Source organism: Scleropages formosus, chromosome 2 (assembly GCF_900964775.1).
Source record: "Scleropages formosus chromosome 2, fSclFor1.1, whole genome shotgun sequence".
In the NCBI taxonomy this organism is placed as follows: domain Eukaryota; kingdom Metazoa; phylum Chordata; class Actinopteri; order Osteoglossiformes; family Osteoglossidae; genus Scleropages; species Scleropages formosus.
In genome coordinates, this window is record NC_041807.1 from 36,061,323 (window position 1) to 36,132,823 (window position 71,501).

The 71,501-nt window shown below is 45.2% G+C and overlaps 2 protein-coding genes across 6 annotated transcripts; both read right to left on the reverse strand.

Annotated features, from left to right (window-relative positions):
* Positions 1–22,136: 22,136 nt before the first annotated feature.
* Positions 22,137–30,455, reverse strand: LOC108924868 (uncharacterized). Of its 3 annotated transcripts, XM_018736501.2 has the most exons (14): positions 30,358–30,455; positions 29,907–30,097; positions 28,958–29,042; positions 28,782–28,855; positions 27,815–27,874; positions 27,293–27,400; positions 26,807–26,863; positions 26,134–26,264; positions 25,929–25,983; positions 25,645–25,737; positions 24,522–24,656; positions 24,270–24,371; positions 22,686–22,847; positions 22,137–22,437 (listed from the first exon to the last, which is right to left on the reverse strand). In XM_018736501.2, the coding sequence occupies exons 2-14, from the start codon at positions 29,997–29,999 to the stop codon at positions 22,312–22,314; spliced, it is 1,281 nt and encodes a 426-aa protein (XP_018592017.2). In that variant the 5' UTR covers positions 30,000–30,097; positions 30,358–30,455; the 3' UTR covers positions 22,137–22,311. The 3 variants fall into 3 exon arrangements, with proteins under 3 accessions (XP_018592017.2, XP_018592016.2, XP_018592018.2); XM_018736500.2 differs by lacking the exon at positions 22,137–22,437 and having other exon boundaries at positions 22,456–22,847; XM_018736502.2 differs by lacking the exons at positions 22,137–22,437; positions 29,907–30,097 and having other exon boundaries at positions 22,456–22,847; positions 28,951–29,042; positions 30,358–30,428.
* A 3,847-nt stretch (positions 30,456–34,302) lies between these two features.
* LOC108924900 (membrane metallo-endopeptidase-like 1) lies at positions 34,303–60,260 on the reverse strand. Of its 3 annotated transcripts, XM_029249831.1 has the most exons (24): positions 60,098–60,260; positions 59,940–59,980; positions 56,565–56,593; positions 50,553–50,605; positions 50,108–50,269; positions 49,948–50,028; positions 49,427–49,522; positions 47,079–47,197; positions 46,521–46,586; positions 46,285–46,419; positions 44,627–44,716; positions 44,383–44,519; positions 44,176–44,269; positions 43,011–43,139; positions 42,779–42,877; positions 42,550–42,633; positions 40,822–40,925; positions 40,621–40,679; positions 35,818–35,937; positions 35,534–35,667; positions 35,219–35,284; positions 34,798–34,893; positions 34,577–34,653; positions 34,303–34,458 (listed from the first exon to the last, which is right to left on the reverse strand). In XM_029249831.1, exons 1-24 carry the CDS (start codon positions 60,258–60,260, stop codon positions 34,359–34,361), a joined length of 2,334 nt encoding a protein of 777 aa, XP_029105664.1. In that variant the 3' UTR covers positions 34,303–34,358. The 3 variants fall into 3 exon arrangements, with proteins under 3 accessions (XP_029105664.1, XP_018592049.2, XP_018592050.2); XM_018736533.2 differs by lacking the exons at positions 56,565–56,593; positions 59,940–59,980 and adding an exon at positions 52,673–52,720 and having other exon boundaries at positions 50,553–50,612; XM_018736534.2 differs by lacking the exons at positions 56,565–56,593; positions 59,940–59,980 and having other exon boundaries at positions 50,553–50,612.
* Between the last annotated feature and the right edge of the window lie 11,241 nt (positions 60,261–71,501).

Sequence of the window (71,501 nt, forward strand, 5' to 3'; positions counted from 1 at the left end):
TAGTCGATCTTCTCCATGCCTGGGTCTTGCTTTCAGGTTCATATTTAGAACTGGAAAAAAGTTCTTCCGCCCAATAGAAGTATATCGCAATGAGCACGGAGTTTGGCAGCGGCTGGTGTCAAACGAGGACGCTCTTGCCCGATGTTTTTATTATTACTCAGCGAACTGGGAAAGCAAATTCAGCTTCTGTGGTTTTTACTGATTCGCTGGAAGAAGTCATGAAGTAAGAAACAATCTTCACCACCACACAGGCTCTGTTCGTTTCCTGTGTAGGTATATAATGATGCCACTTCAATTGCATTGAAAGCATTATTTGTTATTTCTGCTTTTGCACAGCAGACATGTTTATGCAAAGTGATTTACAGAGCTTATAATTTCAGTCATTCATGCAGCTGGATATGTTCCTTCAACAATTCACTCTAATTGGCTTCTCCAAGAAAAAACACTCCTCCGGCCCTCCTGGAGCTCAACGCAACCCTTTGTTCATAAAGCCGTGGGTTGAGTCACTATTCTACCTGCCAACATATTTCCTAAGACATCTATCTATAGAAATTGGTAAAAGCTGTCGACTTTTATGCGCTATTGCAAAAATAAACAAACAAGTTGAGCACAAAGGTGGAGGAGAAACCAGCGAACCGACTGGATCCTCTGGGCCAGAAGTGAGAAACGCCTTAGAGCCGTCCGTGTTTTCGCGTTCAGGGATGTGAACGGATTCATTGTCGTGAATCTCCGCAGGGTTTGTGTCAATGCGGCAATGGGGCGATACGTTGATTGACAGGTCTCTGCTTTGCATCCCGTACGCGTCTCCGGGTCTCTCATCCGGTGGGATCTGCCCCCCGGGGTGCAGCCTTTGAATCTGCGGCAGGCTGTATGAAGGGTGGCTCTCCCCTCGATCCCGTTCCGCACAGAGGGCCTGTTGCAGCAGAGAGGTAATCACTGTCGACTGAGTCACCCACCGGCGCTCTCAAAGCCAACGCTCTTCCTCCCGAACACCTGTCTTTTTGTGGCTCACCACCATTTAATCACTGGCTGGCCTCTTCACACGCACAAGTCAACTGGTGATGGGATCACACCCCCGCATAACACACAAGCGCGCATACACACACGCGCGCGCGTGCGCACTCAAAGACGGAGACGCACCTGAGTTTTCGTGCAACGGAATGAAAATATAGCTGAAGGGAGCATTAAGGTGCTTGTTCTTAAAACAAAAACTGAACACCGAAGTGTGTTATTACAGTATTGAGCTGTTTTAAGATGAATTCTTTATCCAAGGTGTCCAAAATGTTGGCTTTGTGTATGAAACAGCGTTCTTTTTCAATTGTTCACTCATTTATCCAGCTGCGTAATTTTGGCTGCAACGATTCAGGGTAAGCACCTCGATGAGGGTGTAAGAGACGAGACAGGAGATGCAGTCGCCCGTTGCTGAGGGCTTTTATTTGCCCTTAGACAGAGGAGAAGGAAGGAGACGGGAAAGGGGGACCAGGGAACAGGTAGGGAGAGGCTTCGTGCGGGTCAGGGGGGGTTGGGAGGGTCGGGTCGGTCGGGACGCGGGCGTCGTCTCAGGGATCGGGATCGGGATCGGGTTCGCCTCTGTCTCATTCTCCTCCTCGGTCTCTTCTCTCTACTGCTGGTCACCAGAGAAGAAACAGGGAGTGAAATCAGCCCCAGCTGCGGCTGCTTTGCCCCCGTCTTCGCCCCCTCCCTGGGCCGCTTCGGCGTGTTACACATGGGTTCGATCCTATGTTCTTCGAACCAGAGGCCATGGCTCCATAACTTCTGCTTATTATAATAAGACGACTTATTTAGCTACAATGCGCTCGCGTCGAAGGAAGAACACTCTCGAATTTTTGAGACCTGTCACTGGCACCGGCAGCGGGTAGGTTGGCTGCACACTCGTCTCATTGTTACGCTTTGGTCCAACAAGGTGGTTCCCCGGATGCCCCGGGGTGGTGACGGAAACGTCACCCGCGCCAAGCCCTGCAAAGTGGATGTTTCTGTTGCATGGGTGCTGTCACAGCGAAGCTGCGCTAATAGGATTATCTGGCCAAACGTGACTGATGCGTTCAGCCCACATTTCTATCATTTCATTGCTGAATACACATACATACAAAAGGCAGTATGGTATCTTGGTCGCCTCTATCATTATTTCCAAGCAGACTCGCTAGATCTGTTTTCCCCGGTGTCACCACGAGTCTCGTCCCAGTCCGGCGGGATGCTCGGCACGTCCACGATATTTGCGAAATGAACGCGTCAAGGCCGAGAGGGCATCGCTCTTATTTCGTCACAATCCAGATTGGTTCAACGTCCAGGAATTAGCAACAAAGTTCGGGCTTTTTGAAAGTCAGTCGGTTGGCTTCATCGTGATGGGATGGTCAGGATATCATAAGAATATTGTGAAATACAAACAGAGTCTCCAGTTCTGGAATTTGGACCCTCGGTGATCTATGTCACCAGATCAATGAAATAACCACCAGTTCCAGTAACGCAGTAGAAACGGGAAAACTCAACAAGTAATGTTTCTTAAACGTATTCTAGCACTTTGACTGACCAACTTGCACACTGAGTGGTTTTACAGCAAATAAGGAATAACCTCCTGAGAGCCGGCTATACATTTTTGTCCGCTATGGACGACATGTATTTTGCAGTGCATCTCCAAGCATGTATGCGGTACAAGGCCGAGTCCTAATTCACCATTCAGAACATTGTGTGCTTTTAAAAGATCTCACATGGTTGGGACTTAGGCAACTTCCCAGAAATGTAGTGTTAAGTCTTACTGCCTTTGGATCCAAAGGTCAGAAGTTCGATCCACACCTCCGGCTATAGCACCCTTGAGTAAAGCACTTACCCTAAAATTGCCCCAGTAAAATTACCTAGCTGTATAAATGGTTAAATAATTGTAACCTTAACACCGTAAGGTGCTTTGGAGAAAACTGTCAGATCAATGTAAATCCTCCCAAGAAAATTGTTGAAATCTATCGCAAAAACCTTCTTTTCTGCCTTCTCAGGAGGGCATATAGAGTGAAATGACAGTGATGTAGCAAAGATGTGATCTTGTCATAGGCACCCGTTAGGCCGACATATTTACTCTTGCACGACGTTTAATTTTTAACTGTGTTCTTCATATTTGGAAAAGTTTTTCTTTGTGTTCCCGTTTTATGCGTCTCTTTCTTGGTCCCGCTGCCTTCTTTTTCACTCTTTGAATTTCATTCTTTCTGTTTTCTTTAAACCACTTTCCTCTGGTACTCGTCAGTTTCCTCACTCCCACACTCCTGCCCTCAGGCGACAGCTTCACAACATGATTGAAAACCTAATATAATTTTCATGGAAGCGATGAAGAGCCGTTAAGTCTCTGGAATTTCCAAGACTTTGACCCGAATATTAAATTTATTGCATTTGTTGGAATTTTAGCCCTTTCTGTATGTCTGCGTGGTCAGTGATGAATTATTTGTGTTGGTTCTCTGTGAATACCATGAAACACTGCTAATAATTACACCCAAGGCAAAGAATACGTGCCCTCAAACCCACAGCTATAACTAAAAAGATGAGACGCAGACTAGCAATTAGACTGTTTGTTGATAGATGATAGATGATAGATGGGGCGGCACGGTGGCACAGCAAGTAGTGCTGCTGTCTCACAGCGCCTGGGGGGTGCGAGAGGACTTGGGTTTGGTCCCGCTCAGCGTGTGTGGAGCTTGCATGTTGTCCCTGTGTCTGTGTGGGTTTCCTCTGGGTGCTCTGGTTTCCTCCCACACTCCAAAGACATGCTCTTCAGAGTGTGTGTGTTCCACTGATGTGTGGATGAGTGACCCAGTGGAAGTAGTGTATCTAGCAGTGTAAGTTACCGCGGTGAATAAAGTGTGTGGGCTGATAACACTACATAGAGTTCATTGGAAGTCGCTTTGGAGGAAAGTGTCTGCTAAATAAATAAATGTTGATGTTACCTGCTGGAGGGCTGCAGTGTTCAGACTCATCTCCCAGCCATAAAAGTGATATTAACTTAATAAAACTGCTATTTATAACATTGACAACTGAATGGTAATTTGAATATGATATAAAGTATATACAGTATTAATTTAAATGGTGCCAGATTGCTGTTACTTAAATTTATGTCTATTCATTTATCAGACGCTTTGCTCCAAAGCGACATACATCTCATAGGAAATACACACATTGTATTACATTAGCAGGAGGAGAGACTTAGATGCACACGTGTGATTTTTAAGTACAGTTACTTTCCACCATATGAACTAATATTCATCACATCAAGTAGCTGCATAAACTTTATACGATTACTGATGATTCCTAGTCACTATCCTAGTAATAATATATATGCGTTATATATATATTTATTGGGGGTGCGGTGGCGTGGTGGGTTGGACCACGGTCCTCCTCTCTGGTGGGTCTGGGGTTCGAGTCCCACTTGGGATGCCTTGCGGTGGGCTGGCGTCCTGTCCTGGGTGTCTCCCCTCCCCCTCCGGCCTTCGGTTCTCTGTGACCCTGTATGGGACAAGCAGTTCTGAAAATGTGTGTGTGTGTGTGTGTGTGTGTGTGTGTGTGTGTGTGTATGTATATATTTATTTATCTGGGCATGATCTTAAAGCTATGGAGCATGAACATTTACACCTTACATGAACTTAAGAGATGATGGGCGAAGTGAGTCTGGAAGAGGTGAGGTTTAAGACCCTTTTTAAATGCGGTCAGGGATTCAGCAGTTCTGAGTAGGAGGGGGAGGTCGTTCCACCGCTTGGTTTTCGCCCATAACTGCATGAGAAAAAAAAAAAAGGCAACAATGCAGAAAAAAATAATAAACAAACCCTACTTGTATAGAGCTCCTTGTATCCTCCTTCCGAGCTGGCAGAATACAGTGCTTACACATGTTTACACACGACACGTGCAGATAAACCCCTGAACGCCGTACAACAGGTACTGCGTGTGTAGCTATCGGTGTCACTGCCGTGTCGGGTCACGCGACCAGGACGCGGAGCACGCACACGTTGCCGTTCCCTTTCCGCACGCCCTTTTAATCCCTTCCTGTACCTGATGAAAGCGATGGCGTGAGTCAGGAGGAAAGAAGGCTTTTGGGCTAATAATAAACATGCGCGGTGCAACCCTGCGTTGTGTGACACACAATGACTCAAAAGCGGTTCGGCAGGGGAGCGTAATGACTGGATCGGTCCGACTATTACCACCGACATCGTGTCACCTCACGGCTCCCCGGGTTTCGTTTACCGGCCTCGTCTTGGCTCCGAGTCCGGGTCAAGTAGGAACACACCATGCAGGCTTGCGCCGAGCTCGCGGCCGACAGGATAATGGGTGCCTCGCGGCGGCCTCTTCCACAGAAAAGGAAAACGGAAAAGAAAACATTTGCGTCGATGACACATCATCGCCCTCGTGTTCGCACACGCTTCGAGTCTTATTTAAGTTCACCCGAGAGGGAAACACCGAGCGAGCGGCGGCCGAGAGCACGTCTCGCCCGGCACGGTTTGTCCGTTGTCGATCCCTGCCGATCGGAACTGACACTAATGTCACCGAACTCGGGTCGAAACCCGCGCCTCGGGAGGAAAAATCGCGGCGAAGCGTAAACAGACCTCGTACCTTCGATCGGCCCGGTAAAATTCCGTTGCCCCGAGTGCTCCCTCTGCCCACATCCTCGGCTTCAGCCTGTGGCAACAGCTATTTCTCAGCACTGTGCGGGGGGCCATTGACCCCCCCCAGCCACCCACTCGTATTTTCCACTGCATTTTCCACCGCACCATTTAAATCAGTGTCGTCAAAAGATGCATTTAGAAAACATCTAAGCGTAGTTTACGCGAGTCCTCTCATTCTTAACTGAGCACAAACGGTTTAAAAAGAAAGGCTAAAAATGTTTCACTCACACGTGTGCCGACCTTTTGTAAAATCCCTCTCTTAGCTTCAGAAAAAGGCAAAAAAAATTTTGTGGGATCACAATACATCATTTGGCTTTAATGCAGCAGCTTTACGCACATCTGCTTATTGTCACGCCACGTTTCATGTCTGTGTATTTGCAGTTTTTAATCTAGAAGCCATGTGAAGTATTTAACTACGGATCACTTGGTCACAGACCTTTGTTGACCACGTGTCCAAGTCAGGGTCGCGGCAGTCCGGAGCCTATCCCAGAGGCACAGGGTGCGATGCTAGTTAGGGAACATCCTGCATGGGGCGCCAGTGGCCTCCACTCACACTTTCACACACTATGTGAAACTGAGAGCTACCAGTTCACCAGAAACACATGACTTTGGAAGTGGGAGGAAACCAGAGCACCCAGGAGAAAACCCACACAAGCACGGGGAGAACATGCAAACTCCGCAGAGGCTGAGCCAGATTCGAAAAGCTGAGACAGCCCGGGCACTGTGTTACCTGCTGTGCCACATGTTACCCTGGTACAAATAGCAGTAGCTATTAGTAGGTCAATAACAATCATAGATCGATCTTTAAAAAAAAAAAAAATAAAGAGAAAGTTATTGACGGAAAAGCAGGTGTTGTACAGGTTAGGGCCACTGCCTTCTAATCAGAATGTCCAGGGTTTGAATCCTGCTCTGGCTTGACCTGTAATCAAGGTACTAACCCTGAGCCGACACCTTAAAAATTACCCTGCTGTACAAATGAGTAAATAAGAGTAAAGGTGATTGTGTATCACTGTAATATACCAGCAGGGGGGCACGGTGGTGCAGTGGGTTGGACTGGGTCCTGCTCTCCGGTGGGTCTGGGGTTCGAGTCCCACTTGGGGTGCCTTGCGATGGACTGGTGCTCTATCCTGGTGTCGTGTCCCCACCCCCCCCCCCAGCCTTATGCCCTGAGTTGCTGGGTTAGGCTCTGGTTCCCCATGACCCTGTATGGGACAAGCAGTTCAGAAAATGTGTGTGTGTGTGTAAGTAATATGCCAGAAACAAAGGTGAGAGAAAAATGTATATAATATAAAAGTGTTGGAGAGATGGGCATTTCTAGATCTCCGTGGATTTGTAGTAGGTTGATACCTTCATTTGGGTCGTCTTGTAAAACCATCATAATAACTACACTTCACCGGCTTTCTTGCTAATGTCAAGACAAGAAGGGATTATGGAGCAAAGAGGGCGTGAACTGATATTGTTGCTTTGAAAGGCGGTGGCAGAAACTCATACTTCCACCCATCGTCGAGCCTCTTTGGCCCCGCTCTCCATGGCGTGTTTATTAATTGTGTCCCGGAGAGCAGCGTCGGCCGGGCTCTGCCAAGTCTGGGGCGAATGGAAACGCGAGGTGCGGAGCCGATCGTGACGAAACGCACACGGCCTCCCCTCCCCGGCTGGAAAAAAGGTATAAACCTCGTGTGGGCGCCCACACTCTATCTCGTAATCCCTTCTGCTCCCTCTCTGCTCAAACATGCCACATGTCTGCCTTTTAAATACATTATGTAAATATTTAAGCGAAAGACTTTTATTTGAGCAAATATATACATAAGGTATCTCATGACTGTCTGGACAGGGGCGTTTGGAAGCGATCGTTTTCGGCCCGGACAAACAGAAAACCTTCATGCCGTGTTCAGATGGCGCGGGTTTGCCGTGAGAAACGACGTCCGAGACGTTTATGGGGTATCTTGGACCGCATTAAGTGAAAGGTTCGCAGTGTTGGTAGCCACTTGGGCACCACCCGAATGCAGGCAGCAGGTGGCGCAGCGGTTAAAGCTGTAACATTGCAGTTGAAGGGCCCGAGTTCAAATATACACTATTGCTCTAGTTCTTTTACTCAGGGTATTTATCTTGAGTTGATACAGTGAATTATCCAGCTGTATAAATAATAAATTGTTCTAAGTAGCTGAGAGTGCAAAGCTGTACGTCGTTCCGGCGAACAGAATCAAAAATGAAATTTAAAAATGAATTCAATGATTAAGGAGTCCATGAAACTACTGAACTAAGACAGAATCCAGCTTACGTTTACATTTATTCATTTAGCAGATGCTTTTCTCCAAAGCGACGTACATCTCGTAGAAAATACAGTGTGTTCATCGCATTGATTCTTAAGTACAGTTACTTTGCTACTTTCCACCATATGAACAGATTTTCGCCACACGAGTAGCTGCGTAAAACTCAGACGATTCCTGATCACCTTCCCACATTTTTTTTTTTGAGATACGTATGAACATTTACGTCAAATCACAGGAGTAGGTGTGGGAAGGCTTATCTGGGCATGATCATGAAGTTATGGCGCATGAACATTTACACCTTACGTGAACTTAAGAGGGAGGGGGGCGCAGTGGTGCGGTGGGTTGGACCACAGTCCTGCTCTCCAGTGGGTCTGGGGTTCGAGTCCTGCTTGGGGTGCCTTGCGATGGACTGGCATCCCGTCCTGGGTGTGTCCCCTCCCCCTGTAGCCTTACGCCCTGAGTTGCTGGGTTGGGCTCCGGTTCCCCGCGACCCCGTATGGGACAAGTGGTTCTGAAAATGTATGTGTGTATGTGTGTGTGTGTGTGTGTGTGTGTGTGTGTGTGAACTTAAGAGATGATGGGCGAAGCGAGTGCGGAAGAGGTCGGTTTTCGGACCCTTTCAAAACTCAGATTAATGTCATACTTCTAAATAGGTTCGGGATTATAGCGCATGCGGAATTATTACTTCAGGAAGCTGTATGGATGACGTTAGCGTGCTTGCGTGTTTTAAAGGGGCTACAGGAGCAAAGGACACGGCTGATGACGTTGTGCTCTCGTCTCGGGCGAAGAGGTGCTGACGGCAGCAGACCGTCTTCCCTTCTCTGCTCCCTCCTGCATGCATGTGCATCGCAGGGCTTATTTTTGGGCTGTATTTTAAGCATTTGGTTCGGAGCTTCCCTGGAGCCGATCGAATGCAATTACGGCCGAGCAAGAGCTGAGCAAGAGCTGAGCAAGAGCTGAGGCCGGCCCGTCAACGCACGCCGCAGCCCACATCTCAGAAAGTGCGTCGAGCGCTGGAGCGCGCAGGCGGGCTCGGTGACGCCTGCAAGTTTATTTACCGTGGAGGCGACCGTCACGAACGCTTGTCGGCCGGAGAGAAGTCGCGGGCCGGCGTTTCCTCACGCGGCCCGCCACGTGAGCCGGGCGCGTCGCGCGGCCCTCTCGATCTCCGTACGTTCCGTTCCCGGGCCGCCGCGTAGGGTTGAGGAAAATTGACGAAATCGCTTGCCCGACCAAACCGGAGGATGCGGGGGAGGGCGCCCGGTTTGCACAATCCCGGGTTCAAGAGCGGCGCGCCGGAGCGGCCCGTCCTGTTATTGCGGTTCCGGGAGCTGCGGCGACCTGCGCGGCGAGGGCGGTTCGCGCGCGTGCAGCCGGCCGTGCGTGAGGACGAGGCTGGGAACGGCACGGGCAAGAAAAACAGCCAGCGCGCCACCAACCCCCACGTTGTCAAACGCACAACCATCCTCACGCTCCCTCTGTTGGGTTTGCTTCCCTCCGTCCGGCCTTCACTTCTCCGGTTTTTAAAGCTCTTCCCTCTCATTTGCTTTGGAGGCATCTCACTTGACAGCTATGGCCCCCTCCAAAAATAACGTCACGCGATCCCAACACCGTGCGAACGGGGTACATACCCTCGGTAGTTACTGATGCAAGTCGCCGGCACGATTCGAAACACCACCGGGCTGCGGCGGAACGGAGCTCAGCTCATTCGCCGCCTATCGTTACCCTGGCGGTTTGTCCGTTCAGCCGACGCCGTCCTTCGAAGCTCACCGCAATGTCACTCGCGCGCTGAGCTACTTAAGAGGAGGGATTCGAGCCCATGCCCTGCTATTGCAATGCAGGAGTGCTAACCGCTACGCCACCTGCTGCCGCTCGGATCGTGAATGATGTCGTTTTTAGTCACCAAGATCTACTAAAGAGGGGGCAGGGATTCAAACGCAAGTCCTTCGTTTGCACGGCAATGCTTCGATAACCGTCGAATATTCTAATAAGACGACATCTATTATACTATGCAGAGTAATTGCACTCTGTGTAGTACCCTTGATCAAGGTACTTACCCTGAAATGATACAGTAAGACTTATACTGCAGTAAAAACAGTGTTAATGATTGTTAAGAAAGATAATAGAACATATAGGATGTTATTTGTTAAACTTTTATAATTTCTTCATAAAAGTTTAACACTGCAAGTTAGTTTGGACGAAAGCATCAGCTAAATGAATTGATGCTCGGTTATCATATTGAGGGGGGGTGCGGTGGTGCAGCGGGTTTGACCGGGTCTTGCTTTCTGGCGGGTCTGGGATTTGAGTCCTGCTTGGGGTGCCTTGTGATGGACTAGCGTCCTGTCCTGGGTGTCTCCTCTCCCTCTCTAGCCTTGTGCCCTGTGTTGCTGGGTTGGACTCCGGTTCACCGCGACCCTGCTTGGGATAAGCGGTTTCATACAATCTGTGTGCGTGATTGTGTTGATTTGGAATGCCCTCATATCAGGGGAAGAAGAGAAACCTCTGGGAATTTTCAGTCGTGCTTTTTGTACAGTTTTGTTATGCAAGAGGGTACGGTATCAGTAAACCCGCCTTGCCGGCCGCGACCGAGGGAACATAGGGTCGATGGGGCCGTTTATTGATCACAATATCGACAAACTGCGTTCGCAGGAAAACAGGAATTTCTGGGAATGTGGTTAATTTTCACCTCTGTGTTTACGCGCCGGTGCCGCAGCGACCGCTCTGCCTCGACGTGTCTGCCGGGCCGAGTCGCCGAACGCATCCACCAGGCGGCATTACGTGGGTGCGCGGGCGAAGGGAGCTGCAGCACTCACGGGGACGTCCCGCACAGAGAAGAACGCCTGCAGCTCCTGATGATATCAGTGATCCTTGGAGCCGAGCTCAGATTCGCCTCGCTGACCTGCTCATGCCCTCCAGGAGAGCTTTACTTCACATGCAAAGTGTGTGTGTGTGTGTGTGTGTGTGTATGTGTGTGAATGAACAATTATCTGTGCGTATACAGGCACACACCCTTCACAAGGCAATTTCACAAACATATATTCACATTCTGAGAGCAATTTAGTCACCAATTCACCAGGAACACATGTCTTTGGAGGGTGGGAGGAAACCAGAGCACATGAACACAGAGAATGTGTGCAAGCTCGAGCAGATCGATTGGGATCCAAACCCACGGCCTAAGAGCTGGGAGAGTCCAGCGTTACCCGTCGCACCTCTGCACCAAACTTTTACTACTCCGTGACACGAATAATTCCGCGAGAGGCCGCTTTAAGGACGGCAACGTTACACGTTGCTTCCAGTACATTAAAACGGAGCTCCTTTTGGGCTGTGATCCCACAACCTTATGTCGAGAAGTCCAGTTCTTCCCCAGCTGGCAAACAGCCCGTGTGTTCACAGAGAATCCACCCTGTACGCTGAACCGTAGACGAGGAACAGCAGCTGGGAAAACAGGTTGGGTCGGCGCAGCCTTTTTTAAATACGGGTTAGAGGAAGAACCAGAGTGCGTAAGCGCGATAGGCGATCTTCTCTACGCTCGCGTGGCATCGGGGTTCAAACCTGGAACGGAACCGGAAAACACCCTCGAGCAGAAAGTCCGCCTGCGTGAATGTGCAGCGTTTGCGAATTGCGAAGCGGGAGCTCGTTCGGCAGACGCGTCGGGACAAACGCGCTCGAGGAGCGGGTTAATAAGACCAAACCACGCGTTTAAAACTCTTTTGCTCTCCGCATACTGCTCGCGCGCCTCTGAAAAAAACAGAATTTAAGAACAGACCCGGCTTCTCCGCCCCAGATCCGAGAAGGAGCGACGGAAGCGGGCGGCTCGCTGCCACCGCGCGCAGTTTAGTATTCCGCAGCCAGTTTGCTTTTCCTCTGCAGAGGGGGCAGTTAATAATTTGTCAGAGGCTGCGGCCTATCGGGCCGGCGGGCCGACAATGAGCCCAGTGTTCGCCTGGTCGGCGATGAAGATTAGTGAGGAGCTGATAGGAAGCCAGACCTGGTTCAGGCATTCTTTGGCCCCGGAGAAAGCGAGAAGGGGGGTGGGGGGGTGGGGAGCGGAGCGGGGGAATGCTAATCTTATTTCTTTTAGGATAGCCTGAAGGAAATTAAGCCTGCGGTGCAGCGAGACATATTACGTTACTCCTCGGCATGCGCTGCCCCACGACCGAGTGCGCGCGCACGGCAGGAACACGGTAATATCCGTCTAGGTCTCCCTGCGCACACACGTACCGAGGGCACGCTTCCCATTGCAGAAGGCTGGGTTTGGAGCTGCTGGAATGACAGATTTTTCACAATGTGGGGTGTTTGTGACTATATAAAGTGCCCCGGCTGCTAATGTGGCAGAACAGGTGAATGGGAATAACAGTGTGAGATACACACACACACACACACACACACACACACACTGGCTGAAGCCACTTGTCCCAAGCAGGGTCGCGGCGAACCGGAGCCTAACCCGGCAACACAGGGCGCAAGGCCGGAGGGGGAGGGGACACACCCAGGACGGGACACCAGTCCATTGCAAGGCACCCCCAGCGGGATTCGAACTGCAGCCCAGCCGGAGAGCAGGACCCATCCAAGCCCGCTGTCCCATCGCACCTCCTGTAACAGTGTGATATGTAACGCAAAATGTTTCTAAGGTGATCCATTTCAACTGTCATTTTTACACAGCTGTGAATTCAGGGTACTTTGCTTTCGTGCGGTTTCGCCCCAGCTGAAGTTTTTGTATCGGTTACGGTGCGGCAGAACTATAATAGGCAAGAATTTGTGTTTTTCACCAAGTTCCTAGGAACAGGCCAAGGGCAGATGCGGCCGTTTGCGGACGAGAGCGGCGCTTTTCCGCCAATCTCTACATATGTTCCGCGTAGGTAGGTAGGTAGGTACACTCACCTTTAGTTATCAGTTATCCAAACAAGCCCAGACTGCAATGTGTACACGCTGAGAACGCTATCTAGGTTGGTGGGGGTTGGGGCGGGGGGAGCTCTCTTGTCGGGGGGGTGACCTCCTTTCACACGCGCACGAATCCTAATTGTTGGTGCAGTTGCTTCTTTTCATCAGTGCTGACGGAGTGGCCTGAATTCAACTCCGGGCTTATACTGTTAAAAGCACTGAAAAATCTGAGCACACACATCGCAGGGGCAGCAGGTGGCGTAGCGGTTATAGCCGTCGCCTTCGGGTCAAAGGTGGAGCTGCGGCTCTTGCTGTCGAACCCTTCATCAAGGTGCTCACCCTGAATTTCTAGGTAAAAACTAACCTGCTGTATAAATGGGTAAATAATTTGTATGTAGCCTAATCCTAACTGGCCTGGAAGGAAAACATCACATATATGAAAAATTGTAATAATTATGATGTGGGGGTGCGGTGGCGCAGTGGGTTGGACCACAGTCCTGCTGTCCGGTGGGTCTGGGGTTCGAGTCCCGCTTGGGGTGCCTTGCGACGGACTGGCGTCCCGTCCTGGGTGTGTCCCCTCCCCCTCCGGCCTTACGCCCTGTGTTGCCGGGTAGGCTCCGGTTCTCCGTGACCCCATGTGGGACCAGTGGCTCTGAAAATGTGTGTGTGTGTGTGTGTGTGTGTGTGTGTGTGTGTGTGTGTGTGTGTGTGTGTGTGTAATAATTATGCTAATCTTTAAAGTGGAAAAACCCTTGTCAATGGATGTGAACATAACTAGGGGGGCATGCATTTTATATTTATCAGACACTTTTTCTCCAAAGCAGCTTCCAATGAACTCTATGTAGTGTTATGAGCCCACACACCTTATTCACCGCGGTGACTTACACTGCTAGATACACTACTTACACTGGGTCACTCATCCATACATCACTCTCTCTCTCACTCACTCACACACACACACACACACACACACACACACACACACACACACACACACACACACACACACACACAATATGGGTGAACCTGAGCAGCATGTCTTCAGACTGTGGGAGGAAACCAGAGCACCAGAGGAAACCCATGTGTGGGGATCAAACCCATGTCCTCACACACCACCCAGGCACTCTGACACAGCAGCGCTACTCCCTGTGCCACCCTTTGAATAGGAAGGCTCAGATTTGGGCTCTTGCTGTTGTACCCTTGAATAAAATTCTTAAAGTTCTCTAGTAAAAATTGCCCAGCTGCATAAATAACTATAAACGGATCGATGTTGTAAGTCACTTTGCAAAAAGCATCTGGTAAATGAATAAAGGAAAACTAAAGGGCCAGAGCTTGACACTGACTCTCAGTTTGTGCTTCGAATGATTTAGCAGCATCATGATGGAAATTGTTCGCATTGATGCAAAACAACAATTCATCAACTTTTAGTAAACCAATACCCAGCCGGGAGAAGGACACAACCCCAAAAGCACAAGGCAGGAGACAGAGGGTTCCCTCGGTGAGAACCCAGCTCAACAGAGGTCTTTCCAACAGTCATTCCCGGGAAAACACATTTGAATTACGTTTATATTCAGTTGCCGTTGAGCCCCAGACACACAATTTTATGTTTTTTTTTTTTTTTTTTTTGGGACAATGCAGCCCGAACCATTTCAGTTTCTGTTCGTTCCCGGACTCTGCGGGCAACGTGGAGTTTGCCCCGCGATAGCCGAGACATCGGGAAACATTTCTACTGCAGAAAAATACACCGTGAAGCGAAATCCCGGTTGCTTAATCAGCCAACAAGGCTCTACTGTACGTTGGTCCGAAAAGGTCAAGGGCCTGACAGCTTCCAGTTAATGGGGAGCAAAAGTTACAGGGAACGACAAAAGGCCGAAAAATATTTATTAAAAACATATTCATAAGTTTTTTTTTTTTTTTTAAAACAATTTTTTGAATAATGCACTCTGTCTCCCACCTTAGAGTTAGTACATAATAGTCTTCTATTTCATGATGGGACGACTTTTTGTTTACATCCTCAGACCTATTACTCAATGCGTTGCTACACTTGACATCGTGGCTGTTTTCCCAGCCGCTAAAGGAAAGGTGGCCTTCGGTGAGCCTGACGCACAATATCTTCTGTCGATAAGACATCTGAGATGAAAATATTGATAGGGGGGCGGCAACTGCTGGCTTTGCTGCGGAACAGTAACTCTTGTCTGCGTGGCTTTGCGTATTCCTCCCGGATATGCAGGTCGAGCGAGCGGAGGCTACGTGCGAGCGTACGGAGCGAGGGCTCGGCCCTGAGATCCAGCAGCGGGACAGCGAGCAGGGGAGGCCCGGGAAACCCGGAGCTAAACTCAATGGGTCCGGGTACGAGACGAGATAAGATGGCAATCTGCGAGGTCGGGTCCGCCCCCGCATTCCCGCCCTCTCTGGAGGTCTTCGTTTCTGCAGCGGAGGATTCTCAGACATCCACCGACCCGGTCTGATCACGCCGATGTCTCCGCACAGAGATATCAGTTGTGTTTATGCTGTGGAGCCAGCGTTTTCACAGGGAACGCAAATTTCCCCCAGTGTCTTTCTTTTAGGGTTGAGTCCACTAAAGTGGGAGCAATTCTCACCACACACACACACACACACACACACACAACTAGAGCCTAACCTGGAAACACAGGGCATAAGGCTAGAGGGGGAGGGGACACACCCAGAATGGGACACCAATCTGTTGCAAGGCACCTCAGGCTGAACTTGAACCCCAGACCCACCAGAGAGAAGGCACAGGCCAAACCCATTGCACCACTGCATCCCCTCGGTAAGAAACCCCCAACAATTTAACTCATTAGTTGAGAGATTAAAATAAATTTTAAAAAAAATCAAAGAAACAGCATGGTGGCACAGTGAGTAGCGCTGCTGTCTCACAGCGCCTGGGTGGTGTGAAAGGACTTGGGTTCGATCCATACTCAATTTGTGTGGGGTTTGCATGTTCTCCCCATGTCTCCATGGGTTTCCTGCGGGTGCTCTGGTTTCCTCCCACAGTCCAAAGACATGCTGTTCAGGTTCACCCATAATGTGTGAGTGATAAAGAGAGTGTGTTGTACTGACGTACAGGACTGCTGGTAGTGTAGTGGTTAGCGCTACTGCCTTTTGATACAAAGGTTGCAGGTTTGATCCCCACCTTGAGCAAGGTGCTTACCATAATTTACTCCAGTAACATTACCTAGCTGTCTAAATGGGTAAATAACTGTAACCTTAACATTGGAAGTTGCTTTGGGGAAAAGTTCCATCTTAATGAATAAATGTATGGATGAGTGACCCATAGTATGTAGTGTATCTAGCAGTGTAAGTCACCTTGGTGAATAAGGTGTGTGGGCTGGTAACACTACATAGAGTTCATTGGAAGGGGCTTTGGACAGAAGTGTCTGCCAAATAAATCAATGTAAATGTTTTGCATTGTCACCTTGGAAATAAAGCAGTCTCAACACAAGTTTGGGCAAAAATGTAATGCAACTTTTGATGGAATTATGCTGCTTTGTGTACATCTAGACAGCCAAACAAAGGAAAAATGTATTATTCAAAGGCTTTGCTGCCAGCGTCGATGTGGTCCAGACAAGACCTGCGGCACACAGTGGATGCCCCTGGCTACTGACGTCAAGATCGGCAAGGAGATACAAGAAAGAATAGCTGCTTTATCTCTCCTGGGATCTGGACACTCGCGTCCTCTATCAACAACAACGCACACACACTCTCGTTCTGTGCTTTGGTCTGCTCTGGTGTTACGCAGCTGGTCCGAAAACAAAAAGAAGCCTTTGTCAAGCCCACCGCACCTGGGCAATCCGCTACCACTCTCACAAGACTAAATACAAAATTATACATAAAAGCCCCTCATGAATATGAAATAAGAGTTTCAAAATCCCTTCATCAGGAGCCACAAGGTTTGCGTGTATATATTAGTCATCCATGTAACTCATTTATTTTTGTGTACTAACAAATCACAGCTCATAACTTTCGTAGTCAAGTGTACAGGCAGTGTTTGGACAAAATTCGTTCCATAGCTCATTAAAGTACGGCGGAATATGTTGCTAAATTGCTGGTAGGACTCTGACATCTGGTGGGCATTGGAAACTGAGCAAGTGATCCGACCTTCCGAAGTACATACAGATTAGCCCTTGCATTACAAGAGTACAGGCATCCCATGATTTATGAACAATCTTTATCAGAAATTTCAGTATAAGGCCGTTGGTTTTTGATACCCAATTTTAAGCTTCCGGTATAACAACATTTATCCAAAGTGTGTCCAAAAAAACAGAAAAACTGAAAGTCACACACATTGTGTAAGTGAAGCAGAAGTGCAGGAATGTACTGTGTATCTGTTAGTGTGTTGGGAATATGGGGGTGTTGCTTTAAGAAAGTAGGGGTGTGTATGAAATTCCACAGCAGTGTCTGCTGGCCATATTGGGTGTGTTAATTTAATTTAATAATTGCAGAGAAAACAGACCGACTGGCACGGAAAGTTTAGTTAATGATTTTCAGGTATGTACAGTCTGCGCATTTTAGCAGCAGTGTGCAGTTTTAGAAAGTTGTTCACACTAAAGGCAACGTGTTCAGCGGAATCCTGCTTGGTTTATTGTTCATCCTGCAGAGAACCGATCAAAAAAGAAAAGCGGAAATACCCCCAGAGCAGTAAGTATGTAAATGTGTCTTATATTTTGCCAAAATCACAAGCTGATGCTTATATAGGTGTTTTATTGCGATCTAGTGACACTTGGGAGAAAATTTGTTTGGGGTATTTGGGTGAGCTGGGAAAGCATTATTATTTCTACCATTTAAAATAATAGGAAATAGGCTTTTTCTGTCTGAAATGTTGGTATCCACACTCTTTTTGGGAAGGGATTGATTGTATAAACTGAGGTGTGCCTGTAATTTGTTCATCGGAGTCCAATCATTCAGTGAAATCTTGTAAAAAATTACTTTTCATTACCAATAATACACACACATACATTTTCCGAACCGCTTGTCCCATACTGGGTCGCGGGGAACCAGAGCCTACCCGGCAACACAGGGCGTAAGGCCGGAGGGGGAGGGGACACACCCAGGACGGGACGCCAGTCCGTCGCAAGGCAGCCCAAGCGGGACTCGGACCCCAGACCCCCTGGAGAGCAGGACCCGGTCCAACCCACTGCGCCACCGCGCCCCCTACCAATAATATAAATGGGGAAAAACAGATGTGTTAAAGCCAGGCTTAAAACATTCGTTCGAAACCCCTTTATTACAATACACCTCTGCTTTTGTATACTCCCTTTACCTCTCATTTATCTTTGCATTGTTGTTTTTGTTATTCTTTGACTGCATAGTGGTAAAATGTGTCCCTGACAGCGTTGCTGTTCCTGGGCTCGTTCAAAACACAGGTTCGACTTTGGCTCAGCCTGTGCGGAGTGTGGCTGTTCATATGTGCATGTGGGCTTCCTCCAGGTGCTCTGGGTCCCTCCAATAGTCCGAAGACATGCGTTTCAGATGAACTCTAAATAGCCCTTAGTGTGTGTATGTATGAGTGAATGAGTGTGTACATGCATGTATTACACAAGCACTTAATTAATGAACAGATTCCATCCACTGTGAAATATTATTTTTACTGCTTTTTCCATTTTGCTTCCTTCTGTTGGTCTTTCATTTTAAAATGCTTTGATTTATTATGGGGGCACAACGGGTTTGGCTGGGGGCCACTGTGTAGCCGGTCCAGGGTTCGAGTCCTGCTTGGGGTACCTTGCGGAAGACTGGCATCCTGTCTGGGATGTGTCCCCTCCCCCCATGCTCTGTGTTGCTGGGTTAGGTTCTGGCTTGCCACGACCCTGCTTGGGACAAACGATGGTAGACATCGTGTGTGTGCGTGTGATTTGTTATGAATTGCTTTTAAGTTGTAACCCATATTCTTTACTCTAAAGCTCTTTGTAACGTTGCATAGAAATGCACTGTGTAAAAATACTTTTTTATTAACTACATTATAATACTAATGACAACAGGTGGGTGGATGGATGGCTGGGACGCCTCTCAGGGACCGTGTTCACCCTGCAAGATGTTTGACGCCGCCAAGGCGCATCTTTGGAACTGTTCTTGTAAGATGTTCCTCGTACGACCGGACGGCTCATTAAGTGAAATTTCTGGCACAGATGACAACTCACAACTCGAAAAGGAGCCTCAGTGCTGTGAGGGAAGCCTGTCTTTCTTTCATCCATCCATCATGAATAACTGCTTCTCCAGAGCAGGGCTGCGAGGGTCCAGAGTCTCTCCCGGAAGTGTAGGGCATGAGGCCGACTACAGCCTGGATGGGATACCGGTCCATCCCAACTTACTTTTTTAAATACAGTTCACCCAAATAAATCTGCAACGGCACCATCGAAAATTGCCTTTAGATTCATAATTAAGGAGTTTTTCAGCTTTCTTGCATTATTGCATATTCTTTGTGCTAAGATAACTACGCTGCTTTCCCTATTTACACAGCAGGGTAACCGGCTTAGTGTACAAACCTAGTAAACATGCGCAAATACACCATGTTTTCACTTAATGTGTTGTGCCTTAGGTTTCTTAGTCTGTGTGCATCTTTTTTCATCAGTTACCATCAGAAAAAGTACGGCGAGATAAAGACATTCGTCTGATGTGAACTGCTCCGGAGGAATGCTTTATGGGTGGAGAAAAAGAGACGAGCCTGCAGGAGCACCTTGAAACAAATAAGAAGCCATCACTGCGGAATACGGGGGTGTGTGAGTCGCGGTAGAATGCAGTACGGCAGCTTTCCGGAAGTTAAGTTACATGGGAGAGGTAGAAATTCTACCCACGTGGGTTTAATCTCATCACCTGTCAGGGAGACACTACTGGTAAATAGATTCTTACTCATCACTAACTATCCACCAATGTTGATGATGGATTTCATTCAGGATCCAGCAAGGAATTCTATCATAATTCTAGAAAAAATGACATTTCTTGAACTTTCTGACAGTTTAGTTCTATTGTGTGAAACATTGACCGCTTGCATCCCGAAGTGGTTGCTGCTCTCATCACAGGTCCACTACGAGCAGCAAGCAACGTGGGCTGAGGGCTGCTTTTCATAACGACCCATGGTTTTTGAAACACTCACCATAAATCCCAGGAGTAGCGTTTGGATCACAGAAATTTTCATTCAGTTTGGAAGGTATTCAAGGCCATTTTGAGATTTACAACAAAGAAAAAACTTTCCCAATTATTTTTTTTTTATACTGTACCTACAGCTCTGTAATGTATCATGTTGTGTTAGAAACGTCCATTAAAGCAGTGAATGTCAGCAGTTGCCTTTAATAACTGACCCATATTGTTAATTGGTGTTCAGTGACGTATAACTCGCCTGTCTAGCTACAGGTCTAGCTGATTTAATTACTTCCATTTTCAGAATTACTTTTAATGTGTTTCTAAAACAAGGTGGTGGTGGTGGTGCAGTGGGTTGGACTGGGTCCTGCTCTCCAGTGGGTCTGGGGTTCAAATCCTGCTTGGGGTGCCTTGCAATGGACTAGTGCCCCATCCTGGGTGTGTCCCCTCCCACCTTATGCCCTGTGTTGCCAGGTTAGGCTCCGGTTCCCCGTGATCCTGTATGGGACAAGTGGCTCAGGAAATGTGTGTGTTTCTAACACTATCCTACAGTTTTCATCTGGTCACAGCATTCCAAAACAAGGTTTCATATACATTTTTTATTTTCATACTGGCTAATTTTGCCATGATAATCACCAAATTGCATCAGATCTGCATAGTGTCAGTGGATCTGCAGCGTATGGAGCAGTAGCTTGAGGTCAGGAACTAGAACAGCACATCCAGCTGTTTTCTAGTGCCACATGTTGCAAAACTTAATATTTAAGCAAAAAAGATATGCAAGCCTGAGCCACAGGTCACACTAAGCCAGATAATGTGCTGTTAAACTACAGTACATAGTTTCGTCTTGTGGTCCTAAAATGAATCTCAGGCACACAAAGTGACAGTCATCCCACTTAGTGCTGGTAGTGTAATGGTTATTGCTGTTGCCGATAGACCCAAAGGTCACAAGTTCAAATCCCTTCTCTAGCTGTAAAACCTTTGAGTAAGATAACTACTCCAGTAAAATTACCCAGCTGTATAAATAGAAAAAATAACTGTAATTACCTTAACAGTGTAAGTTGCTTAGGGGGAAAAGTATGAGACCAGTGAATAAATGTAAATTTCCCCTGTTGCCAACATGAATCTTCCCTTGAGTGGCCCAGTAAGCAGTGCTGCTGTCTCTCAGTGCTTGGGTGGTGCAAGAGGATGAACATTCAAGCCTCTCTGTGTGTGGAGTTTGCATGTTCTCCCCATGTCTGTGTGGGTTTCTTCCTGCTGTTCAGGTTCACCCATAGTGTCTGAGTGACAGAGAGTGTGTTCCACTGATGTATGGGTGAGTGACCCAGTGTATCTAGCAGTGTAAGTCACCTTGGTGAAGAAGGTGTGTGGGCTGATAGTAACACTACATAGAGTTCACTGGAAGTCCCTTTGGAGAAAAGTGTCTGCTAAGTGAAATCATGTAAATGTCTCTATTCTCTGTAGCGCAGAGGATTTAAACTGCTGCAATTCCACTCTTGAGCACCAGAGGTCAACAAAGAGCCAGAAAATAACCAACATTGGCACATCTAGGGTGTGCTTTTATTCAATTGAATAAAACATTACATCTTGCATTAAAAAAAAAAGAGGCTTTAGAACATATGAATTTTAAGAATAAGGAAAAACTCCTACAAGATAATGTTCCCCGACAAGACATTACTGAATCTCCAATGCAGAGATTTCGATAAAGATCTGAGAACAACTAGCAGTGCAGTGTTAGAGCTGCTGCCTTTGGACCCCAAAGGTCAACACTTCAGTGGCACTGCAGCCAGAGGTGAGTTCTGTGCAAGGTATTAACCGTAAGAAAAAAAACTGCTCCAGTAAAAATTATCCAGCTGTATAAATTAGTAAACAACTGTAGGTAGATTAATAAAGCTCGTGATCTCGGAGAAAAGCATCAGCTAAACGAATAAACATAAATCTGTCACAACTAATTTACTGATGGTTACTGTAAGAATGCATTAATCCATTTAGTTCCCATTGGTATTAATAGGCAGGGGGTGCGGTGGCGCAGTGGCTTGGACCACAGTCCTGCTCTCTGGTGGGTCTGGGGTTCGAGTCCCGCTTGGGGTGCCTTGCGACGGACTGGCGTCCCGTCCTGGGTGTGTCCCCTCCCCCTCCAGCCTTACGCCCTGAGTTGCCGGGTTAGGCTCCGGTTCCCCGTGACCCCATATGGGACAAGCGGTTCTGAAAATGTGTGTGTGTGTGTGTGTGTGTGTGGTATTAATAGTTCATCGATTAGTGCAATGGACGGAATATGTGCCCTCTGCGCTCACTGTGTCACTTTCTCTCTTCTTAGGCCAATCACGGGCCCACATTTCTCTACTCTATAACCCCCCCTCGAAGGCTTCTGAACCCTTCGCAAGGGAACGAGTTTAATTCCGTATTCTGGGCCTCATGTCCCTCTAATTGGAATCGGGAGAACAGAAGACTACTCGGTTCTCCAGCCGCGCTCGCTCTGCCTCAAACACCAGCTTGTGGCTCCGCAGAGTCTCCTCGGGGCCAGAGCGGATGAGGGACGGGTCCCCTTTCTGTCAAAAACATACACAGCAAGTCATGGAGCGCAGGAGGCGCACTCTCAAAACATCTCTGCTCATGTGTGGGTGCCCGTGTACTATTACACATGTACTTTCATTACCTGGGGGACAATCACAAAGACAAATAAATCCTGACAAGTTAAAGAACTTTGCATAAGAGGGTGAAAGTTCCCAAAACAGGGAAAGAAATACTTAAACATGTGCCAATGCGAGCAGGCTGCATCCATCCCCCCGACACTCACTGCGACGGCAGAGATGAAGGAGTCCACAAGGTGGTAATCTGCCACACCGTGACCCCCGTCGCCGAAGCCTGCCGATACTCTGGTGTCCGCCTTAAGCCATGTGGTCCTCTGTGTGAGGAACTCAAACACTCGTACCCCGTGCTGGTCGTAGCATACCTGACCCTGCAGAAAACAACAGAGCTCATAGTAAAGCCCCCAAAAGGTCCAAACCACCACCAAGACACCACCCTGTAGGAGCAACAGAAGAGCCCTCTAAAGCTGAAGGAGAGCAGGCTGGGTAGTCGTGCAGGGGCAGGACTTAGGAGCAACGGGCCATGTGGTACCCTGCTGCCGTACCCTGGTACAAGATACCAAAACTGAGTGTGATGAGAACCTGTTTTGAATTTAAATTTCCCACAAAAAAGCTGTATTTGTACATAAAGACCATGTTTGCTGCCACACTTGAACAGCCAAACATCAAAGGACTATTTTTCCACGTTCACCAGGAACAACAAATCATGTTGTGTTAAAAACATCCATTAAAGCAATTGCCTTCCACTGCTGACTAATATTGCTAATTGGTGTTCAATGAAACACAACTCACCTGTCTGGCTGCCACAATTATTTCAAGGTTAGAATTATTTTTAATGTGTTTCTGACAATACCCTACAATTCACTTGCTGTCAAAGTAAAATACGCTGTCAAAAAGCGGAGGGGAGTGAGGCACCGCAGTCCATCAGTGACTTCTACGCACATCTGATCATAATTATGAGATCCCCGCAGCTCAAGAATTTCCAGGATTGCCACCCTCATCGTGGAGACGAGTAACTATGACGAAGGAATGAAAATCAAAGACGGTGACTCTCCTGAACATGTGGCTGTTGTGTACAACATCAGCATAGTTAGTTGTAAGAACTGCCATGTGAAACTGATATGTTGCCTGTGGGGGGGAAGAAAAGCATTAGCGTCACAGAAACACTCTTCTGCGTATAGGAACAAGTTTAAAGGACAAAAGAAATCAGTATTTCTTCTTTGCTCAAATGACTTCCCCTTATTGTCTCTCATGAACTCTGTTCCTCACCACTGCCTAACCCCTCCCATCGGCCGTTGACGCGCATTTGTTTACTCGGAACCACATGCTGCTTTTGAGAAAGGCATCCGCCAAATGCATAAATGTGAATGAAAGAGAAAATACAGCTGGGGAGAGAAAGCAGAATGAACCCGTCGAAAGGAGATGCTCGCTCTGTACCACGTGGCCAGACTCTTGGTTCATGCGTTCTTACTCGTTGCCAAGGAGCCCTTGCGTCCAATCGCACAACAGCGTTTCCCTGCGTTGCCTTGACAACAGCGTCAGTTTCTCCCGCTGTAGTGTAGCTTCATCATTGGTCAGATGTGCAAAATGCAATTTGGGGATCAACTGCTCAGCTGGTTTGAGTGACTGAGAGACGCATTCCATCAACGTGAACACATCAAGCAGGAAATAAGACCATTGGAGTCCATCCGATTTTCTTTATTTACAAGTCTTCGTGCGTGTGTGTTGCCACGGGTGATGCCACGGGTGTCCTGAGAGGGTGCATACATGCATATTCGTGCGAGGAAACCCACCTTGCTCCCGTGGATGGTGGTCCTGCGTTGGCAGATCTCCTCGGTGAAGGCCACCATAGAGAAGGAGGCTGCGAGACCCCCCTCAAATTCCATGTTGACGACCTGCATGCGGGCGATGGGCGCACAGGTGAAGCCTGCCACTCAGAAGATAATACCTCACAGAGCGTACAGGTGGTTGTTCCGTTGAGTCTCTTGCTGTTTTTCGTAGGATGTCAGGGGGGCACCGAGAGCCAGGCTGCAACTCGGACTAACCTGGTTGGAACAGACGTCGTTGTCGCAGTTGTAGACGCAGCGGCCGTACGGTCCCGTGCGCAAGGCCTCCGTCACCGATTCAATGTCGGTAACAGAGCTGGAGCACAGCACCGATGCGGGCCAGCCGATAAATCCCTGCCGGATACAGTGTGTTAGAGTGCGTGTGGAGCACAGCAACTCCGGAGCGAAACCAAGAACAGAGAAAGCGAGGAGGAGTCTTCCCATCAAGCGACCTGTCCTTTTGTGCCCAAACAGTGTAAGAGGAGACCACACCAGTTAGTGAGCAACACTCCTCACCTGTACTCATGTGCTATTTAGAGCGGACACTGCAGGGACAAAGTCTGCCCCACGAAAGCACTTGTGGAAATACCTTCTTATTAAACTGGTGTCACATGCATTCCCTCCCCAAAGCCACCGTTTCACTGTGTATCTCCCGATAACTAATACATGGCAAAGTACAGTACCACGATTGGGGCACTACGGCACAAACTGGGAATTGGAACCCAAGACCCTCAGACTACAAGGCCACAACCCTAAAAAAAAAAAAAAAAAAAAAAAAAAAAAAAAAAAAAAATCACAGCATGTGCTTCCCCGTTTCTCCTTTGCATTTTAAAATGTGCTGATTGCTCCTTAACATCTACACCTAGAATAACCCTCTCCATTATGGACATTTGGCTCCTCAGTCAGATACAAAGCAATATCCCATCCACATTTATCTGATGCTTTTCTCCAAAGCAACTTATAATGTTAGAATTATTACAGGTACAAGTTTCCACTTATTTACCCAGTTATACAACTGAGAAATTTTGATGGAGCAATTTAGGGTAAGTACCTTGCTCAAGGGTACTACAGGTGGGGATTGAACCTCCGACCGTTAGATCCAAAGGCAGCAGTTTTAACTAGTATGCTACCAACTATCCAGTTATATTCAGCTGGCCACTTTGTATATATGCAGAAAATTTAGTATGTAATTTATAAATCATCACATAAAGTCTAGCTTGGTGCAAACAAATAATTTCAGAAGGCAATTAATGCTACACTGTTTTTTAATAAGACATAAAAAAAACAACACAAGGACAGAAATGCTCAAAAGATGGCAGTCGTCAAAAAGTAGAAAAAGAACCTTTTTGACTCTTTCCAGGTATATCTTGCACGCAGAATATGGACAGGTGACCTCCACGGGACAGTCCAGGCAGCGTTCTCCAGCACCTGCAGGCTACGGGAACAAGTCGAGTCACTAAATGCACTTGAAACACAGTGAAAAATTACAGGGAAGATGGTAAGTGGACTGTTTTCCACAACGAACTAGTATCCATATTAGACCCAAAAGACAAGCGTTGGTGAAACACACTTTATTTAACTGCACTTAACATTAAAATGTGAAGAATATTAACTGCACTCACTGACCTTATTTTCTTTGGTGAAGTGGCTGAGAGCCCCGAACGACGACACCTTGACACACCTGAGACGGATGGTACACGTTACCGCTGCACCTGTACCGCGCTGTTACCTCCAGGTTCTACAGTCCACGTCGCACGTGGCTTCCCCGCCCACGACCACAACCGCGAGACGGTGCCGAGGAAGGCGGTCCATCGGTCAAGGGAGGGCACACCTGCGGCCACCGGCCCAGTGGTGGATGAGGTCGATGTCGTGGCAGCACTTGGCCAGAAGGGCGAAGGAGCTCTCCGCCTCATTGCGCCAGTTCCCTCGTACAAAGGAGTGGGCAAAGTGGAAGAAGCCCACCTGGAGGAGGACAGCGAGAAGCGAACATGTAGAGCGGGGTCAGCAGCGTGCGCCCATCCGCCGCCGAACCACATCACTGCGTTTCACGGACAGTTAAGGCACAATGAGGTACAAGGTAGAGTAAACCATGGATGCAATGCCGGACTGTATTAGGACGCACACACTCGTTCACCGTCACACGCTAAGGGTAAGTTACACTGCTTACGCTATGTAAAACTCTGTGTTCTTCACACCCTCATAGCGCAGTAAATGCTGCAGTATATCCATCCGTACAGCTGGGTATTTACCCTCTTTGTTCACTTGTCCTTGACTGCCATGCGACATGGCCCTCGAGTAATTTCTACCTCTCACCCCCCTCCATATTTCTAGCTTCATCCTATCACTTGATTTGTATTTCACTGCAGGTGACCATTATGAACTATTGTACTGAACTAAAGAACAGAAAAATGGCTTGTCCCCCCCCCCCCCATGATTCTTTCTGAATTGTGACCTGATTTGACTTTTCAAAGCACGGGTTGAGTTCGCTTGACCCGCACACCTACCGGTTCAAAGTGCTGAATGTGGATCACATCCCCAAGGACTCCGCTGTCAATCACCTCCTGCACAAAAACCATGTCACGCGTCAGTCTGCCAGCATGTAGCATCACATTGTAAGCAGAGTTTGAACCCTGTGCGTTGCCGCAGCAACCCCCTCTCAGCCTAAATGTGACCCCCCCCCCCGCTCCAGCTGCAGTCCTTCTACAATACAAGCTTTTTCAGTCACTTTTAAATGCTTGTCCTTGGACCTGAGATGCATGGTAACCAAAAAATTAGTCTATAACCAATTAAATAATGCCCTGAGAAATTAAGATGCACACTGCTGACTCTGTTCTTCAACTTACACGTCACACTGTCGGCACTATTTCTCAAAGCCCCGCAAGCACTACGTACATCATACCGACGAGAGCATCGGCTGAGAAAATAAATGGAAAATAAATACAAAAGACTTCAGATGGAACTTAAGGAGTTAAGCAGCAGTAGTCGGGTACTTTTATCTTGCGTATCTCGGGGTCATATCTGAGAACGTGGCACACGGTTAACATCACAGAGTTCTCACGGCAAGCCGCTACAATCTCAGCGCAATCTTCAACAGTCACCTGAAACGAGGCAAAAACACAGATGTGCACAGGGTGTCTGGCGACAAAATCAGAGTCCATAAGCAGATTAGGGAGATAGAGAGTCTAGAAGGTTTTTCATGTGTCCTGACACCAGTTCAAAAACAGGTGAGAGGGAAACAGTCAGCACAGTAAGAACAATCAAGTGGTTCATCAGCTACAGGTACCAAAAAAAAAAAAAAAAAAAAAAAACCCCACCTACACTCAAACCTTGAGGATCTTGACTCAAAAAGCCCCAGCATACGGGGACTTGCTTTCCACAGAAAAGGTCTCGTGATGTGTGTGCTCTAAAGGAGCGGATACCAAAACACAGTTTAAAAAAATGGAAACTCAGAGGTGCCTTTCTCCTATGGTCTGCAGGCCCACACGGATTCTGAACCACACGGTAATACTCACAGCCATGGGCTTCTCCAACAAGATGTGGTAACCTTGCTTTGCTAGGGCCACTGCGGGCTCCTGCAAGACACAAAAGAACCAAAAACACTCAGAGGACGACCTAAACACCTGGCCTTGCCCCGAGGTTGCGCACGTAGAACGCTCTTCAGATCTGTAGTCGTATGCACACATACGTGTCCGTGTTGGGACAGCTAGTAGTGTAGAGGTTACAGCTCACAGGTTCAACTCTCACCTCTTGGCTGTAGTACCCCGAGCAAGGTTTTTACCTTAAATTACTCCAGTAAAAATTACCCAGCTGTATAAATGCGTGAATAATTGTTAAGTAACAACATGGTAAACTGCTTGGGAGAAAAACGTCAGACAGTTTTATAAACATATGTAGTGCAACTTCACAATAACGTGTTTGCAGTATCTGCCGAACATTTCATTCGTTTTCCTGCGCTGTGGTGAAGTTCCACGACCCGACATAACCCACACATGGAATCTGGAAAAACAATCTGGCTTAACTTCACATGAACCCTCCAACAAGAACAGTCACATCCCTAGAAATAAATTCTCCAGAGAGAGTAAAGTGCTTGTCGATGGGTACCAGATATTTAATTTGTGTAGCAAAACAAACACTTCACATATTTGAGCACAAATCATCTCCAGTGCAGCCATATATTCTGGATTCAGGTTTAGTTTTTTGGAAGGTAATTTCCATGTAGTTAACGCTTCCTATGGAGACTTTTGCTGAAGTTCATTTTCTCAGATTTTATCTTCAACATGTATCTGCTTCATCGAGGTTGAGGTTGCTCTCCAAAAATCTTCAATCTGTGTTTTTCTTCAAAGGACAGTTCTGGTCCAGTTAAAGCCAGGAGCGTCAACAGAGGTCAAACATTTGATCTCGACAAACATCGACAACACTGCAGCAACGTGAAAGTTTCCACATGTTTCCACGTACGGACACATAACCTCATGTATTCACCTTGTGTAGCCGGTCTGGAGTGCAGATAAACACCGCATCTGCAAACTTCTCCCGCTCTACCAGTCGGTGCCAGTCTGACGGAAGAGGACCAGGCAGATTAATACTCAGATTCAGAGAAAGTCCATCCGAAACATACCGAGAGCGCATAATGGCAAAGGATGTCGCTCACGGTGTACCGTCAAACGTGTGGTCATCAGATACGCGATGCTGTGCCTGCAGACTTTTACGAGCGAAGGGGTTCGGGTCCGCCACACCAACTACCTGGAGAAAGGAGACTTTCGGTCGTAAGAAAATACTGCAGCTGGCAATTATTTGCATGCACTCATCAGAAAACCCAGCAACTGTTTAACATTACACTTGATTATAACATACCGTTAAAAGTAACATTCAATATTTGTGAACGTGACTAAGTATTTATAGAGCGAATGCGAGATTGCCATAAAAGCAACAAAGGTGCTGTGGATTCTACTTAAAATATTTCTACATTTTTTTTCTGTTTACATAGCATGCAGGTTTCTTTCAGAGTTAATTAAGTTTTTACGCTATCTGGGAGAATATGCCATGGCATTTATTTGTGTGCATCTCCTTAGGAATGAAAGTAGTGTTTCTATGTTTGCAGGGTGTGATGTGTTTTTCTCTCATTGTTATTTCTACCTTCAGATTCTGTCATTACCACTGTAGTAACGTAAAACAATACCAACAGGTGAAGCTGGACTCTCTGACGGTAGTGGTACAGAAGAGCACTCTGAAAAAACTCGTATCCATCATGGATAATGACTCTGACCCTCTGCAATTGACCTTGGTGAACTGCAGAGGGTCAGAGTCATACAGTATAGAGGCAGCTGATGGCATAGTGGTCAGAACTGCTGCCTTTGGCTCTGAAGGTTGTTGGTTTGAATCCCACCTACTGCTGTAATACCCAAGGTACTGATCCTAAATTGTCCCAGTAGAAATTACCCAGCTGGATAAATAGTGGTAGGTAGCTTTATGTTGTAACTCACTCTAGAGACAACCGTCAGCTAAATAAATAAATGGAAATGTATGCTGTGCCATGAGTGGTTTTGAAATGTGGGATTACTAGCAACATAACGTTTAGAAAGCAGCGATCGTAGACGTTCATAGTACCCGCATGCGCTGGGGGTGCAGGAGCGCGAACTGCGAGTACGTTTTCCCGCGGCTGCCCGCTCCAACCACAATGACGCAGACCGGTGACGTCATTCCGTTGCTTCGTCAGGCTCTCTCGGGGGTGACGTGTTCGTGCAGGCGGTCACGTGATCGAGCGCTACCTAAGTACTCTCCGTGCCCACGTTATGAATCTGGCGTTTAAGCGAAAGCTTGTCATTTCATACATCTACACCAAGACACACCCTTATTTAATAGTTTCAGTTCTGTGTTATATTCATAACAACAAAATGAGATGACAACATCGTTTAAAAGTAAAACTAGTGCTTTTCAGTCAAGTTTATATGTACCGGCTATTTTTATTTACCTTAAATTTACAAAATTTTAAGAAAAATAAAAAGACATTCAGGAAAAAAAGGACTGTGAAACTGAGGCACGACAACGGATTACCCACCACCAGTACTCTGATCTAACTCCCTGCAGATCGGTCCCGAAAGAAGAATCAAGCAAGGTACAGACTCGTGGAAGGTTTCACGTGTTACGCGAAGTCGTTGCTCTCGCGATATTTGAGCTGTTGTGTGGGTCCATAAAAACCTTATAATAAGGGCTTGTTTCTCTTTCGTTTCTTTAATGTCAGCCACTATTTTCCCGAACAAGCGTTTGTGGTTTTTTCTTTTAATTTTTTTTTTTTAACGCTATAACTTACCACTCGTTTTTACAAAACAGCCTAAAATAAAAAATGTTTAAATGCGCCTGCAGTGTATTTCTATGGAGGTTTCATTGCAGAAACAGCTACTCCTCCGGCCAGCGCCTCTACTTCCGGTAAGCGCGTAGTCGGAGGCGTCTCGTGGTGCGCGCGTGAGCTGACAAAGGCAGCCCGCGAAAGGTGTGAGAATCTTTTACGTCATGGAGTGTGAAAACAGTGTGTAGGGTCCGTAGAGTGTCGTCAGAAGACTGATCATCTAGTAGCAATAAAATCTCGCTGATGAAAATGAAGTAAAATCAGGTATAAGATAGAAGTTCTACTAGAATATTAATTACTTGACTATTTCTATTAGAATAATTAATATTACTTAACACACAAAATCATGTTGTAAGGAATGATGAAGTTACTGTCTTAAACTTAAAGCTATAGTATCGTAAAAAAGAAACTTATAGTAACTAGGTTAGTTTTTTTTCATGAGCACTCAATTTCCATACATCTCAACACCTGCATACCAACAAGAGAGAAACACGTGGGTGAGAGTGAACACAACCTTACAGCTTTAATGGTAAATACACCGCGTACAAAGTTCACCACACACAGAGTGCGTTTCCACGGTTTTACATTATTATTGTCCGATCCAAAACAAAGAAGAAACAACAGAAACATGACGTGGTGAAAGTTTGACCACAGCAACACAACATGATGACGTCATCAGTATCCAATAAATTGAGTTTAAAACTGCAGTCAGTGATCATAAAAATACTTTTTTTTTAAAAGAATCAAAGTGTTCCAGCAAAACTGAATATTTTACAAAGCAATTGTACAGCTATTTAGATTAGTTCACATTGTTAATGTTGTGATATAATGTTAATTGTTGATGAGTAATCCAGTGTAAGTAGTGTATCTAGCAGTGTAAGTCACCTTGGTGAATAAGGTGTGTGGAGTGATAACAGTACATAGTATCCACTGGAAGTCACTTTGGAGAAAAGTGCCTGCTAAATAATTAAATGTCAATGTTAAAATATACATGTTACATTTTTTCCTTCGTGAACACACACACATTGTCTGAAGCCGCTTATCCCAAGGGGGGGTCACTGCAAACTGGCGCCTAACTTGGCAACACAGAGCACAAGGCTGGAGGGGGAGGGGACACACCCAGGACAGGACGCCAGTCCGTCGCAAGGCACCCCAAGCGGGACCCGGTCCACGCCACGGCACCACCGTACCCCCCCCTTGTAAACATCCATCCATCCATCCATCCATCCACCTACCCACGTAGTCTCTCCAACGTGTCCTGGGTCTGCCCCGAGGCCTCCTCCCTTTGTAAACAGCAAGGTTTAATTATGCAACATTCCTATAAATCATATTTGGGAGAATTGTGCAAAAAGGTCAGCTGTGGATAACATAGTTAATCTAAAACACTCCATTGTGAAATACTACAAAAACTCAAGAAGGGCACTTTTTAGATACAATCTTCATGCCTCTTCATGCCATTCATTGCTGTTTTATTATCGTCATTGCCTTATGGCCAACAAAAGGAATAAATATCTCAAGGATGAGTGTATGTACACAAAGACATGGATCATTGTAGCATGCCGAGGCAGCCCAGGGAGGGGGCAGAGACGGGGGCAAAGCAGCCACAGCTGGGGCTGATTTCACTCCTTATTTCTTCCCCAGTGCCCAGCAGTAGAAAGAAGAGACTGAGGAGGAGAACGAGACAGAGGCAAACCCGAACCCGAACCCAATCCCTGAGACGACTCTCCCAGCCCCCCAGACCCGCGGACGAAGCCTCTCCCTATCTGTTCCCTGGTCCCCCTTTCCCATCTCCTTCCTTCTCCCCTGTCTAAGGGCAAATAAAAGCCCACAGCAACGGGCAACTGCATCTCTTGTCTCCTGCCTCGTCTCTTACAATAATATTTCAGACTTTTTCTTCCTCTATCAAAACCATCCTTCGCCAAAGTGCAATAAACTCAGGGTAAAAATTAAATCAGCAGTTATATGTAAGTTAGCACAATGGTACAATGCAGCACAGAATGATGCAGCTAGATTTTAAAACGGTCAAGTCTGACTTTAACTGGCATGAAAGCATAAGGCTTTTCAAAAACCCATTGTAAACCTTAAATACCTGGCACTTTTAAGCTAAAATTAACTACACAACTTTTATGGAACTAGTAAAATTTCATAAATGCACACTTCAATGGCTCTTGCTCTTGAGTTCAGGTTATTGAGTTGAGATTTTAACAATGTAAGTGTGTTCCTGTCTGTGTTGTAAAAACATGATCGATCTTTGTATCTCAGTACAGCTAAATGAATCTGATCATGGTATCCAGAACCTCACAGTCAACAAAGATGGACTGCTAGACCCCCAAACCACGGGTGAAGCAATAATTCCTTTCCTCTTACTTGGAAATATAAACCAACAAATTTAAGCTCATCCAAGACTAACTACCTTCTCACAAATAAAAAAATGATGGTGTTTTTAATTAACAGAATGTTAAAAAAATCTGTATTTGAAAGTATAAAAGCATATACAGCAATGCTTTGTGAAACATATAATGCAAAGATACATTTCCCATCACTATGCATCTATCTAACTATCAGTTCTCTCTTCTCTATAACAATAAGCATTCCTGAAAGATGGTTTATGTAACTGCTGATAATACAATTCCAGTGTAAAGGTGATTTAATTACATTGGACTGGCAGTTCCTTAAAATTTGGTTTTCAGTATAACACTTCTTAAGCGTTAATTTCACCTGGTGAAAATAACATAAATCACTTCTAAATTACCCTAATTAAGATCACATGCATAAGATGATTTCAGAGATTTAGCTCCTATGTTGCTGGTCACAACAAAATAGTAAATAATCTACCTTAACAGTAATGCAAGTATATCCAGAATGTATATCAAAATTAAAATGAAATTGTAATTCATAATACAAAACATCTTAGATCATACATTTATCTTGAAACTAAGTTTTAAACAGTCATATAGTCATATGTTTTCAAACAAAGCTATTCTATCTTACAATGGATAGAAATGACATCTTGGTAATGCCACCAGCCATAATTACGTAGCAGTATTGGTTTACACTGATTTTTTCACTACTTTCTTTGTTCTTTTGTCCTGCTCTCTGTCTCCCTGCAATAACAAGTTCATTTGGCAGCAGATGATGTTATAAGTCATTTAAATGTGAGTTCATCTTAAAGTTGCCTAAGGCCACAGAAAATACGATACATCAGGTGCTCATACTGGTGTTGTGATCCAATTTTGCCAAAGTACAATACGCAGTCGACTCCTCATAAATTCCTCATACACTCATACATTTCAAAAGTGAGAACCTTTCAGAGGTGAAAACAAATCAAAAGGGTTCGAACATGACATCTGCCACAGGGGGGGTTTAACTATTCATACGATCAATATCTCAGCTCAGTGCAGATTTTCGTATGTTTACTGCATTATTTCTTTTCCACAGCTCACCAAACAAAAACTTTAGAAAAACTTCAAATAAAAAGCCGTATTAAGTCTTCACAAATTACTAGTAAGATGCTGACTTCAGCGTCAAAGCAAGTTTGACTGTTTGCAAATGGATAAACAACTGCACCGTCGTTTTGGGCTTTGTAATTCCAAACTACCTATGATCACGCAGCAACCAAGGCTACCTGCATGGTACTTTGGATCCGAGGGACTAAATTTGGGTGAATTGCCCAGTTATGGCCCCGCTTCCAAGGCAAACCTCCACCTCCTTGGCTACCACACTCGGCACTTCACCTCAGGGTTCATAGGGCTGCCCTGCTTGCACCGGAATGCCTCAGAAAATGCTGCAAAATTCTGGAGGGATCCCGTAACTCTACAGAGGAACACAGTGAGAAAAAGCAGACTGATGTTATTTTTAAGTGTAATAATGATGTGGGCTTTAATGATGGTCAACAAACAGTCCCAGTCCTTCTACTGGTACATTACCATACCTGTACTCCAGAGGACTGTGCAAGTCCGTCTTGATGGACTGGCTGGCATATTCTGGTCGATAGGAGCCACACCAAACCTTAAAATATAAGATCATTAAAAGCTTTTTTTCTCTATATTTTGTTGTTCTTATTGATTAAACTCAGCCTCCTCTGACATAGAGCTCTACATCCATCCATGTTAATTTGTTAGCCTTGGCATGTTTTCTGTTCTTATCCCTTACCTGGGCAAAGTTGAGGAAGAAGAGCTGTTTGTAGTTCAGATCTAGGCCAGGAAGCTGAGGTTCTTCGCCCTCCCTCTCAACCCACTTCAAATACGCCTGATGCACACACACAAACACACTCAAGACAAATTGCTTGCTGTTCATCAAAGACATAACTCCATGGTTTCCACGAAGCTGAGGACATCAAATTTACACTCCTTCCAGTTTATTCTGCTGCTTGTCACCGTACAGGAGAACTGAGGAGCAGTCGCCTACCCAACATCTGTTAACTAGCAGCTCTCTTACACTTGAGATCCAGAGCTAATTCTTGCACTGGGCTACCAAGATACCAAAATCTCTCCATCCTTCCCAACTTTACTTCTGTGCTGTGTGAGGACTGCTTTAGGCGTGAACTTCTCAAGTACTTATAATATCTTCTCACCTTGTATGCTTGCTGGACTCCACCATTGTCTGCAATGTTTTCTCCAAGAGTGTTGATGCCACTAACCTGGTGATCACAGAGAGTGATGTGTTAACAGATACCGTCATGTCCCAGACACACAAAAACATCTGCCATGTCAACAGTTCAGTTCTCCTAAAAAACATTGCAACTCTTCAATCTCATGTATGATTAATAAATAAGGAGTATAATTACTCTACAGCTGAGTCACTTCATGCCACATAAAGCTACAACAGCCAAGAACTGATAGATTTACATACTGACTGTATGTGTCGTCTGTAAATGTTACAGACTCACATTCTGTCCTCCAGCCAGCTTCCACGAGAAATTACCATACTGGTACACCATACACTGGGACTGGTCCTTGAAGCGCTCTGCAGAAAAGTTGCTCCACCAGTTGTGCATATTTCCATCCTTATCGAAATTACGACCTGCAATGGTGAACAAGCAGAGAATCATGAAAAGAAAGAGATTCTTTCGCAAGGGCAGAACAGAGAAATGGTCCAATGCACATCCAAATTGGTTTCCTAGTCATAAAATGTTTTCTACCCATTATGAATGAGTCCCAAATGCACTCATACCGTTATCATCAAACCCATGCGTAATCTCATGTCCGATCACCATCCCTATCCCTCCGAAGTTGAGAGCCTGGGGCTGCTCTTTGCTGAAGAACGGGGGCTGTAGAATTCCTGCTGGAAACACTACACAAGAAAAACAGAAGGCCAAAGGTGAGACGTCAGCAGGATGTTTTTTTGAGCATTTGAGGCAGTTCAAAACATTGGTTAAAAGGATCGTGATCTGGACAGTGTCTCACAGGGGTCTTAGGATGGAAACATCACGGGTTTGCTATGCAGATGAGCCCCAGAAGGCTCGAACATGTATCTTTTTGCCAAAATTGTTGGTTTGTCATGCCAGACAGAAAAGAATGCTTTAATGTATAAATGTGGTCTATGAGCACATCAACCTTCCACATTCCATTATTGGTGTGTGTGTGTGCATACAACAGTATAAATGTGCACACACTGCCCACAGCAGTAGGAGTTGTTACTTCTGGTCTCAGAGGTTGCAGGTTCACATCCCACCTTTTGCTGTAGTATCTTTGAGCAAAAAAAAATTACCCTGTCTCAGTCCAGTAAAAAATACCCAGCTGTATAGTTGAGTAAATCATTGTAAGTACCTTAACATTGCAAGCTACTCTGAAGAAAAGTGTTGGCTAAATGAATAAATGTAAATGTGACTCACTGTAATGCTCCTCTCTTGCTGTATAAAGCCACTATAATATGTAGCTTCTGTATAGATCCACTTTCCCAGTGATAATTAGGCTACATATATAATAATTAAAAAAAAAAAAAAACTCTGGTTGTTTATAGAGATGGGAATACAGCTTTTTGGTCACCTGCCAAGTTTCAAGCGCGTAAGGAAAAGCTCTCTGGCAGCTGCCATGTGGGCGTTCATATCAAAAAGTCCGTCAAGAGGGAGCACAGAGATGCTTCTAGAAGCAATTTGTGGTTTCCATACTCTGTGTGCTGCTGAAAACCAGCCTTTAAAATCTGATTGTTTAAAAATGACACACTGGAGGGGACACACTCAGGACGGGACACCAGTCTGCCGCAAGGCCCCCAAGCAGGACTTGAACCCCAGACCTACCAGAGAGCAGGATCCGGTGCAACCCATTGTGCCACCACACCCCCCGAGACAAGCTTTAGTATAAATTATTACAAACTGCATACAGCAGCGAGGGGGGTGTGGTGGCGCAGTGGGTTGGACCACATCTTATTTTCCGGTGGGTCTGGGGTTTGAGTCCTGAGATGTACATCATATCACATTTACATTTATTCATTTAGCAGACGCATTTTGTTCAAAGCGACATACATCTCAGTAAAAGTACAATTTATGCATTACATTAAGAGAAAGAGACATAGCTGTAGACATGTGACTCAAGCAAACCTAGTTTGTTAAACCACTTTTAAGTTTCAAGTTTATTGTCATAGATACAAGTACCATGTACATCATGTATCATGAAAATCTTCCCGAATGCTTCCCCACAGACTATGGACAAAGACAATAGAAATACTGCACAAACAAAACAATGACAATGACAGTGAGTAGTGCAACAGCAATAGCAATAAATAATGGTAACAGTAGTAACAATAATGCCAGCTGACAGTCAGAGAACTCAGAACGAGAGATGAGAATGAGAATGCTTAAAGTGGCGGTGTAATTTACAGTGTGCTTGGGGGGAGCAGTCCAACTCTAGTTACTAAAGGTAGCACATTGCTTAGTGTTATATACTCTTATAGCAGCGGGGTAAAAGCTGTTCCTGTACCTAGCTGTTCGGGTTCGAATAGACCTAAGCCGTTTTGCAGATGGCAGGGAAGAGAAAAGTGCCCGTGCAGGGTGACTATGATCTTCCATGATAGCATGTGTGTGGTGTAGGTGTCCTGGACTGCTGGTAGCCGTGTGCCGATGATTCCCTGAGCCGTTTTGACCACCTTCTGTAGGGCTTTCTTGTCCTGTATGGAGCAGCTGCCACCCCAGGATGTAATACACCCGGTGAGGACTGTAGTGGACATCCTGGCTTTCTTCAGGAGGAGCTCGTACTAGCTCTTCTTGTACGCGTCCGTGTCTCCGGACTGAAACGCGCAAGTTCGCGCACGAATCTCATTTCGGGGGGTTATCCACAGTTTTTGGTTGGGGAATGAGCGGACTGTTTTATGGGGTATGCAGACGCTAACACAGTAGAGGATGAAGTCCGTGACCACTGTTGCATACTCGTCCAGATTGGAGGATGAGTTCCTGAACATGTCCCCAGTCTACGGAGTCAAAGCAGTCCTGGAGCCTTTTTTCCGCTTCTGGTGTCCAGCGCTGCACAGTGCACCTCGCAGGCTCCTCTCGTTTGAGTATCTGCTTGTAGACCGGGAGCAGCAGAATCAAGGCATGATCCGACTGCCCGAGGTGTGGACGCAGCAGGGAGCGGTACGCACCTTCGTGTGAAGTGTAGCAGTGGTCGAGGGTGTTTGAGCCTCTGGTGGTGCAGGAGATGTGCTGATGGTACTTGGGGTACACGTTCCTGAAATCGGCTTGGTTAAAGTCCCCAGAGATATGAACAGTCCATCTGGGTGCTTGTTCTCATACTTAGTGACGACGTGGTACAGTTCGTTCAGCGCGCTCTGTGTGTTCCCTTGGGGTGGGATGTAAACTGCAGCCATGAGCACAGCCGAGAACTCCCTGGGCAGGTAGAACGGTCGGCCTTTGATCAGGAGGTATTCAAGGTCCGGAGTGCAGTTCTGCGCAATCACTTCCACATTCGTGCACCATGCATTGTTAAGAAGAAAGCATACGCCCCCTCCTCTCTTTTTCCCCGATGAATCAGTCCGACCTGCACGGTAGATTGAGAAGCCCTCGGGCCGGACCGTGTGGTCCGGTGTGCTGGCGGTGAGCCACGTCTCCGTAAAGCAGAAAACACAGCAGTTCCGTAAATCTCTTCGGAATTTAAGTCGCCCTCTGAGATCGTCCGGTTTGTTGTCCAGAGACTGAACGTTGGACAGGAAAATGCTGGGCATCGGAGGTCGTGGCCCGCGGCGTTTCGCTCTCACCTGTACGCCGGCCCTGCGGCCCCGTTTCCGAGAGCGCGTCTTCTGTGCGGTCTCAGGTGGGACACGGTCATGATGTTGTTTGCGGCACAGCGAAGGGAGCAAGTTCGGCTCTCTAACGCTACGAATTGCATCTAATTGCACTGTTTCACGTATTTGCAGAAGTCATAAGTAATAGGAGAGTAAACTGGCTGGAGGAATAGTGACACAAACAAAATAATATACACTAAATTAACAAGTCTGCAAGAAGCAATCAACACTTCGCCTCGCGCCGGTGCCATGTTTTACCACATCAAACCACTTTTAATTACGTCTGACATCTTTACTATCGTCCATTCGGTGTTCCACCCATTTACAGTGTCACTGAGGTGTCAGATAAGCCACATATACTTTCCTTCCTTCCATCCATCCATCCATCGAAGGGTAGTAGTGGTCCAGGGCCTATTCCAGAACCATAGGATGTGAGGCAGGGTTCACCTTGGATGGGTCACCGGCCCATTATAGGGCAAACACACATTACAAGCAATGTGGAGTCACCAGTTCATCTGAAACACACGTCTTTGACACAATGAGCTGAACTCAAACCCATGTCCGCTTCCACTGCCCAAGAGACATCAGGCACTTTTACCTGAGTCACCATGTCACTCCAAATTCTTTTCAATATACTACAAATATACTTTTAATCTGGACTCACATGATATTCTCATTTGCAGCCTGATAATGATATGGAGTAAGATATTAAACGTTCAAGACCAAAAGTTGTTCCCAAGGTGAAACTAACAGGAACACTTGGGCAGGTCTCACTTCCAATGCTGTTTGTGAAGATGGGTCTTTGCAAGAACCTGAGACAGTGTCTTGTTGAAGCCAACACTCTTCCAAGACACATTACACCTATCCATTAAACCCGGTGCCCATCAGCTCAGGCCAAATCTAAAGCTCCTCGGCATGTTCCCTGATCACTGCACCATCAGCTGCTCAGAAACCACGTCAGAGGACGAGACAGTGATGCGGAAACTTCACAGGAAGTAACTTTCTTGCAAGGCATAATGGAAATGAAGTAAAAATCTTCAAAAACGCACCTTTATTGTTTTATTCCTTACAACTAATGTTCAACATGACATTTTTTGTGGAGGACATCCTCGCAAGTTTTGCAGGATTTGTTTTCCCCATGGAGATACTCTCTCGAAAATGTCACATCACGGTTGGCAGAACTTGTATTATGGTAAACATTAAGTGTAATTTGTGTATGTGACCTGAAACTGACCCAGGCAAGAGCAAAAATAGCTCAGGTATGTGCCCTAGGGTGAAGGTAATCTCAATCAGTGTCAATCAACGAAATTCCTTGAAGGCAACGAAATCCTTTTAAGGCAGTTATGCCTGAGTGGAGTGAGAAGAATAGTAGGTGAGAAAACAGAACCCCAAGGTAAAGGATCCAAGCCACCAGCGAGAATTAGGACCACAGAGGCCATAGTAGGCGCTACCGTGACTGAAGGACCATTATCCAAAACATCTGAAAAAATAGTAGTGGCACAGATCCAAGGAGGATCTGAATTACGTTAAAAAAGGGAGTGTCCGGTCAATTGGTAATTTTATAAAAGGAACTGTTTGAGAGTTGTCTGGCAGTTGCTCTTAGACCAACTCAGCTTTTTTACTTTGTAATAAAGTCTACCTGGATTTACAAGCGACCCGAAGAGTCTGGTGTGTCTTCTCTGGAAACCACGACAATATACACACGCATCAGTTTAAAAGGCTTTTCCCTTCCACTGTAACTAAGAGAGACATGTCTCTTACCAATCTGGTTCCTGTGGGGGGAGTAAAAAGCGTTGACAACTGCAGCACCAATGATCCATCTGCAACAAACCAATCATAGTATAACATATTATATTTGAATATAATTCAAAATATCGCAAGGATCTTGTTAGAAGTCCACCACGAGATTGAGGCCAGTGTGCGTCCGACATAAGGAGTGAGATGCGGAGTGGTGTCACTCACAGTTCCGGGTCGACGTGTTCCCTCAGCCTCCTCAGACTTCTCTGGACCCCTGCCTGTAGGTTCTGCAGGACGTTCTCAAAGTAGCGGTCCTCACTGAAGTTGAGCTGGGCAGCCATCAAAGCCAGGCATGGGTGCATAGGCCAGCCAGGAAAAAAAGAAAAAAATAAATAAATTTTAAAAATTTAAAAAATAATAAGAACTCAAGCTGCAGTCATAATTTTTCTTTAAGAAAACTTCAGCTACATTTATTCACTGAGCAGACTTGCCCAAGACAACTTATACTTTTAAGTTTGTATACTAAGCTACTTATAATGATTTACCCATTAATGCACTTGGGTAGGTTTTACTCTATCAATTCAGGTAAATACCTTGATCAAGGACACAACAGCAGGAGCAGGATAAGAACCCAGGTCCTTCAACAAGAAGGCAACAGCTCTAACTACAACGCTACCCGTCGCCCTTTTCGACTCGAAGAATGGTTATGGGTGTTTTATGAATCTGCTATCACAGACTCCCATCTTCAACCAAATATTTCACCTTTGGCTTTGAGCTTCTATAGGTTTCACTCCAAATCCATGCAACCCTCATTGGATAAGTGGTTCTCAATATCTGAGTAACCTAATGATACAAAAAATGTCATAAATCAGTGCAGCCTAACATCACGAAATAGAGAGGGTGCTGTTCTAACAGGGTGATCGCTTATCAATACACACATCATCTGAAACCACTTGTCCCATATGGGGTCACGGAGCCTAACCCAGGGCTGGAGGAGGAGAGGACACACCCAAGACAGGATGCCAGTCTGTTGCAAGGCACCCCAAGCGGGACTCGAACCTCAGACCCACCGGAGAGCAGGACATAGTCCAACCCACTGCACCATTGCACCACCACACCCCCTGCTTATCAATATATTTGCATTTATTCATTTAGCAGACGCTTTTCTCCAACGCGACATACACCTCAGTTTGTGCATTACCTTAGGAAAAAGAAAAATAGCTGCAGATGTGTGACTCTTAAGTACAGTTAGTTTGTTTCCTTTGCACAAGCGTTCACAAAACTTTACCAGAATATCGCCGATTCCTTATCACCTTCCTAGTAGTTTTTTTTTTTGGAGATACTTATAAACATACAAATACGTGCGCATTGGGCAGCAGGTAGTATACTGGTTGCAGCTATCACTGATGGGAAGGTTGTAGGTTCAAATCCAATCTCCTGCTGTAATACCCTTGAGTAAGGTACTTACCCTGAACTTGTCCACTAAAAATTACCCAGCTGTGCAAGTTGGTAAATAGTTGTAAGTTGCTTTGAAGAAAAGTGTCAGCAGCGAGAATAAATGTGAGTATGCATATGAACATAAATTCCCTGACACTGTTCTTCAGCACCATCTCTCCTAGCTTCTTCACCTCCATGCAGAGGAAGGTCAGCACCAGGAGCTGTCCACAGATAGCTTCATGATGGCCATTCTTCCAACCCCAGTAGCAGGTAGACCCATCCTCTTCCCAGATGAAGAGGAAAGTGTTGGGAAGTGATGTGCACTGTCCCCACTGCGAGTTCAAGCAGTGCACTGATCTACACTCCTGCAGTATTTCTACAATATGGGCTCAAGACCAGCTGAACAAACCCCTAAAAAGATTAAGAACCTTTTTTCAGTTATTTCCTTCTTATTTCATCAGCTTCCTTTTCCTGCAACAGACTAACCCCGTCTACTTGCAGAGCTGATGCCCTTACATGTGCGTACTCTTGGTCCAGCTTGCTGTTCTCTTCCTGGAGGATATGGTCAGGGTAGCCAATCTGCTCCTTGATGGCCATAGCCTATGAGACAGTATCAATCTCTCCATTAGCATCACGTTGTTCACACACAGTGCCCTCAACACAGATTTTCCCCTGGGAAAAAAGTGTGAACGAACACACTGAAAACGTGTTTGCAGGATGTCTGCTCACTCTTGGCGGCACGAACCTTCTCCCTGGCCTTCTCCTTAGACTCAGCATCCAGCCAGCTCAGTTCCTCCAGTGTCTCCACATAGGCTTCCTGAATCTTACCAATGAGGTCACTCATCTGGCAGAACACACAAGCACAACTAATTCAGCAGCAATATTTTCTCTAAAAACATGGAAAATCACACGCATTTCCATCGTCCATGACACGCGCGAGTCGTTATTATGGAGCTGCGGTTCAGACAGCTTCCTACCACTCGCTTGCTCTCGCCAGCAAAGGCCTCTCGGACGTACAGGGCGCCCACCGCGTTCTCCATGCTGCTCCTCACGTAACGGACGCACTCACGCCACCGCGCCTCCTCCACCGTCGTTCCGTAGAGCGCCTGATTATAAATACACACAGATGTGCACAAACACACTCGTCAAAGCAGAGCCCAGTCCAGCAGACATTTGGTACACAGCTTTATCTCAAGTTGTGGACAATGCCCCAGTGTAAAAACGCAGCAGGTGCTCCAGAGCCAAACGTGTCACTGCCTAAATTAAAATACTCGTCTACTTCTGCTCACTTCTGCTCGTTTCGTGGTCCTGCGCACGAAAGGTGAAGCTCAGAGGTTCTCGGTTCTGGCTCCGTTGTGGTGGAACGACCTTCCCCTCTCGCTCAGAACTGCGGAAACTCTGTCTACGTTCAAGAAGGGTCTGAAAACTCACCTTTTCCGGACCCATTTCTCCCAAGATCTCTCCAGTTCATGTATGGTATAAATGTTCATGTACCGTAACTTCATGAGCATCACCAGATAAAGCCTTTCATCAGCCACTACTCCGGCATTGTATTTGCTTGCTTGTGTATCTTATAATATTAAAAAAAAACTGTAGGGGGGTATCAGGATTTGACTACCCTGTGTTGTATGCACCTACTTGAATGATGAACCTCGGTGCAGCAAGTGGAAGGTAACAGACTAGGTTTACTTGAAAGTCACATGTCTGCAACTGTGTCTCTTTCTCTTAATGTAATGCATAAATTGTACTTTTGCTGAGATGTATGTCGCTTTGGACAAAAGCGTCTGCTAAATGCATAAATGTGAATGTAGATGTGAATAGACAGGGTTATGCTTACAAAACTTCCAGAAGAACATTTACCAGAATGAAACCTTCTGTGTCATACGATTGAGGCAGCATCAAATCACTGAAGACAAGAGTAGGAGGCAAAGCAAAACTTCAGCAAAGTGGAAAAATTCAGTTCCTAGCTGTTGCTCGCTCAGTGAAGCCATGCTGCATGCTCTTCACCCTCACTCTGGTCTCTCCTCATTACAGTGCAGCCCAACCAGTGTCAACGAGGCGACATGAGTCCCAATGATTCTTAGGTTGGGGGCGGCGATAGCCCTTGCTCCACCTTTCCTGCCAGCAGCAGTTCTGACTCACCCTTCTGTAGTGGGACCTGGCAGCCTTGAAGCGGTGACTTAGACTGCCAACTCTATCAGCGACCAGCTGCCACACAAGGTAGTTCTGCAGCGTCCTACAAGGAGAGCAGGAAAGAGACATCCCCCCCCCCGGTTACGTCTGACTCCTTAGCGCAAATGTGAGTTCATTCAGCACGATTCCTTCTGGATGCTCTCAACTCAGTCTGACCTGGTGTCATGCTTAGTCAGCACATCCTGCAATTTCTGCAGGTAGGGGATACCATAGACCACCACCTCCTCCAAGGGATCCACCTCCACGGTCACGCTGGAGAGCACACCTTGTACGAACCTTGTCCAGTTAAAGCCCTGTGAAGAGGAATAAGTGGGACCAATCGATGAGCAACACCGCAAACTAACCTCTCTCCCACCCGCTTCCTATCAGTGCAAGCAGTGTTTGATGAAGACACACTTACATTGAGGGCAAAAGTCTCTTGCACTTGGTTCAGTGTCATTTTTTTGTACAGTAGAGTTACATCATGCCGTGTCTCAGCAGGGGAAGTGGCCTGTGTCAAAAGAGACAAATATTGCTCAGTACATTCAAAGACACTGTGCATTCTGGGTTTTACAATTGCTGGACTAAGCCTGCTAAAGTGAGTCTCGATGCTCACCTTAGCAGTCTTACTCCAGCAGTTCCCAGCCTTATTCTACCAAAAGTCTAAAAAAAAAACATTAAATGTGATCAAACATGAATGAGGAAGGTCTTCAACAGAATAGTGCTGGTATGTTAAAACAGTAATACAGCTCCTTAAATAGGCGTACAGCTGGTAACATAGGGGTTAGCGTTGCTGCCTTTAGATCCAAAAGCCGCAGGTTTGATCCGCCCCCCCGGCTGTAGTACCCTCAAGTAAGGTACTTACCCTGAAACTCCTTCAGTAAAAAAAATTATCCAGCTGTATTAATGGGTAACTGCTTTTAACTGTAAGCTAGTTTAGAGAAAAACATCAGCTAAATGTAAGTGTAATATAATACAGACATAAAATCCTGCATAAAACTAATTAAACTGGCTCCTCGTGTTACTTACATTTATTCATTTCGCAGACGCTTTTCTCCAAAGCGACGTACATCTCATAGAAAATACAACGTGTTCATTACATGAGGAGAAAGAGACATAGCTGAAGATGTGTGATTCTTAAGTACAGTTAGTTTGTTTCCTTCACAATATGAACCAGTGTTCATCACACAAGTAGCTGCATAAAACTGTACCCGAATATCCACGATTCCTGATCACCTTCCTAGTAGTTTTTTTTTTTTTTATTTAAGATATAAATTTTCAAAGATCAATATTTTCCGGTTAATTTATTAGTTTTATATATTTATTACATTTTCTTCACTGTCCCATTTCTTAAAATTTGCTTGCTGCGGAGACAAAATGCCCTGCATCTCTACACTTGGCCATTAGTTGGGAGTAAAATACACCTAAATACAAGTGGGAGGAGACTGATTTCATTTCCACCGTGTTTATGGATTCTGGTGTTGCTGTCTGGTGTCCCAGTGGTCAATAATGGTATGTAAAGGAGTCTGAACTTAAAAAAACACAGTAAAACACTCAACACTCAACAGCATATATATAGGGACAGCTGGTAGTGTAGTGGGTAGTGTTACTGCTTTGGGGTCCCCAGACTGCAGGTTCGATACCCATCTTTGGCTGTATCCTTGAGCAAGTTACCCTAAATTACTCCAGTAAAATTACCCAGCTACATAAATGGGCAAGTGGCTTTGGTGAAAAGCATAAGATAAATGTAAAAAGATTACACTCCAATGCACTGGTGTGACCTCAATAGTGTAACATTAAGAACATCCACTTGGGGCCTTCTAAATAAGGCCACCTTCTGGTTTGTCATTATCCAAAGATACTCCTCCAGCATTCAGTTTATTCATATTCTACAGCCAAAACCTCTCCTGATGCAGTTCAAGTACATTGTCTGGAGGTACTTAATGAAAAGGTTCAGCCTTAACTTGAGACCTGAACCTTTGAGTCAGATGTCTTGTTTGTCAAATTTATTAGCTTTACTAATCTTGAGTTTGACTCCCCATGGAGTGGTAGTGGTGGGCAGTAACAGGTACCACTTACGTTGGCGATGTCTGTCTCCAGCTCCATCACTCGCATCACTTCCTCCCGAACGTGTTCCTCGTCCCTCGTCAGGTTCCGATCCTGACGAACAATCAGTGCCATCTCCACCATAAACTGTTGGTAAGCTTCCCGTACCTGCCACACACACACACGATGTGTGGACATAGGTGAGTATCCCACCATGATTTTACACAGACAAAGACACGGAGCCCAAACAAACTGGGAGAGATAAGTACCCTTCTGTAATTTCCATCGCTGAAGTAATAATCCTGCGATGGCATTCCCAGCCCTGGCTGGTCAATCTGTGGAGACAGAGTCGACCATCAGTGCCTCACATTCAAGCACGAAAGCATTATTCTGTATTCCTATTCTTGCTGAAACATACTAGTATGTGTACACACACACAGTCTGAAACCGCTTGTCCCAGGCAGGGGTCGCGGCAAGCCGGAGCCTAACCCGGCAACACAGGGCGCAAGGCTGGAGGGGGAAGGAGACACACTCAGGATGGGACACCAGTCCATTGCAAGGCACCCAAAGCAGGACTCGAACCCCAGACCCACCAGCGAGCGGGACCTGGCCAAATCTGCTGCGTCGCTGCACCCCCCTGCAACATACTCATAGATGATGCTAAAATAAGACACCTTCATCTTGAGTCCAAGCGCTATACGACCTGCTGCTGTTTTACTCATAACTGCAATATACTCACTGCAGTACTCTTTCCTGGAACAAAAGCAAACAAATATGTGTCCGGTCCTGAGGAATGGCACATGAGCACGGTATGACCGGGTCCTTACGTAGATGATGTGTCGGCTGGAGTTACGGTCATCGGTCCACACAAACAGGTCCACGAGCACCTTTTTGTGGAAACGGGAGTTCAGCGTTGCCAAGGTGTCCTCCAGACTCCACTCTCGCTCTGTGGAGATCAAACCCTACGTTTGATTTCCTATCATTTTTGGGGACTTCACACTGATTCCCACAGTTCACGGACACAAACGCAAACTTTTTATGTTGCATTGCACCATCATTTTAGACTTTAAAATATTGTGGTACGCAGCGCTGTAGGTTTAGATGGGGTGAAGAAGGATGCAGAGGCAGTGTTCATTACAAAGGATTTATTAGAACACCAGCACCAAAGAAAAAATGCTCTCAGTCAGAGGACCCCATTTCCTTTAGGATCTCCATCTATTTTTACAGAGCAGAATGGATTACCAACCCACCCAAGGGTGTCTGGCTCCACACACTGTCTTACTCGACAGAAATAAATTTCTTCATGCATTATTTCCAGTAATTAAAATCTTTACTCAGTAAACACACTAATCATAAAAACTACCATGCAAACAATAAAAGTTTTTCTTAAAGAAGTAAAAGAAAATTTTTATCCAGCTGACATTCCCAAGCTCTCCACTAACACACTCGTAGGCACAGTCACCCCATCATTTTCACCATAAGTCCCTCCAGTGGTTACACACACTATTTACAAGTTACCCACAATGCAACTACTTACACAAAGCATCTTCCTACCTAAATACCAGTAACACAGGTCGTTAAACTATTTTTTTCTTTTTCTCCATTTTTCCTCTTTACCAGCTGTTATATAAAATTTAAAATTAAATTTCATGATCACTTTAAAATGAGTCCTACTCTGGACTTACAGGATGTTGTTTGGTAACCACCCTGCAATATTTACAAAAGTACTTGGAATACAGCTCTGCATTTTTAATCAAGTCGTCCTTTGAATGATATATTTTTCCAGTATTTGCATTTGAATGACTCGTGAATTATAATGTCAATTTACTACAAAGCACTCTTTGGTATCCTAGATACCATTATTTACTGGCAGAGAGCAGTAACAGATTGCCTTGCATTACTGCATCAGCGTAATTATCGACAACAGTGAAATTAATCCCTCATGTATCCCCAAGAGTACAGTGCAAGGATAGCATCTCTTTTTACCTCTTTTTCTGCTACACTATATGAGTTTTCGGGAAGAGAATTGAGTAACCGCTGATCTTTGCCCGTTGACATTACTACTCAAGGACATGTGCAGAAGGACGGATATTCTCTTCTTACCATTCTCTACAGTTAAGCTCAAGTACCTTTCATTCTCTGGGAATGAAAAACCATTATAATGTTTTCCTCTGAATGAGAATCAGATCCCTTTCTTACACTTATTTATTTAGCAGATGCTTTTCTCCCAAGAGACTTCCAGTGAACTCTATGTAGTGTTATCAGCCCACACACCTTGTTCTCCAAGGTAACTTACACTGCTAGATACACTACTTACACTGGGTCACTCATCCATACATCAGTGGAACACACACACTCTCTCTCTCTCTCTCTCTCTCTGTCACTCACACACTATGGGTGAACCTGAACAGCATGTCTTTGGACTGTGGGAAGAAACCAGAGCACCCAGATGAAACCCCTGCAGACATGGGGAGAACATGCAAACTCCACACAGACTGAGCAGGAATCAAACCCATGTCCTTTTGCACCACCCAGACACTGTGAGACAGTAGCACTACTCACTGTGCCACCATGTCACCCACTCTTCTCCACTCTTTTTTATTATTATTTTTATTATTTTTTGTTATACTGACTTTGAAAAGTTTTCTACCTCCCTACAATATTATACCATCAATTTTACATGTGATGGTGAAGCTCAACAGTTGCCAGTGACTTGTTATGCTTTCATATGCTGTACCGGTCAAAAATTTGAGTACACGTGGGCATCCTGAACAATACTTCTGTGGTACGAACTTGACAGAAGAGCATTAGTGAAGCAACCCACAAGTGTCCTACATCTCTGGGAATTCCTGCAGACTAGTTCACCGAATATTAAAAATAATACTTTCCAACAAGTGCTGTAAAACCTAGCAGTTGCTGTTTTTGTGATTACAACTACAGCAACTGACCAGGGGCAGCACATGGCAAGAGTCAAAACCCAGTTTGCCATGACCGCTGCTCCAACCTGCAGCCCCAAGAAGCTAAGGCCTCATAGTCAAAGCTTCTACGATTAGTGCAAAATCAAAACTCGATGACACTTGAAGAAAACATCCATCGACCCCGTCCCCTATCAATATATGCTTGTCCAATGTAGAGTTGTGATAAGATATGACTTGTTTTTTCAAAAATTGTCTACCTTCATTTCTCATCCAACCTTCTGAAGCTATAGGCCAGCCACCAACCAAGTCAATTAGTTCCATCAGGGGCTGAGAATCGCGCTGCTCAATCAGACCTACAGAGGGCAAAAACAGAAAAATCACTGACACTTGTGGTCTGGTGTGGTCATTTAGCCAAACCTTTTTTCCAAATATCTGAGTAAACAAAACATCAGCTTCACAACAGATGAAGACCTTTAGATATAGACATTCCGCATTCGAAGTACACTTAGTCAGATACCTTTTTTTGCCACTGCATGTTACATGAGTGGTTGCATACAGAACTGATAGGCAGTAATTTCTTCAAAACTCGTGATGTATCGCAAGTTTATGGAGCACATTGGAGATCAGTGTATTTCTGATTGCACCGAATTTGCCTCTGAAGATCTCTAACGGACACCACAGAGAGCTCCGTGTGCGCTTGCAGGTCTTCACAAAGCCTGATCACGATCAAAGCATGTGTGGACATCACTGTGGTTATGGAGGCGTGATGCAGACTCACCCTCGTTCATGCAGGACTTGTAGAGAGTCTTGGCTTTCAGGAAGGCCTCCCTGTCCTTCTGGTTCTCTGTCTCCAGGACTCCTGTGAGACGACGTGTTGTGTGTCACGTTTCACATTCTTTTGAGAACACTCAGGAAGGGCGTTGAGGCAGCTGCCTTACCTTTAAGTATAATCTCCAGCTCATCTCTCAGGATGTCAAACACACTGTAACGGGAGCTGGTCTCTGGGATGACATGCCGTTCCAGCCAACCACCGCAGGCATACCTGTAAAAGTCCTGACAGGGGTCCAGCCCTGGGTCCATGTTGTGTAGCAGCCTTGCAGCTGAGGAGCACAATTCAAAATGCTGAATTTTGCTCAGAAGCGCATGATAATACATCCAAAAACTCGAATCCAAAGAGGGCTGAAATGGTCACAGTTCAGTGCTTCTCCACATCTTGAAAAGCTAAAGCAGAATCAAGACAGCATTTTACTCAGCTTCACACTCTTCTCAGAAGCTGAACCTACAGCGTTGTACTTTTATGAAAGCAAAATGGAAACAATATACTAGTAACTTTAAGGTAATCAAAAAGATTTGTCTGGATAGAATATCTGCAACGTCGCTCACCTGCGGTGACACAGCCGGGAGTCGTGCACACGTTGCTCCTGCCAGATCGATGTCTGCTTCCTGAAAAAACAGCCATGCATAACAGATACTTGCAAGTTCTTTCACACACACTGGCTGAAGCCACTTGTCCCAAGCGGGGTCATGGTAACACAGGGCGCAAGGCTGGAGGGGGAGGGGACACACCCAGGATGGGATGCCAGTCCATCGCAAGGCACCCCAATGGGGACTCGAACCCCAGACCTGCCGGAGAACAAGACCTGGCCAAGCCCGCCGCACCCCCTATGTGATTGCTACAGTGTTTTTTTTTTTTTTTTTTTTTTTTTTTAACATTACATTTATATTTACTCATTTAGCTGACACTTTTCTCCAAGGCAACTTACAGCTACTCACAGTTATTTAGCCATTTAAACAGCTGGGTCATTTTACTGGAGCAATTTTAGGGTTAGTGCCTTGCTCAAGGGTACTACAGCTGGAGATAAGGTTCAGACCAGCAGCCATCTGTTCTAAAGGCAGCAGATTTAACCACTATTCTATCAGCTACCCCTGTGGATAGAAGCCCAGTTTGGCATAATTATGTCAGTGAGACTAATGGAGCAAAAAAAAGGTTACTTTTTCAATACCAATACAATTGTGGTGCGGTGGCGCAGTGGGTTAGACCACAGTCCTGCTGTCCGGTGGGTCTGGGGTTCAAGTTGCGCTTGGGGTGCCTTGCGATGGACTGGCGTCCCATCCTGGGTGTGTTCCCTCCTCCTCTGGCCTTATGCCCCTGTGTTCCCGGGTAGGCTCCAGTTCCCCGTGACCCCGTATGGGACAAGCGGTTCTGAAAGTGTGTGTGTGTGTGTGTATCCATGCAATTCTCATTAATTTCAGGCAACAATGGACTCATACCACAGTAAAAGCAATACAGTACGAAAAGGTGATGAAATGCCTTAGATCAAGGGTTCTTAACCTTTTTTACACCATGCACCCCTTTGACAGTCTGGCGAAGCCTACGGACCCCTTCTCACAACAATGTATTTAAATGCAGGAACCAATTATACTGAAATACAGTTATCAAAATATTAGAAAGAAAAACTTTTATAACTAAAGAAAATGCTAAATTTCAGTTAGAGGTTAGTGAAAATAAAGATCCAAGTTCACAGATTACCTGAAATCTATCCACAGACCCTGAAGGGGACCCCAGATCAAGAACCCCTGGTATAGACAAATACAATGGTCATTTAGGGACAAAACGACATACAGTTTGCACGGGGCAACAGGTAGTGGTTAGAGTGGCTACCTTCCACATGAAGAACCCAGGTTTGAATCCCAGCTCTGCTGTAATAACACTGAGCAAGGTACTTACCCTATAATTACTAAAAAAGTTTAAAAATTATCCAGCTATATAGATGGGAAACACAATTTAAGCTGCTCTGGAAAGAACCGTTGCTTAAACAGAAGTAAATAAAAACCAGTGGTGTGGAGGAACAATGTTGGAATAACATCACAAAAATGTGGTGGGATTGTTTTAGTTGTGTTGGCTTCCCTGGGGGGGGGGCACGGTGGTGCAATGGGTTGGACCGGGTCCTGCTCTCTGGTGGGTTTGGGGTTCGAATCCCGCTTGGGGTGCCTTGTGACGGACTGGTGTCCTGTCCTGGGTGTGTCCCCTCCCCCTCCAGCCCTATGCCCTGTGTTGCTGGGATAGGCTCCGGCTCCCTGCGACCCCATATGGGACAAGTGGTTCAGACAGTGTGTGTGTGTGTGTGCTTCCCTGGAAAGCAAATAAATATTTCTATGACAAAAGGAATAGGAAATGGTCTGCCAAGATATGGCTGTGTGTAGGGGAAAACAAGGCAAGCGGTCAAGGAAAAGCGGTCAAAAGTGGAGCTGTGATGTAATTTCTTTCATGTCTCCATTGTCAGTGATGCAGCAAATAGGACTGGAGGCTGTGGAGCACAATTGGGCACGACCCCCAGGCAGCAGGCCATTGGAACCTGGCACAAGTGTGTGTACATTTCGAAATGTCTACCAAAACAATAACAATTCCCAGTCCTGAGGACATCTCACAGCAGCCCTTGTTTTGTCATATCAAAAAACCATATGTAGGGAGGCGGCACCAAACCATGAGACTGCAGGCTCACCGTTGTTGGTTCCCATGTTCAGCTCAGTTCCTGCTCTGCCTGTTCGATCTGGTAAAAAAATCACAAACAGGACAAAACCTTTCACATACCTGTTGCCGTTGTGATTTCTGATCACGCTCTAGATTTTGAAATCATATATTAAATAAATATAGGGTAACAGCGGTAGTGGGGGTGCGGTGGCGCAGTGGGTTGGACCGCAGTCCTGCTCTTCGGTGGGTCTGGGGTTCAAGTCCTGCTTGGGGTGCCTTGCGGCAGACTGGCGTCCCGTCCTGGGTGTGTCCCCTTCCCCCTCCGGCCTTACGCCCTGTGTTGCCGGGTAGGCTCCGGTTCCCCGTGACCCCGTAAGGGACGAGCGGTTCTGAAAATGTGTGTGTGTGTGTAACAGCGGTATATGAGAATGTCCAAAATCTGTATATTCAAATCTAAAAATTTATTCTATTATCTACGTATTTTTCTGACTTTTGCCTAAAATTTTGATCAGATCTTTTTTTAATGTTTTTTGTAGAGGTGTAGCCACGGAGCACTAGTAGGTGTATTATTTTTTTGTAGTTTCCTTGTGGAAGATAATGAAACGTCCAATCACAGGTTTGAAAAAGTACACCGCAGAGCCGATATAACGTGGACGGCAGGGTCCAGACTGTCATGTCGCCTTGTAGCGAGTTTCCGGTTTTGACGAAGGTTTAACTCCAGTTTACTTGTGACAAACGATTAACGTTGCTAAAAGCAACCATCTGTACACGTGCATGAGCAAAAATAAAATATAAAATAAGTGTTATAATAAGTTATATAAAAAATAAGTGATACGTCACCGCATACATACTTACAATTACTAATAACACTGATTAAAGTGCAGCTCAAGAGTTCCTCTTTTTACTGATGAACCACAATGTAACGAACCAGAGTTTCCACATGTAACAAGTTCCGTAACATTAAAGGCTATTATTGCTTCAAGACTCTTTAACGACGCAGACGTTTTATTTCACCGACTTTGCTACTTAGTCACATCTTCAAAGCCTTAATCAACGAGTCAAAGCGGTGTTGTTTTGTAGCGAGTTAACGAAGATAAAAGAAAAGATCAGGGAAAACAGAAGGGTTTTTGCAACATTGTTGCCTTGACGGTCTTTGCAAATTAGTTCCCGAACATCTGAGCAATTTAAAGCCGCACTGCTTTGCAAGAGAGGAAAGCTAGACCAAAAGGTCGTGGAAATAAAAGGCTTTACAACACGAGTGACAAAACCGACATAGACCTACAAAGCACCGTTAAAAAGGTTTTTTTCACAAAATGTCAACACTTTATTCTTCACCGTAGGTCTGTGTTGTACTAATCGCTATATTGCATAACTTGGCCTTTCGACTTTCCAAAATATTGCAGTGACCCACGTTACCGTGAGTTTGGGCGGGAAAATATGTCTATTGTAAGCAGTTGTACTGTGGTAAAACTGGATTAAGCGTTCAACCGCTGGGGAAACTTACAGGGAATATAATGGGGTGAGTGTGTTTGCGGGTAAAAACCATTAGGAAAAAGCCTGAGGAGTGGCTAGACAGTCCTTGGGGAAACAGAGTCATTAAACCAAATGTATTATTATGTTGTGTGCAAAGCGAAGTATGCTACAATATGTTTGTGAACCACCTAGATTTAGCACATAACTGTGGTGGCTCTCATCAGCAACGATGATGAAACATCATACAGAGAGGAGGTAAACCAACTGGCTCTGTGGTGCAGAAACAACAAATCCCTCCTAAATGTGGGGAAAACAAAGGAGGTTGTCATCGACTTCAGGAGAGCTCATACCATCATCCCCCGCTGACCACCGACAGTTATGCCGTGGAGAGACTGAGCAGCACCAAATTCCTGGGGGTGCACATCACCGATGACCTCTCCTGGACCACCAACACTGCATCACTGGCCAAAGAATCCCAGAAACGCCTATATTTCCTGCGGAGACTGAGGAGGGCGAGTGTGTCACCACACAACATGCACACCTTTTACAGGGGCACCATTTAGAGGGTCCTGACCAGCTGTATCACTGCATGGTACGAGAACTACATTGTCTCCGAATGCAAAACCATACAACGCATAGTGACTACAGCTGAGAAGATCATTACCCCACTCCCCTCCCTACAGGACATCTACCAAGCCTGCTGTGCCCGCAAAGCCTCCAAAATCGTGGGCGACCCCACACACCAATCCTACGTCTGGGAAGAGATACGGGAGCATATGAGCCGGCTCTACCAGACTGCGCAACAGCTTTTTCCCTCAAGCTGTCATGATCCTGAACTTTCTGTACTACCCATAACCACCCATTACGTACCAAAATCGGGAACTCTGACCAGCAGAGCCATCCCCCCATCCAGAGAGACACCAGCCACTTTCACATGGTCTGCAGTGATTGTCCTCTCAGGTCCCTGACAGTCTCTGCTGAAACCTCACTTAAACTGGCATCCATCCCATGTATAGCTGCTGTATTTCTTTCATACATTCCACATCGACCTACATTAGGTCACACTACCGCTCTTTTCCAAACAATTATTGCACAAAGAAACTCACCTTTTTTGCACTACCACTTTTAAATCTTTTTACATTTATATTTATTGTACCGACTAGCCCACTGCACTTTATTCCAGTGTTTTTAGTTTAGTAGCTCCCCACTGGCGCGCGGTGGCGCGGCGGGTATGGATGGACTCGCTGTGTGGCTGGTAGGGGTTTCATGACTTCAGATTTTTTGAAGTCGACAGTTATGTGATGAAAGTCGAGTCAACTAATCGCTGATGACGTCATGAATAAAAACACACGAGAAGGGAATTCTTTGAAACAACTGACAATCTCTACTGTCAAACTGAATATATATTCGTATATATATAATATGCACTGTGTGTGTGTGTGTGTGTGTGTGTGTGTGTGTGTGTGTGTGTGTGTGTGTGTGTGTGTGTGTGTGTGTGTGTGTGTGTGTGTGTGTGTGTGGTGGGTTGGACCGCAGTCCTGCTCTCCGGTGGGTCTGGGGTTCGAGTCCCGCTTGGGGTGCCTTGTGACGGACTGGCGTCCTGTCCTGGGTGTGTCCCCTCCCCCTCCGGCCTTACGCCCTGTGTTGCCGGGTAGGCTCTGGTTCCCCGTGACCCCGTAAGGGACGAGCGGTTCTGAAAATGTGTGTATATATATATATAACAAATAAGATGGGACATCACAGCCGGTTAAAAAAAAAGCAGTTTTTTTTTTTTTTTTAAATTAAAACAAATTATGAACTAACTATGTTTAAAAACCTTTTCTCAAAATGTAAAATATTTAAAATATGCCTCATCTACAGTTTCTTGCTGTCTTTTTTTTTTTACTTATTTCATTTTGTGGTATTCTTGAACACCTTATTCACCAAGGTGACTTACACTGCTAGATACATTACTTACAACGGGTCACTCATCCATACATCAGTGGAGCACACTCTCTCTGTCACTCACACACTACGGGTGAACCTGAACAGCATGTCTTCGGACTGTGAGAGGAAACCAGAGCTGCTGAAGGAAACCCACACAGACACGGGGAGAACATGCAAACTCCACACACACTGAGCGAGGATCAAACCCACATCCTCTTACTCGCTGTGCCACCGTGCCGTTAGATTGGAAATATTGTACACTTTAGGGCATTCATCATATTTGATATTGTGAGATTTTCATTTCTACACTTTGTATGATTAAACGAAAAGAGAAAATTAATAAACAAGCCCTTTTCTGTATGTGTGTGCTCAGAAACAATAAAAAGCAGTTTTTTTCTCATTTTTCTGCAAGTTAATTCATAATTTGTTTTTCATTCTTAAAACACGAAAAACGAATGAAGGCATCGTAATTCGCATTTTGTTTTTCAATTCCTAATCAAAGAACGAAAGAACGCAATGGACACGGACCGATTTGGATCGTTCCTCTGCTCTGCTCGTGTTAGTGGAAGCCTTTTTAGATGAGTGTACTTTTGTTCTACTTCAGGACGGACTTGCATATTGTGCAAGTGACAGTAGCACAGGCTTCATCTTTACTGAAGCATTTCCACACGCTTGATGAACCGCTGCTGGTTTGATACAGTGACCCACGAGGCTCCTCACCTGTTGTCTTCTCAGAGGTGTCCATGTTGCTAGTGTCATATAATCACGTGATTAGCGACCAGTCGACATCAAGCTTAAAGCGTCACCGCAGAGCAGTGAAGTCGAAAAATCAACTGGTCGACTACTCTGTGCAACCCCTAGTGCCAGGTCTGGGGTTCAAATCCTGCTTGAGTGCCTTGTGGCGGACTGGCCTCCCATCTTGGGTGTGTCCCCTCCCCCTAGTCTTGTTCCCTGTGTTGCCAGGTTAGGCTCCGGTTCACTGTGACCCCACTCAGGACAAGCGGTTGTAGACATTGTGTCTGTGGTGGCACGGTGGCATGGTGGCGTGGCAGGTTCAGCCAGTGCCTGCTGTGTAGCAGGTCTGGGGCTTGAGCGCTGCTTGGGGTGCCCTGCCATGGACTGGCGTCCCGTCCTGGGTGTTCCCCCCTTTGGCCTTACACCCTGTGTTGCCGGGTTAGGCTCTAGCTCGCTGTGCCCCCACTCGGGACAAGCAGTTGTTGACGATGGATGGATCGTTCTCTCTGGGTGGTGTGAGAGGACATCGGTTTGATCCTTGCTCGGTCTGTATGGAGTTTGCATGTTCTCCCCGTGTCTGTGTGGGTTTCCTCGGGGTGCTCCGGTTTCCTCCCACAGTCCAAAGACATGCTGTTCAGGTTCCCTCATAGTGTGTGTGTCACAGGGCGAGTGTGTTTCACTGATGCATGGATGAGTAACCCCTTGTAAGTAGTGTATCTAACAATGTAGTCACCGTGATGAATAAGGTGTGTGAGCTAGTAACACTACATAGTATCCATTGTAAGTCGCTTGGAGAAAAGCATCTGCTAAGTGAATAAATGTAAATGTAGTTATTGTGAACTGTACTGTAGTAGTGTTGCTCTCTGTGGCACATCGTGGTCCAGGAGAAATGCTATTTCACGCCATGTATGTTCCAAACATATTGCAGAAGTGACAATAAAGTTGACCTTTGACTTTAAACACATGGAAAGAAACTGATCAAAAAAAATATGGGGTCCAAGCTCTGACCGCGTTATATGCGACTCTATGTTGTATCGAGCCGCACTATACTGTATGAGGTGTACAGTGTAATTGCCTCTTCATAAGCAATAGCTGGTTGCACCACCTTTAGCTGTAATGACTGCAACAAAATTCTTCCTGAAGGTGTCGACCAGGATCTCATATCAATGTGGAGGATTTTTAGCTCACTCCCCTGTTCAGAACATTTTTAGTTTAGCAACATCTGCAGACTCCCCCCGTATGAACAGTTCTTTTCTTGTCTTTCCACAACATCTCAATCAGATTCAAGTCAGGACTTCGAAGATGCAATTTCATAACTTTAATAATGTTGGCATTCTAGTATATTTGGGATAACTGTCTTGCTGCATTACCCAGGTGCATTTCAGCTTCAGCTCACAGACTGACGGCCTGACATTCTCTTTTAGAATTGTCTCACCGGAAGTGCAATTCATGGTTCTTTCAGTGATACAAAGATGCCCTGGTCCTGTGGCAGCAAAATGTCCCCAGATCATCACACTGCCACACCCATGCGAAACTACAGTACATATTTTTTTTCACCAGATGAAACAGGTCCCTATAGTCATCCTGAAAGTTCTGCTATCAGTCCAGCAAACCTTATTCCAGAAATTTTGAGATCCATTCAGGTTTTTTTTTCATGTTTCTTTTTTAGTAGACAGTGCTTTCCTGTCTTGACCCGAGAAAAGACAGGCTTGCAATGACCACGTGACCCTGTCGAGACCAATTGGCTGAAGCAGTTTTTCCCTGGAGGGCTTCGGAAATTTCCTCTGAGTGTGACATGGTGTACTTCTACGATTTTGTGTTTTGCCAACTTGACTTTTGCTGTAAGTAGTTGAAAATGATATTGGACAAGGCTGCTAACTGTATTCAAATAGCTGACACTAATTATCCCAGCAGTTAGGTTATTTAAGAAGGGAGTGATTCCTTTTTCACACATTATCATTCTACATTTCATTTTCTTCCATACCAAGGAAATGCCATGAAAACAATACTGGTATAATTTCTTTGTATCTCAGGCTTCACTCACATACCAGTAGAACTGACAAAAAACTGATCAAATTTCATGTAAAAAAATCTGCAAAAACAGAAAAGATTTGAAAGGGGGCAAAATAGTACAAAACACTGTACATGTGTTTTCTGTAGCTTGGACCTGCCTCTATTCTGCGGTTATAAAGCACTGGAAAAAATTGTGCAAAACTACTTGGCAGCTTAAATAGGTGCATGAGAGTCTAAAATGTGTCATCCGTCTGCAGTGCTGCAGCACAATACTGTTGGGAGCATTCCGGGAGCTGACAGCTGACATCAGGCCTTTCTGGCCCTTTAGTATCACCGGAGGTCTCATTTACTCTTCAGAATATCTACATTCTGCTAATAAGTTTGGCTCTGCCATTAGTAAAAACGAACCTAATAACAGCATCCCATCACTGCCTTTCCATGTGGCGCCACTCAGTTCAAAACACGCAGAACACGAATTTAAGCTTACAAGCAGTTGCGTTGGAGGACATGTTTCCCATTACCGTTGATTTACTAAGATGAGGAACTGCATTTTCATTTGTGCATGAGCTTCTCACACACACACACACACACACTGGTTGAAGCTGCTTGTCCCAAGCATGGTCATGGTGAACACAGGGCAACACAGGGCGTAAGGCTGGAAGGGGAGGGGACGCATCCAGGACGGGATGCCAGTCCATCGCAAGGCACCCCAAGCGGAACTTGAACCCCAGATCTGCCAGAGAGCAGGACTTGGCCAAGCCTGCTGGGCCACCGCACCCCCCCTGCATAAACTTCTGAAATACTAATTACAACATTCGTAGCGTATAGTTCAGGATTGGGTATAGAGAGGCGGAACAATCCAAAAACGAACATATGAAGACACGGACACTGTACATGGTCTACCTGTAGATACATGATCGAGATCATAAGGCCATAAATACAGACAGAGAGAGACAGATAATATATAGAAAGGCAGACGGGTTATTATACAGTCAACTGTCAGTCTGACCGATTCTGCTACCTGTATAAATTAACGACCCAGAAGTTTTTGCCCAACATATTATAAGACACACTCGTTTACACATTTGGAAACGTATACAGCAATCATGACTACCTGTTAAATTATGAGTGAGTCTGGTCATTTACACGACCTGAATGACGCCGGGTTGTTCGTTTGCCTGTTCGCTTGTTTCTTTGATCCTAAAAACCTTCACAGACACGCAACGCTATTTAGGAGACTTCACAGTAAAGCGATGTGTTGTTTTTTTTTTCTTTTTCTCTCCATACAAAGCGAAGCGGGCACGCTCACCTCTGAGCGCGGACGCGTAGAGCGCGAGCAGCGTCGCGAGCGCGCAGCTCAGCACCATCAGCAGCGCGGAGAGCCCGAGCTCCGCCGCGCTCCAGCGCCTCCGCCGCCGCTCGGCTCCGCGCCACCGCTCCACGATGTCTGTCTGGCTCTCCGACTTGCCCATGGCCGCCGCCGCCGCCGCCGCCGCCGCCGCGGACGCGCGTGTGCGAGTGATAAGACCGACCTTAGCCTAAGAGCAGCCCGACGTGGCTTAGTTAGTACTAGTGGTACCGGCAGGTGTGCGCGCTCATGAGCCGTGCGCGTTCATGAACAAAGGACATCATAGCTGTTAAAAGTGGCCTGTTTGCTTTTTTTGATTGTTGTTTGGGGTGCAGTGGGGTGCATGTGCATGTGTCGCGCGCGGTGTCCGGTGTTGTCATGTGGAACCTGTCGCGCGGCTCTTTGCGCGCGAGTGCGAGCCCTGCGGGGGAGGGGGGGCGGCTCGCGCACTTTGCGCGCAGCTGGAAAGGGGGGAAAATGCGGGGGCGCGGATGAAGTCGGAGGGTGTGTGTGTGTGTATATACTGTGGGGCGGTAGAAATGATTTATTCTGGCAAAAATGTATTAGGCTTTCTGTGGAATTTACCAGAAACTGAACTTAAAACAGTGTCTGAGTGAAGTATGACCAAAGACACAAAATAGAAGACATCATAAGTCGCAGGGTTTCCATTTAATTCCCTCGAGGAGAACTTACTCATCTGCCCCTTTTCCAGTCAGCTGTTAAAACACAGGTGATCTTATTTTCCATACCAGAAGCACTTTATTTATTGTGGGACACAAACCGAAAGCCTCAGACAGGCCTTGTTCAGGCTTGCCCACGCACACACAGTCAGACTGTGGGTGACTGCAGATCAGTCTTCTATAGACACATTAAATGGGTCCAGGTCCTTTAAACACAGTGATCTTCACCAGCATGACCAGCTTTAAGAAGTCACTGCACCTCTTCATCCAACCCTTCGCTCACACAATTTATTTCTCAACTCCTTCTGGTGTTGAAAAGCTCTAAGAAAAGAACACTGGGGTGGGAAGGATGTAGTTGTTGTAATTAGAAGGCCCTGGGTTCAAATTCTCCTGTTAACCTCTGTGCCTCATTGGCTCCAGGATAAAGTCCCCAGAGCTATAAATGGCAAATTAGCTTTAAGTACCTTATTATCCAAGCCAAAATTGTTATTGACTTTTGATGAAAACATCAACTAAAAAAATAAAAAAAAGATTTAAATATAGCATTAAAAATAGATGCTTTACTCAGTCCTTCTGCCATTTAAGGTGAACAGCCCTCCTCCGCCCAGCTGAAAGTAGGGTCTCCGTACTACGGTAGGATTCATGAATCTTCAGTGGGAGTGGGCAGTGTGTCCTCAGGGGACGACACAGTGTTCCAGTGGCGAGAGTGACATTATTAGTCCCACACGCCTCCTTACTTGGTGTTAATCATTTTATATACGAGAAGTAATCAACCCTGCATCCTTCCCAGTACTGGAATTACTCACATTAATTTGACATGTTAAGGTGTAATTGTCACGTCCACACCCACAACACAAGCAACAACACCTGACTCCGCACTAGCTCATGAGTAATCGCTCACCCTATAAAGACCCTCTTCAGCTCCTGTACCGTTGCGGAATCTCGTTTGGGACAACCGCCCTTCCTCGTGTTACTGCACGCACTCTTGCTCTGTCCACGATCTCCGGTTTTTTGACTCCTCGCTTCGTTCTCCGACCACGTCCACGGATCCTCGTTCCCGTCCCGTTCGCCGATCGACCGACACTTCGCCTGTCCCTGCTTTTGAGACCTTGCCTCTTCCCTCAACATCTAATGAATAACGCTGCACTTGGGTTCAGCCGTCTCGGCTCCCTGTGTTCCACGTGACAGTAATGCCCTTGCAGTCAGGGTTACAGGTTATGATACTTCTTGCTGTACCACAGTGGTTATTTGCCTTATTGAAGTAATTTGCTGATGGGTGGCTCAGGTGCCAGTGATCTACAAAATACACATAGTATATGTCACAGCAGGTGGTTCAAGATGAGTCTTCCTTTCTTGCAAAAAAAGACCCAGGTTCAAATCCTACCAGCTGTAGATATCATTTTTTTTCTTGCTGGAAAACATGGCTGTTAATAAAGTATGGTCCAATGCTGGACTTATTTTTAAAAGCAGACAGACGAAATTACTTTTGGTCCTGAGGTTTGGCTCTTGGAAGGCACCTGGTAACATTGTCGTAGGAGCAGCTGCCTTCGGTTCTAAAGGTTGCCAGTTCAATCCCTGCCTCTGGCTTTAGTGTCCTTGAGCAAGGTACCTACCCTGATTTTTCCTGCATTAAAAAACAGTTTTATAAATGGGAGAATAATTATAAGTTGCTTAATATACCAATCCATACATTATAAGTTACAGTGGAGAAAATTTGAATACGCCTCTAAGAATTATAGTTTATTTTCAACAGTAGAGCAAAACAAGAAAGATTAAAAAAAGACAGAAAGAAAATACAAAAATATTACAGAATATTAAAAAAATGTAAACGTGCATGATCACTTGTATAGATAAGAGTTAAAAAACAGTTACATAATAGAAGTTGGTGTTACATAATTCTTATGCAATGCAGTATTTAAAACTTAGCTGCCTTTTAACATAACTTGCACTTTCTTATTTTATGTAATGCACACTATCACTTACAGTTTTTTATTTTTCAAATTTAGTCCAGTACAGTTGCAATTTGTGCGATTTGTCAGCAATTTGCAAATATTAACTTTAAAAATGCATGGACATTTGACACAGGCCATCTGCATATGGCTGTTTGGACATTATGAATACCCTTGATGGTACCACACTCCATTCTTGGCATATTAAACAGTTTTCAGATGGATCTTTACACTGCAGTTGCCCTTTTGGGGATTACATGCAAATCCAGAGTCTGGTGGCTGGTACCATGCTGTACTCACAAAATGGGGCGGAAGCAAACGGGATTATCCCTGCTGCCTGGAATGAGCGCTGTAAACGAGGCACGCGATCAGGCCCGTTCCTGAACCTCTCCAGCCACACAGCAGCAGGTGCACAGGTCCCAGATGTGCAGCAAACGAAAACGACAACGCGCAACGTATCCATGGTGACTACACGGTGACAAGTGTATGGTGAGAGCTGTGCATCTCAAACAGGCATCTGATGCTGAACTTCTGCATAAATTAATTTGTAAAGTGCACTAACACCTTCTCCGAATGTGCTGCTGAATTAATGTTCGCCATTGGCATGCAAATGAAAGAGCGTGTCTGCTGACCCTTGTAAAACAGTACACTGAGTGTCATACAAACTGTAGCATCAGTGAACAGCCACAGCAGTGATGGAAAAGGCCAACACAATGGGAGGGTTCACGCAATATGAATGCCGAGAAGGTCCACTTCCATCACCTGCTCGGTATCAGCATTACATTTACATGTATTCATTTAGCAGACACTTTCCTCCAAAGCGACATACGTCTCAGAGAAAAAAAATACAAAGAGAGTGCATCACACCAACAGAGAGAGAGAGATCTGGAAGAAGACGTTTGATTCAGCAGCGCAATGACTGCTTGGAGGGTTGTTTGAAGTTGCCATGGAGATACACTGTGGTGGGGTCAAAAGTGGTGAAAGTGAGGTGAAAGATCTGAAAGGCACAAAGTGCCCTTTTCTTCTGGATTAATGAAGTTATCTATCTATCTATCTATCTATCTATCTATCTATCTATCTATCTATCTATCTATCTATCTATCCATCTATCTATCTATCATAGCAATAGTTAGGACATTAGGCCTGCTTTTGGAGAGTATTTAGTTGCAGGAGGACATTTGTCATTAAAGGAGAACAGACTCAGTCTTCAGAACATTAAAACACTGTCCTCTTCTCCCGAAATCAAGGCACCGATGCCTTGTGGGTAATTATCATCGCCCATGCTGGCTTGCAAAAGCATTAATCCTTCCCCTGCTGTGAGGCTGAGGAGACACAGCGCCAGGTCCAGGAAGCGTTGTGATATACCGGCTCATTAGGCACATCGCTAGCGACCATAATTGTCTCCCATTAAAGAGCTGGGAAGCTGCAGGAGTTGGCTGCTCGCTGTTTTTGTCGGGAGGGATCCAGCATGGAGAGCGGGGGTGGAAGGGCATGGGATGCAGAGAGGATGCATGCCAGCGCTCTTTGGTCTGTCGTTGTATTGAAACTGGGAAACTCTCAGCTTGAACTCCCAGGAACTTGATTTGTCTCTTGAGTGGGAAATGATGTACACTAATATGTTTCATTTTCTCAAGAAACCTTGCCCAGTAGTCCGAACTTGTTATTCCATTAGGGTTGTGCAACTCCTTGTAAACGCTTCCAAATCAAACTTGCCACATATCCATTATTCGGAGATTGCAATGAAAGGGTTTCAGGTGATGGTCCAGTGAGACATTCGGAGACATTACTGTGTTATCTATATCTCCTGGACCTTCAGGAGACACAAACATAGACCCATCAACATCTGCTTGGTGAGTCTCAGAGTACATATGGTAGCAGAGATGCCTTTTATTGGTGACATGATTAACATCACATATATCGCTTATCACATATAACGATTTTCTGGCTAAGCACTTCTTGACAAGCTCTATGATGAAGAAACATTGCTTTCAAGGTACTACCACAGTATTTTAAATTTTTCCTGTCATAAGCTTACAGTCTTTTTCATAGACTGTACAAGTTCACTGGTCCAAAACCATTAAAATCTTGCCTATTCATCGGGTTTTCAGGGAATTGCAAAACAAAATAAATAAGGCTCCTTTAAACAGCAATGTGACTTGTCAGTTTCCTGTGCCAAAGCAAAAATGGTTTTATATGCGTTACTGAGAAGTGAATTTCAATCCATATTTATATTTGTTTATTCAGCTGACATTTTTCTCCAAAGTGACGTACAATGTTAAGGTTACAATTATTTACCCACTTATAGAGCTGAGTAGTTTTACTGAAGCGATTTAGGGTAAACACCTTGCTCAAGCAAAATAAAAAATAACCGAAATCTCAGGGAGAGAGTTTGAGTTGCATTCCATTAAAAACTTAGAAGTGTCAGCACTACAAGATAAATAGTGCATTCAGAACAAAACAAGAGTGTTTCTCAGATTTACTGTAGTACATAATTGAGCATAGAGGCCAATAGCGTAGTAGTTAGAGCTACCAACTGGTATTGGAAGTGTCCAGGTTTGAATCCCACCTAATGTAGTATCAAGGTACTTACCTTGAATTGATACGGTAAATGAGTAAGTAACTGTAACTCGCTGAGCACTATAAGTCCTTTTAGAGAAAATTTTCAGGTAAATAAAGTCTAAAAGGTAAAAAAAAATGTTGACAGTAGAATAGAATAGAATAGAATAGAATAGAATAGAATATACTTTATTGTCCCATTTCTGGGAAATTTGTCTTGGATTGCCATAATACGACCAGTGGATAACATTGGACTCACATAAAACAATACATACCATAACATACAATAAAATAAGAAATAAAGCAACAATCACAATGTATTAGAAACCTACTGTATACCAATCTAAAATCTCAGTTTTGGAATTCTCTATTCAATAATTTAACCGCAGTTGGCACAAAAGAATTTTTATAAGGATTTGATTTACACATCATAATCCGAAATCGTCTCCCTGAGGGTAGCGTTAAATTTCTCATATAAAATATGTGTCGTCAGCAGCAATTTTTTTAGCTTGTTTTAAAATAGATACCTCATACAACTCCTGTATGGGTCGTTTCTCTTCCCACCCTATAATTTTTAGAGCAGTATGTACTAGCTAAAGTTAAAAGAAGAAGTTAAAGAAGTTAAATTTATCCATACTTTGTGTTATAGTTCCTCCAGCTCCTTATCTCGTTCAGTATAATTTCACCAATTATATCCACTGTTGAAGGCTGAATTAATAGAATAGAATCATTCGATATTTGCAAATATAGTAAACACGATGCTAATCAAAAAGCAGATGATAGCTTTTCCATTTATTTGAGACTACTTCCCTTAAGCAACTCATAAGGTAAGGTTTGTACTCTAATCTACAGTACATAAAATGATTTATTGTTGCCCAGCCAAGTAATTTATACTGCATTAATTCAAGGAAAATACCTTGATTGTTACTGTATTACTGTAGAAGCATGGATTCAATCTCTGGTCCTTCAAGTTCAGTGCACAAGCACTAATCGTTATGGAATTTGTTGTCCCCTGTTTGGTGATTAAATGTAAGGAAACATGACTCAGGAAACCGGATCAGTCTCATGACTTTTAAACGAAACCGGACGAGAAAACTGAGTGTTACGCTAAAAATAATCCTTAGCTTAGAATCATTTTCCTTTTGGAAAATCATTATGGTGTCAGCTGTGACAATTTAGGAAAATATGTGCTTGATCTTTTAACAAGCTTTAAAATGGCTAACAATTTAGTTTTAACTTTTTTAAGAATGTCAACAAGATCCTGTTACGGTAATGAAAAGATCAGGTCATCTTGTTTTCATCTTCAGTCAACTTCTTGATGAGGGGTCATGAGAGAATCAGACTTTCATTTAAACCTTCTCTATAAACTATGGCAAGCTCGTGAACAAATGTAACAGCAATGAAAAATGTGTTTGGACACCATAATTTAATTAAAAACATTTTTATTGTTTATGGTAAATTGAGATTTTAAACAACACATGCATAATTTCATATTTTTAACCAGATTTTAATTTGGGTTACTGGAAAAAATAGGTATTTAAAAACTGTATGTGTTTCATTATTGATAAATCTGGAAATCTTTTTGTAATGAGCGTTTTAGTAAAAGTGTAATAAAAAATCCATTTATAAACTAATTTTTATCTCTAAATGGGTCACAATATATTTTGTTTTTAAGGGTGGCGCAGTGGGTTGGACCGGGTCCTGCTCTCTGGTGGGTCTGGGGTTCGAGTCCCGCTTGGGGTGCCTTGCGACGGACTGGCGTCCTGTCCTGGGTGTGTCCCCTCCCCCTCCGGCCTTATGCCCTGTGTTACCGGGTAGGCTCCGGTTCCCCGTGACCCTGTATGGGACAAGCGGTTCTGAAAATGTGTGTGTGTGTATATACTTTGTTTTTCAAAAAGGCATTGAACGCTGCTACAATGAGTAACTGAAATTAATACGTTATTTATTGTTGGATCGTGATACTGACCTAGTTGTATACAGCTTCCATGGAACTGCCATCTATGCACATCTGAGATTTTTGCACCTGCACAAAGACAAAACATGCTTTGTCCCTCAAAACCAACACAATGTGTCTGACCTACCGGGAAGTGTACACACTGCCAAGAAAGTCAGCCTTTTGGTGAACTATACCATGTTCAAGCCCATTGTTAAAACGATATACCTGTATATTATGCATTTTTCGAAAGAAACCCTATTTTTCCTGTTAAAACACAATGATGATGTATTATTGTAATATCCAGCAGAATGGAATTTTCTTCTCACTTATAGCCCGGAACAGTACTAATCATATTTCTAATAAAAATCCTGCATTAAACCTTGCAGGATAAAGAGTGAAAACATAGGCTACCAGCCCAGTTCATTTCCCGTGAACTCCAAAACATCCATGCTGCTTAGTCAGCCATCCTAGAAAACTTAGCTGAAGTACTTAGGTGCTGTAGCATACGGTGTCTTAGGTTTGGATGGGACAAAGAAGGAAGTACAGACAACATTTGTTAGAACACCAGCACATAAAAAAAATAATGCACTCAGTCCAAAGATCTCATTTACACCAAGACCTGCCTCTCACACCCCCCTACCTAGCACCCTAGGCTTTCACCCTTCTTACTGGCAAACACGGTCACTCCTTTATTTTCCCCGTAAGTCCCCCCAGCGGTTGAACACTTTTATATTTTACCCACAATACATCTATTTATAATAAACCCGTTTCCCAACCAAATTCTCGGTAACGTGGGTCATTACAGTACTTAAGAAAAGGTTTTAAAAGCACAGAAGTACATCTGGCACTAGGACCTTGTTCTGCGTTATCAGGTCAGGTGGTGCTATGGGGTTCCAGGGTGAGTGGAATTTTGCCAGGAGTCCTGCCAGCACTCGAATGCCTTTTGGCAGGGCGATGAATCAGCCTCAGTGGACGATACAGGAGCTGGCACTTTCCCGTTTGATCCTGGACCTGAGCCGTCGCAGTTCACCATGGCTGCCATCCAGTTTCAGTCCAGTCTCGGTGAGGCGCCAGGCCTGAGCCAGCCGCTGCTCCTCCACCTGTCGCAGGGCTGCCCGCAGGAAGCGGTCCGCCAAAGTCGCCACACCCAGACCATCCTCCACGCAGCGCCTCGCTCGGCTTGGGTGGGTATCCAACGCCCGGACAAAGTCCTCCAGGCCGGCATCTTCACGGGAACTCAGAATCAGGCTGCGACCCCGGTGGCACAGGTCCTCAGCCAGCACTTCCGGGTCCTTGTCTTCGGGCACCACCTGGTCCAGATCAGCTGCCGCACGCCTGTGCTGACCGAGCCGCGCCAAACAGGCAGCACGCTGCCGCCAGTATAACGGCCTCCCCTCACCGCCTGCTCGAACAGCCACCGTCATCAAGGCCAATGCCTGCTCCCATTGGCCAAGCAGTGAGAAGTAGCCCCCTTCGTGAGCGGCTGCCTGCCAAACAAAAACATTCCCCCAGTTAGCTTGGCCTCCATTTTACTGGATTTTTTTTTTTTTTAATTACTCACTGAAGCAGTATGATTTTAAATCTCAATGATTCAATTAAATATTCAGATGGTTTTGGTCTACGTGGAATGCTTTCAGCTGAACGTCTATTATACACCCATGTATCACAACCTGATTACAATGGAATGTTCCAATAGAACACTTATGTGGTTTGTCCATGTTTGTACCATGGTTTGTCACTGATGTTTCTGTTTCCCACTGACACATTATGAGTGTAATTATAAGTGTTAACAGAAACCCTCCAGCCTCCAGTTAAACACAAACACATGGGCCTTCTTGAAACACAATGACTGTCCTTCACAAAATAGGCTCACAGAAGCACATCATAATGAATTTTTCATTAATAAGATAAGTTTGGTGTGAATTAATTTATTCAAATACGTGTACATTTATTTTTTGATTAGTTACAATGGTAAATTTAAGCTGCTACTGTTGCTAGTAATTCTGAACATTTACTTTTTGGGAAAAATACTTCTAATACCTTTACTTCAATAATTTTTTAGAAAATAAGAGTACTTTTACCCTTTTACACTGTTACACCTTGTGGGTCTGCTTTTGATATCTTTGCTACAGCTTCTGCCATAGTTCTTTGCAAACATTTTGTTACTAAAGGCATGATTATCATGATTACCTCATCTCCTTTACCACCCCAATTCCAAAAAGTTAGGACAGTATGTAAAATGGAAACAAAAACAGAAAGCAGTGATTCATAAATGCTCTTTTATACATACATACATACATACATACATTTTCAGAACCGCTTGTCCCACATGGGGTTGCGGGGAACCGGAGCCTACCCGGCAACACAGGGCGTAAGGCCAGAGGGGGAGGGGACACACCAAGGACGGGACGCCAGTCCGTCGCAAGGCACCCCAAGCGGGACTTGAACCCCAGACCCACTAGAGAGCAGGACCAGATCCAACCCACTGCGCTACTGCGCCCCCTTCCCCTTTTATCCATATTTAACTGAAAACAGTACAAAGACAAGATGTTTAATGTTTTACCTCATAAATTTAAGCTTATATTTACAAATTTATTTTATTAGATTTTGATGGATCCAGCACATTCCAAGAAAGCTGGGACAGGTCCCTATTCACCTGTGGAATGTGTCAAAAAAAAAAACCTGTTTAGAACTTTCCACTGGTAACCGGGTGAATAGGTAACGGGACGTTGTCATGATTGGATATAAAAGGAGCACCCAAGCTAGGATGTCTCAAGACTCACCAGTTTCCACTAAACTGCATGAGTGAATAGTTGGACAGTTAAGAATCAACACTTTTCAATATATGATTACAAGGAATTTAGAGGTTTCACCATCTGTAGTCCATAAAGTCATTACATTTATTCATATAGTAGATGATTTTCTCCAAAGCAACTTCCAATGAACTCTATGCAGTGTTACTAGCCCACACACCTTATTCATCAAGGTGACTTACACTGCTAGATACACTACTTACAATGGGTCACTCATCCCTACTGAGCAGGGATTGAACCCATCTCTTCTTACACCACCCAAGTGTTGTGAGACAGCAGTGCTGCTTGCTGTGCCACTGTTCCATCATGCCACCCCTTTAAAAGATTCAGAGAATCCGGGGAAATCGGTGTGCGTAAAGGACACGGCCGTAAATCAATACTGAATGTGATACAGAGAGAGTGCGTTTCACTGATGTATGGATGAGTGGCCCATTGTAAGTAGTGTAACTAGCAGTGTAAATCACCTTCTTCTGTAAATGAATGTAACCATAGGGGCTGAGGAGTATTTTGGAAAACCGTGAGTTAAAACAATTCGTCACAGCACAGATTTAACAGAATGCTACGCAAAGAGGAAGCCGAACATCAACATCCAGAAACATCGCCAACACCTTTGGGCTAAAGCCCTTCTGAGAAGGTCTTACACAAAGTGGAATGTTTTCCGGGCCAAAGAGGAAAAGGGTCATCCCAACTGTTGCCAATGCCAAGTTTAAAAGTCAGCTTCCGTCATGGTTTGGGGGTGTGTTAGTGCCCATGGCATGGGAAATTCACACATCTTTGAAGGCACCATTAACACTGAAGGGTACATTGCATTTTGGAACAACATATGCTGCCATCTGGACAACACCTTTTTTCAGGGATGTTCTTGTTTATTTCAGCAAGGCAATGCCAAGCCACATTTGCAGTCGGAACATGTGAGTGCTAGACCGGCAGGCCTGCAGTCCAGACCAAGGGCAACATGTGGTGCATTGTGAAGCGCAAAACACGTCAATGAAGAGCCAGGACTGTTGAGCAGCTGAAGTCCTATGTCAAACGGGGATTGGGAAAAGAATCCCTCCTTCAACACTGCAACTATTAGTGTCTTCAGTTCTTCAGTCTTCCTCCAAATTTCTGGAATGTGTTGCAGACGTCATACTTAGAATGAGTGTATATCTCCCAAAATAAACTGAGTTGATTTGTTTAAACTTCACATATCTTGTCTTTGTGCTGTTTTCAGGTAAATATGGGTAAAAGAGTATTTCCAGATCACTGCTTTTTGATTTTATTTACATTTTTCGCACTGTCCTAACGTCTTTGGAAATGGGGTTGTAATACAGTTATCTGGCAAAACCTAGGAGCTTCAGCTACTTTACCTGTGCCAGAGGCCTTCTGTGTGCAGTATGAATAAGAGCCAGCAGGAAGTCCAGGGTGGACAGGTCTCCCTCTGCAATCCCA

Bases quoted from the DNA above. Each gene is read 5' to 3' on its own strand.
- LOC108924868 (XM_018736500.2), bottom strand. From the start codon at position 29,999: ATGACGTCACCGGTCTGCGTCATTGTGGTTGGAGCGGGCAGCCGCGGG. The intron at 26,864-27,292 runs GTACCCGACTAC...GTTTTTGTGCAG, and splicing joins CCGAGATACGCAAGATAAAA to GAGGTGATTGACAGCGGAGT. The intron at 24,657-25,644 runs GTTCTTTTTCTA...TGTATCCGGCAG, and splicing joins ACCTGGAAAGAGTCAAAAAG to GGATTTATCGGCTGGCCCGC.
- LOC108924900 (XM_029249831.1), bottom strand. From the start codon at position 60,260: ATGGGCAAGTCGGAGAGCCAGACAGACATCGTGGAGCGGTGGCGCGGA. The intron at 47,198-49,426 runs GTAGACAATTTT...TGATCTCCACAG, and splicing joins AGGTTGGATGAGAAATGAAG to AGCGAGAGTGGAGTCTGGAG. The intron at 40,926-42,549 runs GTAAGGGCATCA...ATGGCTGCCCAG, and splicing joins TGGACCAAGAGTACGCACAT to CTCAACTTCAGTGAGGACCG.